Source organism: Pelobates fuscus, chromosome 10 (genome assembly GCF_036172605.1).
Source record: "Pelobates fuscus isolate aPelFus1 chromosome 10, aPelFus1.pri, whole genome shotgun sequence".
NCBI classification, from domain to species: domain Eukaryota; kingdom Metazoa; phylum Chordata; class Amphibia; order Anura; family Pelobatidae; genus Pelobates; species Pelobates fuscus.
The window spans coordinates 101,906,613-101,978,701 of record NC_086326.1 but is presented as its reverse complement, the minus strand read 5'-3'; the positions used below and the strand labels follow the sequence as shown (position 1 = coordinate 101,978,701).

The window sequence follows — 72,089 nt, the reverse complement described above, 5'->3', positions numbered from 1 at the left end:
ATCCACAAGCGCCATTTATACAGTTGAAAAAGAAGAGCAAATTTACACCATATTTGGCAGAATTTAAGTATATTGATTTGTTTGTAGAGCTAACTTGCAATGAAATAGAGAACTTGGATAAAAGAAAATTTGATTTGTCACCATATAGTAACATCACACCTCAAGAACGTAAATCATTGAAGAATTTACAAGCCATAGAAGACATTATACTTAAACCCTCGGACAAAGGAGGTAATCTTGTTATTCTTGATAGGAACGAATACGTTTCTATGGCACATAGGATACTTCAAGATGAAGACACATATGAGATATTGGGTAATAACCCTACAAAGAGATATCTTGTTGAGTTAAAAACTATTTTGGATGAAGCAATGTCCCTGTCACTCATTTCTAAAGATGAATATTTGTTTATGTACATTAAAAATCCAGTAGTTGCAACCTTCTACTCGTTGCCTAAAGTACACAAACAACAGCCAATAATGAGTGGAAGACCTATTGTCTCTGGTAACCCGAACTTAACACAGAATGTGAGTCTGTATGTTAACCAGATCATACGCAAAATTGTTATAGAGCTACCATCATATCTTAGAGACACTAAACACACCCTGAAACTATTAGATGGCATTAATCTTCCTGAAAATGCAATCATGTGTAGTTTGGATGTAGAAGGATTGTATAGTTCCATTCCACATGACATAGGACTGATCGATCTAAAGGCACACCTTGACAATAATTTTACAACCTCAAAGAGACATAACCAATTGGTTCAAGACCTGATGAAACATATCCTGACGCATAATTACTTTATGTTTCAGGGTAAATACTACCATCAGGTGAGAGGTACAGCTATGGGGACGGCATGTGCCCCCTCATATGCTAACCTCCACCTTGGATGGTGGGAGAAGACCACAGTATTTGGCACATCTTTGATGGAATACACTCAACATGTCGAAATTTGGAAGCGCTATATCGACGACATAGTAATGGTAACTTCCTGGATATTTCCATCATGATTACTGATCAAGGGAAGGTGAATACTACACTTTTCAAGAAACCAACTTTGACAAATAATCTCTTAAATTGGGAGAGTCACCATCCACTTCCCCTCAAAAGAGGGATACCAGTGGGCCAATATTTGCGTTTGCGCCGTAACTGTTCTACAGTCGAAGATTTTAAGGCTAAGGCAAAGACTCTAAAGGAACAGTTTGAAATGAAAGGCTACCCTAACAGATGTTTAAAAAATGCATATCAGCGGGCCTTGATGACGGACAGGGAAACCCTCCTTCTAGAGAAATATGGAAGTGATAACACACAATTGATTAGATGTATAGGGAACTTCGATGCAGGTTGGCATCCAACGCTTAAAATTCTTAATAGATTTTGGCCACTTCTCCAACAAGATCACCATCTACAGAAAGTTATTACCCCATATGCATCAGTTACAGCAAGACGAGGAAGAAACATCAAAGAAATGCTCGTTCCAAGCCACTTAAGCTCCCCATCTACTAAATCCACATGGCTTAAATCTTCAGTATTTGGAACGTACCAATGTGGTAGATGTAAATCATGTAAATTCATATTACGTCTGTAACGGATCCACTGGCACCCCGACTGGGTACCTCCGTTGAAAGATGCTCCTAGCGCTTCCAGAGGACTCCAAGCACTCCACCAGACACCATAAGCACCGCAGGCTGCAGCTATCTCCCTTCAGAACGAAGCAGGAACAAGCTCTTACAAGAGCTCAGTGATTATAGCAAGGGAATATGCCTAGCATAGCAATCCCTTGTAGCAGATCCCCCCAATAAGAGACAGGACTCAAGTTGAGGGTAAAAATAGAACTCTCTGGCTGCTAGCTTGCAGCCCTTTTTATTAGGTGCTCCCATGAAGGGGAGGGACACACACAGTAACGTACATTAACCAATCACACAATAGTTACATCCCACACATAGCCCTCCCCTCTACCTGTAAACTAATTATCTGTACACACAGGAAAATACAATTATCATAGGTAGGGAAAATACAGTTTTTACACAACATTCATAACTCCCAAAATATACATCACATTCGCATAAAAATACATATTCACATACACTTGTATGAAGGGAATCAAATAGTGTCATTCGACAAGTTGACAGAAAGGACCAGACTAGGCCCCTCAGACTTCTTCAGATATGTCCAACTTAGAGACTTTGCACAACACAACCTAGCAAAAACTGCAGCAAAAACTATGCCTACAGGTTTCGAACGAATATGCCTCAAAGAAAACCCCCCAAAGGGACTTATCACAAATCTCTACGCACACATATGCACAAACGGCACCGACTGGGGCGACCTGCATTACACCACACAATGGGAAACCGACCTCAATGAGACCCTAGAGGGCACAGATTGGAGAGAAATATGGGACGCAAATAAAGCTATCTCAGTATGCGTCACCCAACAAGAGCAGGCCTACAAGACCATGCTGAGATGGTATACAACCCCGGTTAAACTATACCGCATGCAAAAAACCCCAGACGATCTGTGCTGGAGAGGGTGTGGACATAAAGGGACTTACATCCATATGTGGTGGGAATGCCCAAAAGCACGGACCTTCTGGAGGGATATTGGGATCCTACTCGAAAAGGTATTCCATAGGCATATAAATGTGGATCCATGGGTGTTCCTCCTCTCTAGATCGCTAGACGACTGGCCGAGGAAGGAACAGAAACTCTTACATAAAATTACGCTGGCGGCCAGACTTACAATGGCGCAGGCGTGGCTTAAACCAGTAATCCCCCAGGTAAACACGGTAATCCACAAAATAAAAGACATACAGGTTATGGACAACCTCACAGCACTAGTGAGAGGCAACATAAAAACCTACGAAAAAATATGGGAATTGTGGATGGCTGGCGATTGGGAGTTATAACACGAGACCATAACAGGCCCACCCCGCAGACCCAGCACTCCAAGCCGACAGAGCATCCCTCAACACGGCGCTCCGACCTCCACCATGAGGACCCCCTCCTTCCCCCCCCCCATCCCCCTCCTGTTACACCATAACTTTACGGATGGGGGACTGATCACCTCTATCCATTCACAACCAGGGGAGGTCATGTTCCTCACAAATCCGGCCACTCCGTAACGCTGGAAGGTGTATAAACCAGAGATCTGAACCCGGAGTAAGAATTTTCTGACCAACCGACATGACCCTCCTAGCATGTTTTTTCTTACGTTTAATTGAGTTCCTTTTTTACTGTGTTCTTACTATGCTTTATCTACGAAATATACAAAAATGACACCAAAAAGCGAATGTATGCAAACCTAAGTAATCACACCCGAATGGCAGACGCAGCATATTCAAATACAAACCGAAACGTGAACTGTTTCCAAACCAATGTACACGACTGAATATGCCTTGTAACTAATGTCTTAACACAAGTGTGTATACCAATGTCATTCCAAAAATAAAGAATTTAAAAAAAAAAATACATATTCACAATCAATCCATTCGGGGGAACAACATACTCAAAAATCATACGAATTGGACCAGGGGTTCAAAAGTTAGTACAAATGTGCATTTGACCTTCTGGAAGCATGTTTTTTCCAGCTCAAACTAGTTCCCCAGAATCCTCTATCCTGGAGACAATGGAGAAGCTGATTTAATTATATCCAGGGACAAACACAGCCTCCATTAAGCACATGTTACCAGCAACCACCAAAAGACATAAAAATACATAACTCCTGTTATACTAAACAGAACCCCCACATTCAACCCATCCCCAGATGGCTTGGATCTGAGCGCTCAACATATCCAAACAGCGCTCAGATGCCACAAACACAGTTCAAACGCCATGGGGTTTAAGTTTCGTATGGGCTGATGAGAGGGCCCATAATCCTGGGGCAGCCCAATAACCCACAGTATGCCCAAATACCGCGCATAACGGGCCAAATCGCCCAGGGACCGTAGTCACAGGGTAAGAGGCGGGCAAGCAGCCCCCTCCAAAACACAGTGGCGAAGTGGCTTTCGCTACAACGTCCATCCAAGAAGATTTTGGACTCTACAAATACACATGAATTCGACATTAAAACGTTCTTCAATTGTCAAACCACAGGATTAGTTTATCTACTAACCTGCTCATGCAAAAAAATGTACGTGGGTAAGACGATCCGTGCATTTAAACAGAGGATCCGAGAACATATTACATCTGTTAACCCTAGGAGACTAATTGATACTCCAATCTCAAAACATCTAAAACTCCATCATGGAGGCTCCGCAGAAAATATACGCTTTTGCGGAATTGAAAAAGTTACACTTGGCCCGAGGGGAGGTGATCTCGATAAAAAACTTCTACAAAGAGAGAGTATCTGGATATACAGATTAAAAACCCTCTCCCCTATGGGCCTTAATGAGGGTTTTTCATTCACACCCTTTATTTCTGACTAAAAATATGCTTGCTACACTACATGATTCAACTATTTATTACATACTAGTAGTCCTAAACAGTATTCTATGTACATTATTCTCTTTTTTATTTTTTTATTTATGTTGTTTTTCCTTACCTTTAATTATTTTTATTATTACAATACTTTTCTTATTATTCTGCTCATTTGTAATACTTAGAGCATAATACCCTCCTACATTATATATAGGGACTCTACCTGACATCTAATCATTGATTCCATATCTAAGCCTTTGCATTTGGACAATATCATAATTTGTATAGTCTATTAAGCTTTATGGTAATTTGTAAAGTATAAAATATTGACATATAGCCACGATTTATTAATCAGTTTATTTAAATATTTGAGTATCTGTGGTTTACTGTATGTACTTATGTTTATATTTATATCTACTTAAGAGTTGCCATGTATCAATGCTAAATATAAAGTTTGCACTATACAAACCCCAATAGATAAATTTTATTGCATAACACATCTAAGATCCTTTTTGGATCCTTGTTATATATCCATCTGTATTGTCCATTTAATTCTATGGTGACCTGATATTTTTCATTGATTTCATATCTAAAGATCCTTTTGGATCCTTGATATATTGTCCATTTAGCTCTATTCTGACATGTAAGATGTCAAAATACAGTTTCTCCATTCACGGAGGAAAGTGGGAGAAGCCTATTCTAATTGACAAGTTATGTCCGTCCCACTCCCTCCGATGGAGTTAACCAAGCTGTTCCTGCGCGGGAAACTTTTGGCCACGCCCCCTATTAGGTGGAGGACTCCTATTGGGTAAGAGATCGTTTGAATAGGGTATTTTAAGCTCTCGACGAGCAGCTTCACATTTGCCTCTGACGAAGGTGCTAGTAAGAGCACTGAAACACGCGTCAGGCGTTTTCACTGTCCGTTTTTTGGACATCACTTTTTGCCCACATGTTTCACAAATATGGCACTATTATGGATTGTTAGTATTTGTCTTATGTTTAAATAGATAGATTTTTTTTTTCTACCACTAGTGAGCTTGTTAAGTATATGTAGCGAGTGCATTATATACCAATTATTACTTTGTCGCTATCTAGACTGTTATATAGTCTGTCAAGCAAGTTATTTGCTACTTTCTTTCTACATATGTACTTCTACTATTTGCTCTGTCTATAGATATGCCGTGGGCACTCTAAGCTCCACGATATCTATATCCTCTCATTAGTCTGACTTATATATTTCTGATACTACTATATTAGAACATATATTATATTTATATTCTTTTCGGGGACTCCTTTTGAAGGTATTCAGTATCTATATTATTTAGAGGATCTATTTAGGGGTAGTTTATTGGGATTGTATCCCTATATCTTTTTCCTTTTCTTCCTTATCCAGATAGAGTTACTATATATACCAGAGAACACTTAGAGCATGATCTATTAAAGCTCATTTTTGGTGCTCACTTCTGTTTATATATACTCATACCTAACACTAGGGAGATTGGATATATGTTGTCTATCTATTTTTTAGTTTTATTGTCACAAGGAGAATAACACATTCTTTCATTGTCTAAGTACTATTATTTTATTTATATTTCTCTGTGGGACTACCTCATTTCCTGCAGATTTATGCAGCTAGATACATCTGCTTTTTGCAGATTCTCTCTGTGTTTTTCATTTTTTTCTATATATAACTTGGGGTTAGGCCCCTGGAGACCGCTGGAGTCTCCATTAGGTACTGGGTAAGTCTCCCTATACCAGTAGACGCCAATTTCATTAGGCGCTATATGGTAAAGGTTTACTTCCCTTATCCATTGTTTGTATTTGTGTTTAGAAATGTAATAACTATCCACTTAATTCAGGTGGAAGGGGTTTTCATCCACACTTTTTTTCCCCACAAAAACTCTTTTGGTATATATATATATATATCTTGAAAAAGACCCGCTGGGGTCGAAACGTCGATTTTTGTTTGCTGTAAGCTGATTACTTAAAATATCACATCGTAATTTTGCACAAGACCTGTGTGTGCATCCTGGATCTCTTTTGTTTATATATTTATATATATTTCTTTTTTCCCTCAACTAATATCGGCAGACTTGGTAAATACGAGCAAAGAGAGCTGTGAAAATGTGTCTTTATTGTTCATAAAATACAAATAAAACAACACAAGTTTATCTAAAATAAAATCAATTTTTGTTAAATATATGTGTAGCACAATTATTGGCACCCTTTTAGTCAATACTTTGTGCTACCTCCCCATTACCAATATAACAACTCTGAGTCTTCTCCTATAATGCCTGATGAGGTTGGAGAATACATGGCAAGGGATTTGAGACCATTCCTGCATACACATCTCTCCAGATTCAACTTTTGAGTTCAACACTGGTGGACTCTCCTATTCTGCTCAGGTTTTCTATGGGGTTCAATTCAGGGGACTGGGATGACCATGGCACCATTTGTGTGTGGATATAGATGTATGTTTTGGATCATTGTCCCACTGGAAGATCCAACCATGGCCCATTTTAAGCTTTCTAGCAGGGGCAGTTAGGTTAATATCTGTTGACATTTGATAAAAGTCCATGACGCTATGTAATCTAACAAAATGTACATGTCCTCTGGCAGAAAAAACAGCCACCTCCATATTTAACCGTGATCGTAAGATACTTTTCCATACAGCTACATCCTGTATGTGCCAAAGCCAGCACTGGTGTTTATAGCCCAAAAGCTATATTTTGGTTTCATCTGACCATAGAACCCAATCCCATTTGAAGATCCAGTAGTGTCTGGCAAACTGAAGATGCTTGAGTTTGTTTTTGTATGAGATTAGAGGCTTTAAAAAATAAAATAAAATAAAAAATCTTCCCAACAACGTGTGATGATATAGGTGACATTGGTTTGTAGTTTTGGAGACTTTCTTACCCCAATACTCCAACTAACTTCTGCAATTCTCCAGCTGCAATCCTTGGAGATTTTTTGGCTACTTGAACCATCCTCTTCACAGTGTGTTGAGACAATACAGACACACGTCCTCTTCTAGATTGATTCAGAACATATCCAGTAGACTAGGATTCTTAACTATAGCCCTGGTGACTGAAATAGGCATTTTCTATATTGCTCTTGCTATTTTCTTATAGCTACTTTCCATTTTGGGAAGGTCAACAATCTTTTGTTGCACATTACAGCTCAATGATGAAGGACTAAGGGGATTTGGCCTACAGTGCCTTACAAAAGTATTCACCCCCCCTTGACTTTTTTTTTTTTTACCAATTTGTTACATTAAAGCCTAAAGTTCAATGTTATATTAATCTGAATTTTATGTGATGGATCAGATTACAATAGTCTAAGTTGGTGAAATATATAAAGTATATATATAAAAAAGTTTTTAGAAATAGAAAACATAAAGTTGTCATGTGCGTATGTATCATAGAGACTATCCAAAGCAACTTGGAGCTGTGATCAGGGCTTGGCTGGCCCACCGGGATACCGGGAAATTTCCCTGTGGGCCGGCACACTATGGGGCCGGTGCACGGCCGACTAGTGTGCACCAGCCCAGGCCGCAATTACAGGGTGACCGGAAGGAGAGGATGCGCTCCCCTCCTGCCGGTCATAGAATGTAGCGTGGTGGAGCAGGCAGACCGGGGTAGGGGAGCTTCTTTTCCCCTACCCGGTCTGACAGTAACCTGGAAGCGAGAACGCTCCTCCCACGATCAGGCAGGTTGGATCGTTGCCGTGTGTTACCATGGCAAAGCTCTGACCTGCCTGCTGTTCTCGCGGGAGGAGAGAGGTCAGCCTGCGGCCAGAGGAGCTGCAGGCTGAACTGCATACGCCACCACTGGACCGCCAGGGATTGAAAAGTAGTCGTTCCCCCTCTCCCCTGACCAAAGGTAAGGGGGGTAATATAAAGGTTTATTTTTTTTAAATATATTAATCCTATACACACACTACACCCCACCCACACAGCCCCCCTCCACACACAAAGCACCCACCCTACACAGCACACACACACTGTAACCCCCCACACCCTAAACCACTACACACACACAGCACCCCCACACACACTGAACCCCTACACACACACAGCTCCCCCACACACACTGCACCACACACTGCAGTTTATGTGTGTATTCAGAAGTCTGTGTTCGTGTTCAGCAGTCTCTGTGCGTGTTCAGCAGTCTCTATATGTGTGTATACAGCATCCTGTGTGTATTCACCAGTCTGTGTGTATATTCCGCAGTCAGGGTCGGCCTTAGGGGTGTGCAAGCTGTGCAGCTGCACAGGGCGCCATGGACCAGGGGGCGCCCTGTGGCCGACACAGCTCACACAAAGCTGGGTGACAGGGAAATGGCGGGGGGCAGGGCTTATCGCGAGGCGGGTCTAATACATACCCGAAGTCCCTGGTAACTGCTGCACAAGAATAGGGATCCAGGAAGGAGTCCCTGCTTTCCCAACATCTAACTTCTTCCACTCTCCCTTCCAGCCATAATGGAAAGAGGTAAGTCTGTGTGTGTGTGTGTGTGTGTGACTGCCTGCCTCTGTGTGACTGTTTGCCTGTTTGTGTGACTGTCTGTCTTTGTGTCTGCTTGCCTGTGTATGTGTGTGTGTGTGACTTTATGTCTGTGTGACTGCCTGCCTGTGTGTGTGACTGTCTGCCTGTGTGTGTGTGTGAGAGAGAGATTGTCTGTCTGTGTGTGACTGTCTGACTGCCTGCTTGTGTGTGACTGTCTGACTGCCTGTGTGTGACTGTTTGCCTGTGTGTGTGTGTGTGTGTGACTGCCTGTGTGTGTGTGTGACTGCTTGCCTGTGTGTGTGACTGTCTGACTGTCTGACTGCCTGTGTGTGTGTGTGTGACTGCCTCCCTGTGTGTGTGTGTGTGTGTGTGTGACTGCCTGCCTGTGTGACTGTCTGTGTGACTGCCTGCCTGTGTGTGTGACTGCCTGTCTATCTGCCTGTGTGTGTGTGTGTGTGTGTGACTGTCTGTGTGTGACTGTCTGCCTGTGTGTGGCTCCAATTGTGTGTGTTGCTGTAGCTGTGCCCTTGTGTGTGCCTGTATGTGTGCCTATCAGCGTGAGTGTCTGCATGCCTGTAACCGAGTGTGTATGACTGTCTGCTTGTAAAGGAGTATGTGTGACTGTTTGTGACTGTGTGTGACTGTCTGCCTGTAACGGTGTGTGTGACTGTGTGCCTGTTATTGTTCGTGATTGTGTGCCTGTAACTATGTGTGACTGTCTGCCTTTAACTGTGTGTTTGGCTTTGTGAGTGTCTGCCTGTAACTGAGCATGTGTGACTGTCTGTCTGTAACTGTGTATGTGACTGTCTGCTTGTAACTGTTTGTTTGACTGTCTGCCTTTGCCTGTGTGTGTGACTGTATATATAAGGCAACTTGTTGGGGGGGGGGGGGCGCCGTGAAGACTTTTCGCACAGGGCGCCTAATAGTCTAAGGCCGGCCCTGTGTGTATTCAGCAGTGTGTGGGCATGTATTCAGCAATCTGTCTGTGTGTGTAAATATTGTATTTGTAATATAAGCCTCATTTTATTGATAATTTATCATTTCATTCCTTTGAGTGGTTGCGTAGTCAGGGCCCTAGTGCATTGGTTTGCACAGTGGGCTATTATGCTGTTACGATGGCCCTGGTCTAGGGTATGTGTGTGCTCTGATGATCATGCTCCTACAAATTGTAAATGAAAAGACACTCATTTGAGTACCAGGAAGGGGATGATCTGTAACAGCCACTTCTGGCCAAGAAAGGTCAAAGACTTCTAGTGTTTATGTATTTCTCTGTTTTGTTTTGATTTTCGTATCGCTAATGGGTGTCCCATTTTTTTTTTTTCAAAATCTGGTCACCCAAGACACATGGAAGGTTGGGAGGGGGTATAGTGACATATGGAGGGCTGGGAGAGCTGTAGGGACACATAGAGGACTGGGAGAGAGGGCTAATAGGACACATGGAGGGCTGTGGGGTAATGAGACACATGGAGGGGCTGGGGAGTAAAAAGAAACACTGAGGTGTGTGGGGAGAAAGAGACAGCAGACAGACGGGTTTGGAAATGGGAACAGGAGACACACACAGAGGAGCTGAGGAAGATGAACAAGAGACACACAGAGGGAGTGGGGAAGGAGAGAATGAGACACACAGAGGAGATGTGAGGAAAGATACACATAGAGGTGCTGGGGCCTGGGAAAGAGACAAAGGGGCTGGGACTGAGAGACACGTGAAAGGGGATTGGGGAGAAAGACAAACTTCACTTGTGTCTCCTGCTCTCCCTGTAACTCAAAGTCGGCTGGTGAGAGAAAGACATGATATTAAAGGAACACTATAGTCACCAGAACTACTACAGTTTATTGTAGTGGTTCTGATGTCTATAGCCTGTCCCTGTAGGCTGAGCACTGTAAATGCTACCTTTTCAGAGCAAAGGCAGTGTTTACATTGCTGCCTAGGCACATCTCTAGTGACAGTCACTCAGACAGCCACTAAAGATGCTTCTTAGTCCAGTGCTGCACAGTGTGCAGCACATATGTTGAGCATCTCCACGCTCTGCATGGACACTTCCCATAGAGATGCATTGATGCAATGCATCTCTATGAGAAGATGCAGATTTGTGCGGTGAAGCGCAGCATTTTGCCAAACATGCGTAATAGCCCCCCAATAGTGATGTCCCGAACAGTTCGCCAGGAACCGTTCGCCGGCGAACATAGCGTGTTCGCGGTCGCGAACATGCGCGATGTTCGGTCCGCCCCCTATTCGTCATCATTGAGTAAACTTTTTTTTTTGAATTTGACATTTTTTATTTGTTTTGTCAGTTGAAGGCATAAAACAAAATGCAATGGGGTACAAAAGAGAAAAGGGTGAGGGTAAATTGTATTTGTCACATTGTAGTGTACAGAAGAGAATGAGGGAACGGGACACATATAATAGTTCCATATCGTAACGTCGGCTTTGTGTATGCACATTGCGTTGTGGGTAGTCATAGTCTATCAGTGGGTAACATCATGCAGTAAAGGTGGTGTTAGTTTTGTATGTTAGATCGCTGATGTCACCTGATTCATCAGACTGAGTGCTTTCGGGGTACAGGTGCATTTGTAATGGTCGTTGCGTTTGACTATAATTGGTTTGGGAAAAGGAAGGGGGTGGGTGGGGGGGTGGGTAGACTCAGTGGGGTGGCATATAACTTTGCATGCGTTCTAGGTGTGCATGTACCTGGCCGGCGGCAGTTTATATAGTGGTTGTTGCCTCCAGTCGAGAGGCTTCAGGTACCTGTCTGTGGGGGTCTCTGGTTTGTGGTTTGGTTGGGCCTACATCTATCCCAGATTTCCCATGCTACTGACCAGTAAGAGAGTTTGTGATGTGTGCCTCTTGCCATGATTTTGTGGGTTTTGTTTGTGTCCACTACATCAACACACTGGGAGATGGTGGGAGGGTAGGTTTGTTTCCACTTTCTGCTAATGACTGTTAGTGTGGCTACGATGATATGGTAGGCTAAGTATCGTTGGTATTTCTTCAGCGTTTGTGGCAGCAAGAAGAGTAGGAAGGTTTCAGGTCGGTGTGGTAGAGGTGTGCTGGTGCATTGAATCGTTAGATCTGCCACTTGTTGCCAAAATTGTTGGAGTTCCGAGCATTGCCACCATTTGTGCATCATGGTACCTCTGTCTTTTTGGCATCTCCAGCCAATGTCGGATGTGTTAGGGAAATAATGTTTAAGACGTGTTGGGACTAGATACCATCTGTATAAAACTTTTCGTGCTAGTTCGAAGTGAGATGTACAAAGAGTCATTTTTTTGTGTGTCTCGAAGATGAGTTGCCATTGAGAGTCCGAAAGTTTTCTTCCGATATCTTTTTCCCACGCCGTTATGTGGGAGGGAGGTTGTTTTTGAAGTTTGGTAGTCTCTGAAGTGTAGATTGTGGATATGAGGTTAGTGGCCGGTTTGGGTGATAAACATAGCCTTTCTATGGTCTGCCAGTGGGTGTTCGTTTCCATTACAGACATTGGTTTCGGGTGCTTGTTGAACCAGGACTTCAGTTGCATGTAGGAAAATCTGGCTATATTTGGGAGAGAGAATTCCAATACTAGGTCTTGAAATGTCTTCAGACGAGTGCCATGCAACATTTGCGACATAGTCGTGACTCCATGCCTATGCCAGAGTGCGTGATTGAAATCTGGTATAAGATGTTTTAAGGATTTCAAATGGAGGACAGGGGAAATTCGGTCATGGTTGCCCAGCCTCTTTTTGTAGTTGTTCCATATGGAGAGAATAAGCTTAGTTGTGGGCAGCGGTGCAATATGTTTTGGTGCTTGAGTCTTCGGCATCCAAGCCAGTGCCGATATGTGCATATCATTTGCGTGATCTTTCTCTATCGTGGCCCAAGTTTTCAATTCTCGTCGTTGAGATGTCGCTATTATAGGTGCGATGTGTGCTGCTCTGTAGTAGCCCATTATGTTCGGCATTCCCATGCCGCCTTGTGCAGGTGTGCCATACATAGTAGAACTCGCCACCCGTGGTTTCTTGTCTTCCCATACATAGTTGTTGAGCAAATTTTGTAAGCCGCGTATATAGGTGTGTGGGACCCGAATTGGGAGGGTATGAAAGAGGTACTGGATCTTTGGTAGAGCTATCATTTTCACTGAGGCTATGTCCCGCCCACAATATTAATTTGCCTTTCCATCCTTGGAGAAGCATTCGAATTTCATTGAGTAGCTTGAGGTAATTAGCTTTGTACAGTGCGGTTGGCATGGGTGTGAAGTTAACTCCTAGAAACTTTATGTGGTCCTGTCTCCAATCATAGGTGAAATTAGCTTTAAGTTGGTCTTTCTCTGGTTTGGGGATATTGATCCCTAGGGCGAGGGTCTTCGCTACGTTTAGTTTGTAATAGGAGCAGCGGCTAAACTGGGTGAGGATGTTGTGGAAATTCGGGAGAGATATGTGTGGTTGTTCTAATGTCAGGAGGAAATCATCCGCAAATAAGGACAATTTATATTTGCGCCCTTTGAGCCTGATTCCGTGTATGTTTGGGTCATCCCTGATCAGTTGTGTCATGGGTTCTAGTGCCAGTATGTAGAGTAGGGGGGAAAGAGGGCATCCCTGCCTGGAGCCATTGGAGATGGAGAAAGGTTTGGAGATAAATCCCCCATTAACTACTCGGGCTGACGGGGCTGAGTATAGTGCTGTGATGAGCAAAATGAACGTATAAGGGAAGTTAAATTTACAGAGTACTGCAAGGAGGAAAGGCCAGTGAAGCCTATCAAAAGGTTTCTCCGCGTCCAGGGAGAGATCATTGAGTAAACTTTGACCCTGTACCTCACAGTCAGCAGACACATTCCAGCCAATCAGCAGCAGACCCTCCCTCCCAGAACGGTTCCCAGCAAACTGTTCGGGACATCACTACCCCCCAATGCTTTCCTATGCAAATTTAATTGGCGTTGACTTAAATCATCCAGTTGTGAGCCAAAGTGAAGAGTACACTCTTATTACTTTAAAAAAAAAAAAAATTTTTTTTACTGCTATGCAATAGCATACATTCACAATTTCAGTCCAAATGACCAAACATTTCTTAATATATCAAGGTAGTTGGACTGAAACATTGGTTACATGCAAATGCACGTCTGCTTACAATTAATCTGCTCTGCTTTATTTTGAAGCCCTATAAGTGCTTTCTTTCATGTTTGAGTGATAGTTTTCATTTTCAAGGTTTATTTTCCCCCACTTCCATATCTGCACACTATGCTGGCGCGATGCATTATGGGGCTGGTATAGAATTTTTTTCCGGGGCTGCTTTTTATTCACAGTCCGGCCCTGGCTGTGATTGCCGCAAAAGGTGGCTCTACAAAGTATTGACTTTAGGGGTGTGAATAGTTATGCATATTGACTTATTCTTTTATTTTGTCCTATTTGTTGTTTGCTTCACAATTAAAAAAAAAAAACACCTTCAAAGTTGTGGACATTTTTTGTAAATTAAATGATGCAAATCCTCAAACAATCCATGTTACTTCCAGGTTGTGAGGCAACAAAACACGAAAAATGCCAAGGGCGGGATGAATACTTTTGCAAGGCACTGTATGTGTTATATTTATTCCCCTGAGAAACAGGAAGCCACGGTTAAACAATTTACTGTTCCTAGTCCCCCAGGTGTACTAAGAAATATATCAATGGGCATATACTTAAAATATATTTTTCTTTTTTTCTTACATGAATTTATAGGGGTGCCAATTATTGTGTCACAGCAAATCTGAAAATAAGTATGATTCAGTCACTCCAGGTATATCATCAAGAAGTTTTATTGGAACAAGAAATGCAAAGTTTCGGCCTACACCGAGTTCTTGGTCAAGTTTGTTATTGCACTGTTTAGTAAATTGTCTCTTATATCCATTAATTTCTATATCAGTTAAAATATGCAGTATGTTTTTTTCTAAATGTGCTGCCTAATAAACCCTGTTGAAGGTCTAATCTGTGCTAGCTTTATTTAGGCTTGGTCAATGACATCATATGCATATGACATCACTAGATTCCATTTGAGTTCTGGAAAGTCATTGATATGAGCAAGGTACGACCAGTCGGCATGTAATGTCGTAATGAGATATTAGAGGTAGGTAATGTTTAGGGAAAACGTTCACATTTATACTGTTGAATAAGATGGACTGGAAAGGTATACATCTATACACATTGCATTGGGTAGTTTGGATTTATTAACTAAATATAGCATCAGATATATACTAATTGACACATTTATGCTATAATACCTAAACACTGACTATTGCTGGTTTGGAGAATGTTCCCAATCTGCACATTTGCCAATATTCTGTGTTTCAAGTCTTCAAATCACTACAAAGCAATCTTTAGTGAATACACTAAAATACAGAAAATGTTATCATACTTACCATAATTGTCTTTTCATGGCTTTTATTCATGGCAGTATCACTTATGGGTAGCTCCTCCCCCAACCAGGAACAGGACAGGATATTCCTCCAATAAAACAAGACTGTAGGGATAAAAGGTCCCTCCTCCTTCCACCCCACAGTCAAGTTATAAAGCTCTAAAAAACCAAGGGGTGGGTAGCTGATTCTGCCATGCATAATAACCAGGAAAAGAAAATTACGGTAAGTATGGTAAAATGTATTGTATTCCTGGCTAATCATGGCAGCATGACTTATGGGTAATTCCCAAGCTACCTATTTAGGGATGGGAGAAAAAAATATAAAACTAAATATGCTGCAACAAAACTTTATTTGTGAGATACAATTGAAGATAGAACACCTCTGCCAAAGGCAGTAGAGAAAGATGCGATATCCATTTTGTAATGCGTGATAAATGTCATTGGAGAAGACCACGTAGCTGCTCTACAAATTTCCTCGGAAGAAACCTCTGCCTAATTTGCCCATGAGGTTGCCAAAGCCCTTGTAGAGTGAGTCCTCAATTTTTCAGGAGGAGAAACTCATTTTAGATTGTATCCAGTATTAGCCTACATTTTCCCTGTGGTTTTGGAGCTAGGAATAATAGCATTTGAAGTGTTCTTTTTCAGAAACTTCCTCTATGACCTTGTTTTTTTAGAAGTTGTGAAATACAGAGATTCATGGCTGTTTCTTTTTCTCCTTTTGACACTCTGGATTGTGTGAAAACATTTTGAGTAGGGAAGGTTTTAGAATTCTATCCTGTAACCTTCTTTCAGGATAGATAGGACCCAGGAGTCTGTGATGTTCTTGGCCCAGACAGGATAGAAGAGTTAAAGTCTGCCTCCTATAACGCCTGGGAATACAACAAAAATTCAAAAAGGTGTAGATACACACATCCACCCATAAACAAAGTGATCGGTGTAAACAACGTATGAAAAACTTAACTTATAGGTACACAGCTTCCCAAGGTTATTTCCCAGCTAATAACCAAATAACAAGACTGTATAGATGATAGGAAATTTAGGGATCCTGCTAATGTACCTGCAATAGAGGATAAAACATAGTGCAAATATTGTTTAATACTATAAAATAATATAATGATTTTTATGCACTCACAAATTCCAAGTTGATAAAGTGTTTTATGGGTGCCTCCCCACGATGTGGATGTTTTGTTTTTAAATTTCCCTCCTCGAGTGATAGCCGATGGGGTATCAGGGTCAGCAAGATGATCCAACAGACTCCAACCAGATAAATACTTCAAAGGCAATTTATTCACTCAAAAGATCAGGAGGTGTACAAGCAGAAAAATAAAAACAAATATAAAAAGACCGGTCCTACGCGTTTCGTCCTTATGCAAAAGGACTTCCTCAGGGACCTCTTTCAATAAAAACAGCAGTTAAATATACAATAACCAACAATTGTAAAGGCGGCAGTGTAGGCATCCTTCTCTCTCCGCAATGTACCTTTCAACCTATCCTCCCTACTCCTGCCCTATCCTTTACTTCCTTTGAAGTTCACACTGTCCGCATATTTAAACCCACTTCTTTAAGAATTGCCATCATCAATCGCTTCCTGGCTACCCCACTTTATCTCCTCCAGCACTCCTTCCCTTATACTTGTGGACTTTAACATCTCAATCAACAACCTCAACGGCCCTGATGCCTCCAGTCTGCTCTCTGTAACCTCCTCCTTCAACCTCACACAGTGGTCTACTTCAGCAACTCATACAACAGGAAACACTCTTGATCTCATCTTCATCAATCTCTGTACTACCTCTAATCTCTCCAATGTTCAATTTCCTTTATCTGACCACCATCTGTTGACATTTGACATCGGCATACCCTGTACCCAAATTTCACCACCCACAACTCTCCAATCTCGCAGAAACTTCCACTGCCTTGATCTCCAAACTCTCCTTTTACCCATCTCAAATCTCACTTGCCCTAACTCCGCAACCTCACTCTACAACTCCACTCTCCTCTCAACTTGACATCATGGCACCTCCTACATTTAAACGCAGCAAGCATTCCCAATTACAACCCTGGCACACCAAGCTGACCCAATATCTCAAAAAAATGTTCCAGAACTGCTGAATGCTGTTTGGAGAAAGTCTCACTCTGCACTGGACTTCCTCCACTATAAATTTATGCTGCACTCCTACACTCTGGCTCTTTCCTCTGCAAAAGTAAATTACTTCAACATCCTCAGAAGCACACTGTCCCACCAATCCAAATGCCTATTTTACACTTATAATGCTGCCCCTCCCCCTACCACCCTGTCTGCCTTAAATGTTGCAACTCACTTCATTGAGATTTCTACAATCAGTCAGGGAAGAGATCTCTAACCTCTCTCCCTCCCTTTCCAATACATCACCCAACCCCACTCACTCCATGGTTCTGCTCATTCGCACCTACAACCACAGAAGAGGTTTCTGCTCTGCTCCGGTCCTCCCGCCCCACCACCTGTTCCCTTGATCCTCTTCCTTCATATCTCATCTGCACTCTGTCTCCCTGTCTTGCTCTTCCTCTCACTAAAATGTTCAATCTCTCCCTTTCCTCCGGCACATTTCCTTCACCCTTCAAGCATGCAACTATAACGCCGATTCTGAAAAAGCCCAACCTCGACCCCATCCATCTACCGCCCTATCTCGCTACTGCCATTTGCCTCCAAGATCCTTGAGAGAGTTGTGTATGCGAGATTGACAGAATTCCTCAAATCCAACTCTCTGCTTGACACGCTTCAGTCTGGATTCCGCGCTCGTCACTCTGTTGAAACAGCTGTGATTAAAGTATCCAACGATTTAATCGCTGCTAAATCTCACGGCCATTACTCTATCCTAATTCTCCTTGATCTTTCTGCTGTCTTTGATACTGTTGATCATTAACAGCTTCTTCTCATTCTCCGTAATCTCTGTCTACAAGATACTGCTCTCTCCTGGTGCTCCTCCTACCTCTCCCAGTGCCTTTTCAGTGTTTCTTTCTCTGGCTCTGCCTCTTCTCCCCAACCCCTCACTGTTTGCGTTTCCTAAGGTTCTCTCCTTGGTCCCCTATAGTTCTCAGTCTACACTGCTTCCCTTGGTAAACTCATCAACTCCTAGATTTTATATGTAGATGACAAACAAATCTACCTGTCCTCTCCTGATCTCTCTCCGCACATCTTGACTCACTTTCTTAAACTCAACCTGTCCAAAACAGAACTTTTGGTCTTTTACTCCCTCAAGTGTTGCTACTCCCATGTCTGTCTCCCTCCAAGTCAATGGTGCCATCATCACCTCTACCTCGCAGCGTAGGTGTTCTCTTTGACTCTGACCTCTCCTTCACCCCTCATGTCCAGTTGATCGCCAAATCCTGCTGCTTCCATCTCAAAAACATAGCTCGTATCTGCCCCTATTTAATACCAGACGCAGCTAAGGTGCTGGTCCATGCCGTTGTTCTTTCTCACCTTAACTACTGCAATCCCCGTCTCATTGGTCTTGCTAGTTCCCAGATTGCACTGCTGCAATCTATAATGAATGGGGCGGCAAGGCTCTTTTTCCTGTCCACCCGCGCCTCCCACTCCTCACCCCTCTGTCAGTCCCTACATTGCCTTCCAATTAGACATAGGGCTCTATTTAAGATTCTGGGGCTTGCTTACAAGTCCCTACACAATGCTGCTCCAACCTACCTATCCTCCCTAATACACAAGTATGTCCCGTCGTGGCCCCTGCGCTCTGCTGAAGACCTACGTCTATTCTCTGTCCGTACTCCCACATCTGATGCTCGTCTCCAAGACTTCTCCAGGGCAGCACCTTTTTGGTGGAACTCCCTTCTTTTCTCTGTTAAACTTTCACCCAGGCTCCACTCCTTCAAAAAAATCTTTGAAAACACACTTCTTCAGGAAAGCATATCATTTAAACTGTTAGCGGGTTTTTATTTCCCCCTCCCCCCATGACTTCCCTCCTGCAACTGTCAAAAATAACCCAAGTACTCAGTGATGACTTTTCTAGCAACCTATTTCATTACCCCTACTTATACCCTTTGTGTCACTCTACGCCACTTCCTCTAGCATGTAAGCTCATTGAGCAGGGTCCTCAACCCCTTTGTTTCTGTGCGTTCATTTGTCTGGTTACAATTACGTGTCTGTTAGTCCACCCATTGTACAGCGCTACGGAATGTGATGGCGCAATATAAATAATAAAATAATAAGTAGAATAAGAATAAGAAGGTAAGAAGAAAGATAAAGGAGATTTAAAAAAAAAATCCATAGAAATGCAAAGGAAAGGGAGTACTTACCATCTCCTAATACTCTGCCCATAAGATGCACGGGGATTAATGGTGAAGAAAGAGGAATTTTGAAGGCAACAGCCGACCCCATCAACTATAGTATTAGACTTTTAAATAACTATTGAACTCCATCTTCATGAATTCTAGTACAGCTACTTATCTGTACTTGACTCACTTAGTCCTGCACCTGCAGGCTGTTTACCGAGTCCTTCAGATAAAGAGAGGCTGAATGTCATCTGGTATGCCCATGGCACACATTGGAAGGTGGACCAAAATAAAAATATTACATAGGAGAAAATTCCTGCTTATCCTGTGAGTACAGGAAAAAGCCTCTGGGGGGAAGGTGGAGGGACCTTTTATCCCTACAGTCGTTTTGATTGGAGGAATTTCCTGTCCTGTACCTGGTTGAGAAGGGGGGGGCTCATAGTAATGTTTTTTCAGCACTCAGACAGGCCCTAGTGATGTCACACATGATTATAATGTCATGGACCAAGCCTAAAGAAAGCTAGCACAGCAGAAATCTTGAGCAGTGCTTATTAGACAGCACACTTAGTAAGTAACAATCCGTATTTTAACTGATATAGAAATAAATGTATATAAGAGACCGTACTAAACTGTGCATTAGCAAACTTGCCAAAGGCATTTTAAATCAGAAGGGATAACAAAACAAACAATAAGACATTTGGACTACATTTTCTCTATAGCTATTTTGGCCTATAATATGAATCCCTCTATATCAGGGGTTCCCAATTATTTTTTCCCGTTAAAACCCTTTGACATAGTGTATCAACATTGTGAAACCCGTGTTAAAGTGTGTGTATCTGTGTTTGTATGTGCCAGTGTGTGACACACAGATACGCACACCGACACATACACAAAGTGTGTATCTGTGTGTGTGTGTGTGTATACATCTGTGTTTGTATGTGTCAGTGTATGCATCTGACACACAGATACACACACTGGCACACAGACACATACACACATCTTAACTCACGAATACACACAGTGCCACATACACAAACCTTGACGCACAGATACACACACTGACACACACACACTCTTTGACAGACACACATGCACGCTCACTGACAGACACACAAAAACATACAAACTCCCTAACAGACGCACATACAATTATTTTTTATTTTTATTTTACTCCACCCAGCCTCCGTACCTTTGGGAGTGCTGGCATTGAGTATCTATGCCCTTGTGGTCCAGTGGGGCTGCTGGGCTGAGCGTGCGTCCCCTGGGGTCCAGAAGGGCTGCTGAGCGGCGAAGCAGTGATCTCCCTGCTCAGCTCCCTTGCTCGCCTCTTAGGGATGCCAGAGCCGGAGTGACGTCATATTACGGCTCCAGCATCACAGCTGTGCGCGCGCAAGGGAGCTGAGCAGGGAGATTACAGGACACTGCTCCCTCACCGTCCGTGGCCATTTTGTTTTTAGTAAATTTTGTCCGAACCCCATTTGTGTTCTCACGGAACACCAATTGGGAAACGCTGCCCTAGATAATTCTGCACACAGTCTTAAAGTGGAGGAGAAAATTTGCAATCATTTGAGTGACTTTGACAAGGGCCAGATACTGATGTCTAGACGACTGGGTCAGTGCATCTCCAAAATGGCAAGTCCTGTGGGCTGTTTCCGATATGCAGTGGTTAGTACTAAATCGTGCAATATAGATGTGATAAAAGTGTATAGTGGGCCAACTGATTGTAGAAGGCCTTGGTGATATAATCCCCCTACTAGGATTTGTAGGAACCAGAAAAATGAGCTAAAAAATAAAGTTGTATTAGTATAATAACACATATAAACTATTTAAAGGGAATTATACCAACAAATCCTACTACTATAGCAGGTTATTGCTCTCAAAATTTAAGTCAAATATACTGCACCATTGGATTTTCTCTGTTACCATCTTCACATATTGAATTGTCACTGGTCGTGGTAATTACTTACCACTGTGGATTTATATTTATAGGGAGACGGGATTGTACAGTCTATGCGCAATACAGCAGAGCTCTAAGTAGCTTATAAAAGGGTGTTAGCCCATACGCTTACCACATCTTTTAAATTGCCATTATATATTGCACTATTTGTTCATTTTTCTTAGTTGAGGTTCTTACTTGTTGAAGTATTACCCTTTTGGTTTCATGTAAGTATGTCTATGTTGATATATATATATATATATATATATATATATATATATATGCACACACTACACCATAAGGTTGCTGTGAACACGGTTTATATTTCTTGGCACGCTTTTTCATTTTCTGTTTTTATCTATTCCTTAAAGCTCATTGATGCACAAAAATCCGTTGCCAACAAGTGGTTAACAGCTCCCATAATACTCTTTGTAAGCCGTTACCATTAAGGTCAGTCAGTAAATCACTTTTGCTAAAGTTAAGGAGAGTTTGAAAACAGAGGATAGTCGCCAAGGTTAGTGACAGCATGTTGGTAAAACTTGTAGACAACATTAAAAACGTCCACTAAAACATTCTACTATTAAATAGTATACTCCTTATGTGAAAGCAGAGAGTTCAAATACACACAGACAGACCTTGTTTACACTGATGTATTAATGGGAAAATAATGTCATTAAAGGATCTAATGATAGGACAAACCATGAGATAATACTATGTCCAAAAGTGGCTATATTTTGTAAATGCATATACCGTAATTATTTGTTTGGGAAAAAAAAAAAAACTAAACTTGCAGATACATTTCCTAAGCCATGGCTTTAGAAATCTATGCTGTCACTGAACTATTGCTGGCTGTGTTAACAGCCACAGGAAGACACGATGCAGCCTGTGTTTGGGGTTAGCATCCTATGTGTGCTGACGCCAGATTAAAGTTGCACCTTACTAATATTACCAGCTACGCAGTGTATATTGGCTGAGTAAGAGACCTAGAAAGGTGGCCCTACACAAAAAAAAAAAAAAGGTTCTTTAGCATGAATCATTTGAGAACAAAAAAAATAGTTGCAGGGACTTTACACTGTCACTTCACTGTGATGAAGTGGTTATAGTGCTTAGAGTGCCCCTTTAAATGAAAGGCAGACACTAGCAGGCAGCTTTCGCAATAATTTTTGTATTTTTTTTCTCTAATGCTGGGTAGCAGGGCTTGTGGAGAGAGAGACACACTGCTCTTGGATATCAATAATAGAATTGGGGCTAAGAAGACTGACTCAATGATAGCAGCCACCAATAATAGATCATCCTTTGTACAACCTTTCCCGTTGCTGCCCTAAGATTGATAAATCCTGCGTTGCAGACTGTAAAATAAGTTTTTTTATTAGACACTGTGACATCACCCACATAGCAATAGAGGATTAGAGAAACTGGCATGGCAGATTATGTGATATTGAGTTATATTCAAAGGTACAAAATGAAAACAATACATCAACCACACCGTTAAAATTTTTATTTTTGCTTTTTTCCCCGAGAACAGAAACATAGAACATGCAGGTGTTACAATTGGTTAGAGGGAACTACCAATTCTGCTCTCCTTCAATGTTTTCATAGTTTTTTTTTTGTTTTGTTAGAAAATAATAAAAGCTTAAAATTACCCAGGCCTTACAGAATTCACATAATGTGATCCTATAATATCCTGTATTGCATTGTAATTGAGGTAGATGTGACTGTGCACGATTTCATCAGTTTCTTGCTTTCCCCCCTCTCCCAACCCCATCCGGGAATCCATGAATCAGGTGTTTGGCAGTGCACTGGCTAGTAATGGAAACCCTAAAAATGGATAAACTTTTTAAAAACTACTCCGCAGTCTAATCCCAAGTTCTCCACATATCTGTCCACTATCATTATCAAATACCGTTTTTGCATTTTAGGATTACCTAAAGGGTGAAAAGGGCAATCTTCATTCCAATCATGGTTATTCATAAAAATACATACGGTGAATTTAAAATAAATTCATACTGCATTTCTAATTTTAAGAATAGTTAAACTGGAAAAATTGTCCTAATATGTTTTCGGTTAGAATATTTTGGCAATGGAAATCTATTTGAATTTATGACATTTCACAGTTTAGTGAATAACCCAGTATTTTCTCAGTATCAAGGTACTTAGCGAAGGTATCTCCACTTTTTTAAAGCAAACTTGATATTTTAGAATAGCACCAGGATTTTAAAGTGCTCCTTTTGCACACTCTCATAAAATAACATGTACTGTTGCTTTTTCACATCCTAGATCAGTGATGATGGATAACAGTAATAGGAAGTGTAACTCCCAAGTGTCTAGGCTGACAAGGTTTGCTATTTGCCAAGGCAAGCTGCGAATAAGCGTTAACCTGTGCAAGCATATAACTGACAGTCTGAATGAGTGCACTTTGGTTGATCCAGCCAGAGCCACACACAGAACATGTCAGCCAGTCTGCCTCTCTGTCTAATTAGCCGAGAGCTGACTGTTAGTTTTAATGTTTATTGGCTCATTAAAGGGAAAAACACCACTAATTACAAGGAAAACAAAGGATTCATGCAGAATAAAGTGAACAGCAGAGGTGTTACGTCTACACAAGGCTGTAAACAGATCTTCAAAAGGTGTGTTTGCACCATCTTTATATCAAAGGGGACCAAAGTTTTGTTGTTGTTTATATGTACATGTCATGGTACACACAAGTTACCTTTAAATTAAGGAGCATTACATTTCATATATACATTGTGCAGACAAAATTACAGTAAATGTATAGATTTTAGTTTAAAGCTCTTTAAAGTTTTGGACCCTTCCCATATGTCAATCCATTCTTTAGGGAGATTATATATATATATATATATATATATATATATATATATATATATATATATATATCCTCACCAAAGCGTGAAAAGGGCTTGCAGCGGGAATAAAGGAATGGAGTTCTGACTTTGATGACCTAACCATGAAGCCAGCATTTAGGCATCATGGGGTAGGACTGCGCAGCTTGTGGAAGTAACTTCAAGCAGGGCCAATAGTTGAGCAGAAGGAGACAGAGCAAGGAGCAATATGCATGTAGTCTTGGATGGGTTAAATGAGTAAAAATAAATGACTTATCTAAATGCCATAGTCCTGGACACATAAATAAAAAAATACATAAATAACAGAAGGAAAAGAATTGAACAGACATGTAGATTTGACCGCTCAACTCATTTACACGCAATTAATACAAGAATGGTCAGTTGATATCAACAGCATCTGATGTTCAGCAACTGCTAAACTACATCTCCCATGATTCTTTGCAAACAACAATTTTTATTATGGGATATGTAATTTATTTAGAGTTGGGAAAGTCAAAGATTGCCTACTCCTTTCTGTAGTTAATGCTACCAATATCATCTCTGAATTTTCATTAGACTGCAGATAAGCAGATAAACCCAAGTGATAGCAGCAGTCCACTGATTTAAAATCATTAACAAATGGCCCCATTTTCACATATACAAACTCTTACTGCCACTACAGAAAACCATGATTCCCTATCAGTTTAGGAAGAATACACTCTCTCCTTGCAATGGGTGGTGAATATTACTTAACTGCGTTGGTACCTACCTAGCTTCTGTCTTTGAAGTTGCTCACTATTGACCTATCAGTATAAAAAGGTTTTAAAGTATTGCACCTTTAACTTTTTTTGCCCCTTTCAGGAATTTCTAGCGGAATTCAGGCTTCAGTCTCCAAACGCCTGTACTGTTACTCTTTCTGTGGAAGGTACAGAGATGACGTAACAGTTCTCGAAAGACACACGTTTGTTTTTTGGAAAGTTTGTTCTCAAACTCGTGTAATACCTCTTGTGTGCTAGCTTCCCCATCCTCTCTTGCCTGGAAGGCAATAAAGTTTCTCATGTCTGTCAGCAGCTCGTCATGCTCAGTGGGGTCTGGCAGCGATGTACTCGCTCCTGTATCTTGGTCTTCTGTGACGGGGAGCAGTAGATTGTTCCTTTTTTTCATGCGGGAAAGAAGTGATGAGGAAGAGAGTGTGGCAGACGTGGACTCTGCAGTATTGATATCTCCACTAAAGTGCAAAGAAGCATCATCTACAGTCCTGTCCTGTTGCTTTAAGACTTTGGCATCCTGCAAAAAGGAAAGGTTTAATTAAGCAGACAAATAAAATATTAATATCAAGTATAATGTCTCTGGTTCTTAAAGGAACACTATAGTCACCAAAACAACTTTAGCTTAATGAAGCAGTTTTGATATATAAATCAGTCTCACTGCTCAATTCGCTGCCATTTAGGAGTTAAATCACTTTGTTTATGCACCCTAGTCACACCTCCCTACATGTGACTGAACAGCCTAAACACTTCCTGTAAAAAGTCATCTAAAGTGTCCACTTCCTTCAATGCTAATTCTGTTTAATTTAAGATTTCTTATTCCCTGCACCGTATAGCTTACCAGACCCTACAGGAGCCTCCTGTGAGTGGTTAAAGTTCAATTTAGAGAACAGGAAATAAACACGTTTACAGTAAGTTACATCTGATTGAAAGTGAAACCATTTTTTTTCATGCAAGCTGTGTCAGTCACAGCCATGGGAGGTGAGGCTATGGCTGCATAAACAGAAACAAAGTGATTTAACTGCTGAATGGTAGTGAATTGAGCAGTAACACTTTGGAGGGATGATCTACACAACAAAATTGCTTCTTTAAGCTATTGCTGTTTTGGGGACTATAATGTCCCTTTAAAGGCTCAATCTAAACACCATAACCTCTACAGTGAGCTGAAGTGGTTAAGGTTCAAAGTTTCCATGCATTGTCTTGATGGTTAAAGTAAAATAATTTTTGAGCAGTGTGACAAAAGGTGGGCCTCTCCTCGCAACTAAAACCCAAGCCTTTGTAATTGCCAGGCTTTAGGTACTTTAGGCATTTGTCAGCTGTCAGTCATTGATGGCTGATATCCCTTGCACCATCTTGGACAATATATTTTGAATGCTATGTAAATTTTATATCCATGTATAGGAGATATGCACAAAAATGTACTTGTGCCTCAAATTTTGCCAAGCAATTGGAGAATATGGCAGCAACACGAACAACACTTTTGCTCCCCGCTACAATACAAGCATACACTATTTTCCATTTTAGTTTGTCTTGTCTGTTACTAGTGTATGGCTAAAAAAGACAAGTCCATCAAGTTTGCCACTTCACACTATCTGTATTTGCCATAAGATTGGAGAGTTGAATCCTTCTTGACGCTAAAGTGACAGTCAAGGTTATTTACTAAAGTGATTTTCAAATTTAAGGCCAAAATACCTGAACTGAAGGCATTTTCAGTTTTTTTCCCCTTCAATCCCCCACCCAATAATTCCATCTTAGCTATTTTGACCTTAAATTTTAAAATTAACTTTAAATTAACTAAATTCACTTTATTGAATAACCCTGTGTATCAAGCACTGCTAGGTACAGGTGGGTGACAATTATGTACAAAAAATTATTGTGACATTGCAACAAAGCCTTCCACCTGTGCCACATATATTCCATAGCAATGTACACACTGCAAATGCTTATGGAGAGACTTTATGGAAAGGATTCACACAATGACTTTATGAAATTTCTCTCGAATATATATACACAGTGTGTACACACACACTTTCAATTGCATTTTGTATTGTATTAGGATGACACCAAGAACGTTAATTGTCCAGCACGTTAAACACATGTGAATCTATTTGTAGAGTCACAATCTTTTTTTATTAATATATATAGTGCACCGTGTGTAATGTGTATTAGCTTAATAGAGACTCTCAGGAGCTGAGATGTTGACTTTATAACACTTTGGAGCCACTCTTGACTGGCATGACTTTGAGGTTTGAGGTGTACCTTCTTATCTCTCCATAGAATCTTTATGAAAAACCATACCTTGCCATTTCCAATCAGCCATGGAACAGGTATTTTTTTTTTTTTTACAACATTTATGGCATATTATTTCACAGGTCCAAGATCCCCTTATTATTTGTACTCTCATGCTTGCTTGATATTAAACTAGTGACAAGTAGCAGTGTTAACATTTAATGAACAGGCTAATATGATAGGGGTTGAGATAAGTGGCGACTGGCACCCCTCTCCCCAGCGTCCCTAAAGTGGTCATGTCACCTAAATGAGTCTTTGCAAATAAATAATTTAAAACCAAAGGTAACCCGCATGTAATAGCTCATTTTAGGTTGTGTAATTGTTTGCTGCTCATTAAAAAAAAACAAAAAAAAACAAAAAAAAAAAACAACATTATATATATATATATATATATATATATATATATAAAGTCAGTATATTTAGTGAATTACACACAGAACTTTGTTTTGATCAAAAACAGGACATTTTATAATACATTTAAAGCTGCATTAAAGGGACACTCCAGACTCATAAAACACTTCAGCTTTAGGAGCTAAGTGTATGCCCACCTTGTACCAATTCATAAAAGTGTCCATCAGCATGTTTGTTGTGAGAGTTTCCATAGTGAAGCTTTAGTCTAATGCTTTCCTAGAAGAGGCATTCTATTGTGTGATCACTGCATGTGACTGGCAAATTCTCAGCAATTGCACGCATGCACAAAATTTGGCCAGAGAGGATAGGAGACTTGTCACTGAAAATTTCCCGGGTAGAGTGGGGAGCAGCAGAGACAGAGGACTCCCGCTGGAGAAAAGAAGATACCTTTATTTTATGGTTGGGAAGGGGAAGGAGGGCAACTTTTGGCATTTTGAGCAATAAAAGGAACACTAATCTTTAAAACCGAACATTGTGTTTTTAATGTTGGAGTGTTTCTTTAATCATGATAGAAACCCCTTTAAATGTAGATTTTGTGACAGTTTACAGACTATAAATGTAAATACTGTTAAGAGACTAAATTATCACTACCTTGCATTTGTCTTGTTGTGATTTGACAGGAACCTCAGGTGTCTGCAACAAAGGATTCTTTTTCTGTCCAAACCTTTTCCTGCAAACCAAAAGACAAAAAATGAATTCACTATACTGAATTGGGGGAAAAAAAAAACATATACATATAAGATAAGGTAGATAGATACAAGCTCATATAAGCTGTGAAATTCTCACTGTGAAATTAAATTAACCAACTAACAAGCTGGTGGAGGAAAGTCCAATATTAATTCACAGTGTCTCATTTTCAAGATGGTGAATGTGAAATATGATCAAAATATAGCTACCTCAGAATTAAATCTCACTGCAGGAAGGTCTGCGGTGTCACTTCATCATAACGGAGCATCCTTTACTCCGGTGATAGATGTTGGCAATTGCAGTTCTCATGGCTACTGATAGCCCAGAAATGACATTTTCACTACAATTAAGCCGCAACGATCATTTAAATTTAGGTTAACCCTATTGAGGACTGGATTCGAAAAAAAAACTGTAGCACTACTGCCTTCTTTTATAAACATAATCTAGATTTCCTGCCAATGCCCCCCCTCCTCCTCCCCATCCCCCTCCAAATTTCTTCCTAAATTCAGAGATCAGGCTCTAGTTCTTTCCCAATGTGACTAAAGAACATTAAGGTTTCTCTCTCTACAGGTTTTTATGTTCTCACTTGATTCCCGAGGTTGCTCTAGAATTTGATCCAGTCCATGTTGGGACTCCTGAGGTAGCTGCATGACAACGCTGACGAGAGATCTTTAAGGTTCTAAGAGCCTCCTGGGCAACTCGACTTGCTTCCTCCTCCACCAGCACAAAGTCCGGATTAGAAGCATCCATAATAACATCATGTTTCATAACACTGTGCACTCCTAAAGGATTGAATAAGAGGAGGACAGTCAGAAATTCTGACATTCCCAAGTAATAAGTGGGAGTGTAATATCTGTTACATGCCTTGATTGGAGCTCTGCTAAAAGAAACAAAAACAAACATTCATAATATGCTGTGGAGACCTCAATAAATCTTTTTGAGTTTTACACTGAATGGCTGTGGTGTGTGTTTTTGCACCTTTAAGGTGTGAGTACATATGAGTGGGCAGCCCTTTTTTCTATGCCCCACAACATGCCATGGTTAAAGGAACACTATAATGTTAGGAATACAGCTTTGTATTCCTAAAACTATAGTGTAACTCTGCCCTGCACCCTGTAAAGTGCTTAATAACTTACTAGACTCCAGCGCCAATGTCCCTCGGCACTGAGTCAGGCCCCTCTGACATCAGCCATGGGAAGAACCTATTGTGAATGTGTGGTGAACACTGTGCGTGCATTAGGCCTTTTCCACAGGAAAGGAGTGACTTAGCGCTTTCCAATGAACATTTTAACACGCTGGACTGCCATTAGAGGCAGTCTTAACACTGCTATGCAAACCTTGCAGTTTCCATAAAACTGCAATGTTTTACAAGGCAGGGTTAAGGGAACAGGGACACTGTGGACACTTTAACGAGATTATGTGGTCTGGGTGCCTATAGTGTCCATGAAGAAATCACACATTACTGAAGGTAAAGGCAACAGAAAATCCCATTAGGCTTGTCTGGAAGAGCAGAAAAAATAAGAAACCACTGTGGCACTGGGCAGAAAGAGGCAAAGCAAGTTATAAGAGCCTCCAAAGCACACACAGAAGACAGAACAGAACAGTCAGTAAAAAAGGGGGATAAAACATTTTTAGATACAGAAAATGAGAAAAGGAAGGAGAGGGACTGCAGTTAAGAAAAATGACAAATGAGTACATTGTTAAATGTGAGTTTACAGAGGGAGAGGTTCTATTTCAACGGTCAAAAGTAAAGACAAATAAGTTGATGGGGCCTGATGGAATCCACCCAAAGTTATTAAAAGAGCTTTATGGTGTACTAGCAAAACCATTTACAGATTTATTTAACCAATCATTAACAGGAGTAGTCCCAGAAGACTAAACATTAGCGAATGTTGTACCCATTCTGAAGAAAGGTAGTAGGGAGGAGTTGGGCAACTATAAGCCAGTAAGTCTTACTTCAGTAGTGGGGAAAGTGATGGAAACCATGTTAAAGGATAGGATTGTTGAACATCTAAAATCACATGGATTTCAAGATCAGAGACAACATGGGTTTACTTCAGGGAGATCATGCCAAACTAATCTTATTGATTAGTACAGAAAGGCAGTGGGATCCCTACAAGTCTATACATTGACCCTAGTTATACTGGTTCGATTCTTGTGAGTCTAAGACTAAAGATTGTTCCTTTACCCATATATCTGTATTTGGCAATATTGCACTACAATTTGGCTATCCCCTTTGTCTTTTTCAGTATACATGGCGATTTATTTCTGTATCATATAGTACCATCCACTCAAGAACCAACTACACTCCGCCTACTTGTATGTATGTGTAATTGTTGTTATAAGCTCTGCCTTCTGAACCTTGTAATCGACATACAGAGGAGGAGGAGAAACCGGGCACTGGTGTGAACTAGATTGTGATGTCATTTACCAAGTTTTTATATATACATTAAATAAAAGTTGTAGGTGGTTTTCAGGGTTTTATTCAGTGGTGACATTTTCAGAGAAGTGATAGCTCCCTTTAAAATTTGACTGAATAATGATGGAGCTACCTTTCTCCTCTTTTTCCCCCACTCTGGAGTATTTCATTTGCTATCTTCATAACCTTTTTACAGCTGTACTTAAGGGGGATAACCTCGTTTTTGTTAATACATTAATAAGTCACAAATAGTCTTAAAAGCTTGCACTATTAATAATCTTAGTTGGCCAGTAAAGGTTATTACACTCACACCATTTGGCCAAGATATTTATAGTGAACAGGGTTACCCTGAAAAGAAAAACCTAACTCACCAGTCTTTTTGAAAAGCTTTGCCAACACATAATCATCATTTGTTCGCCGATCGTCAAATTCATTCTCCTCTTTCTGGTATGGCTTGTGTTTTACCAGGTGAGATATTCTCTCACCATCAAACTTAGCATCCTTCAGTCTCTTTTTGACTTTGGATGCCTTGCCCCGGTGTTTCGTCTTTTCTTTGTGTTTACGGTGGCTATTTTCAGGCAAGACTGGCAGGGAATCTTGTTTGCTTTTCCCTATGGTGTCTGTTTCTGACTTGCCAGTTTTTTTAAAAGCACCATTAGCAGTAGTGTCTTGGCAGTGAGAGGAAATCCCATTGGAAGTTGTTGGTTGGTCACTAGGTGAAAAGACACTTCCAGTAGAGTTGGGTGGGTCTTTTTGAGGATCTGGGTCAGAATTTGGCAAAGTATTTCTACTAGAATGCTTAGAGACCCGAACATCAGAACCAGTTCCTAGAAAGCAAAACAGACTGAATTTGTTGAAGTCAAAAAAGAGGTACATTCTAAGAGATAAACTGAGAAAAATATAAGAGATGGTTAGAGGCATTACCAGCTTTTTATATCATGATACCCAGCAACACAGACCTGCAAATATGGCACTTGTCTCTGTGCCCTGGTTGGCATCTGGACTGCTCAGGGTGAATAGCTCGTACAGGTCATTGGATTTAAAGAAGCGCCGTTGCTTTGGGTCTTTCAGCACACGGTTGGTCAAGAACTGCTTGAAGATTTGTCTGAGGATTGAAAAAAATAACTGTATACTTTAAGCAAGATTATGGTTAGCATTACAGGTGTGGTTTGTTTTTGTGCATGCTTGTCAGTGTAAATTTTGTATTGATGCAATGCATGGGAGAGCTGGCAAGGGGAGCAATTGCCTCCTGGGCCACTAGCATACAGGGTTGTGGGCTGCAACATCTCACCATTCTTCTTCGGATTGAAATAGCTGAATAGGAATGGTATGTCTGTTGGTAAAAGAGTAGTGTACGAATAGTGTGCTAGCTCAGCACTGTAGGAGATATGCCTGGCCTCATAACCAATACTCTCAATGTTTCCTGACCTGGACTAACCCACTGGAATGTTTCCTAGCAGACTGCAGTATCTGGGGTTTACCAGTCTTCCAGATTACAATACCTGTGTATGCTATCCTTTGATTATAGGGACACAAAATAAGCAGAAAGTGCTCATAACACACACTTGTCATCACTTGTGTCAGTAGAGTCATGGATAACCGAGTTTGTGTCTCTTAGGTATGCAATGATCTCTGTGTGACTTTCTAATGTGGTGTCATGCTGAGGGCTAGGATGTCACACCTTCATGCAGCTCCCCCCATTGGAAGACATTAGAAGAGGTGTTCAAGCACTATCCAGCAGTGAGGAATCTCAGGTCACACAATAGGAAGTAAGAAACTTAAAGACTGGTGAATAAACAATATGGCAAGTGAAACAACACACAGTGCTAGTGTGTGATTGATTATGGACGTGGAGGCACCCTATTGTAGGGTACTTCACACAATGTTAGTGACATGGATAACTTTTTTTTATGTGGATTAACGGTATTGGTCCCAGTAGACCCTACCTGTGATAAATCTTTTCTTCAATGGTTCCTGCAGTTAACAGTCTATATACAGTCACCTGCTTCTTCTGTCCAATCCTCCAGGCCCTCTCTCGAGCCTGCAACACAACAGCCCAATGCTCTGAACAATATTCTGACCCCATCAACACAATGCATAATAAACCTACATACCAATACGTTTCTGTCAATACTAATGTGAAAGAGGACATATAACAAATAAAATGGGACTACAGTAAATAAACCAACACAATATGAGAATTTCAAGTCACAATTCACAGTTACACTTTGGTATCTTCAATGCGAGCATATATTAGAAAAAGAGGATATAGTTCAAGTTGGATACCAAAAAATAATATTGGTGTTTTCTGCCATTGTAAACATAAACCTTTAATGTCTAGACATAGCTGGTTTTCCATATTTCTCTCACCTGAGTGTCAGTGCTAGGATTCCAATCAGGATCATATATGATGACTCTGTTAGCTCCAGTCAAGTTCACACCGAGGCCCCCGACTCTGGTGGTGAGAAGGAAGACAAATAGCGAAGGGTCCTGTAACAAACAAGGTCGTGCTGACAATAAAAATTTAACAAGATGCTACAGCATGTCTGCGTATCTACACTTAAGTTAAACAATGAGTTATTAGCATGTATATACACAGGGGTATGTATATATACATGCTATCGATAGTTTTCTTGAATTACAAGACACTAAAGTTTGTATGTTACTGCATGGTACCTCGTTAAACTTTGTAATGAGAGGTTGTCGGGATGCAATGGTTGTGGTACCGTCCATCTTGAGGTAGGAATAGCCATTCCGCATTAAAAACACTTCAAGGATCTGCAACATCTGAGAAAACATTTTTTTTTTTTTTTTAAATATATATTAAAAACCAGGACCTATTATAAAAGTTTTTCTAGAATATGAAATTAATGCTGGGAAATAAATGTTAAAGGGTTTGTTTAATAATGCAGATGTTAGGCGCTGCACATTTTTGTATTTCTCTTTGGTCTCCTACCTGCCGAGACTGACTGAAAAGTAGAACGCGATGTGCTTGGCGATGCCAAATCTTCAGAAGTGACTCCACCACTATCATTTTGCCAGAGCGCTTCCAAAATCCAAACTGTTCATGCTCTTCCAAATCTTCTTCTCTGGTTCCTTTCAGAATCTTGGGCCCTCCTGAGAACAGATCTGGGTGATTACAGATTTTCCTCAAGGCGATGAGTCCAGGGAATACCTTTTATGAATAGAAAATGATGGGATGAGATGAGGCGAAGTGCAACATGGAACCACATTAATCTGCATGTCGAAGAACATGTGAAATTTTAACTCTTTACAGCTACGCTGATTGCTAGCAGAATGATCATGGACGGTACACTAATTCCCACAAAATATTAATTTTTTTAGGCACGTGCATAAAAAGTGCCTAAAACTAATGTATATATGAGCTTTTTACAGCTTAAAAGTCACATAATATCTGTTCCTTAATATGGCTGAATACTCTCCATTTAGCAACAGTCAGCCTTGATTTGTTGGCATGACAATTATGACTGCACTGAAAAAACTCTACAGCAGTAAGAAAAACACATTAACACATTTAATGTTATTATTAAGAAAATAACAATACAAAAATAGATCCTCAAGTTGTGGCTCTTTTTCAGTTTGATCACTGACACCACCTTAATAGCAACAAAATTATACATTTATTTTCATTCTAGAAGGTCTTGGCTACTATGTAATTTTTTGTTTTTTACTATGTAATTTATGAACATAAAAAAAATAAAAATAAAAAAAAATTCGTTATTTTTGGCATTCCACAGAAAAGCAAGGTGGCATTCGGTACTATGACATGCAAAACAGACTATGACATATGACAGAATAACAGGTTTGGGAGACCTGCGGAATACTTTTTTTTGTGAGAAAAGAGTGTAACAATATTATATAACACACGCTGGTTAACAGACATTTCCCTCACAGGGATGTGGTAGTGCCAGCAAGGGAAGTTAATTAAGAGCGTAGTTCCCCTGTGAGGTATCCCCCACCTGGTACAGTAGTGGTGGGCATGGTATGTGCTCGAGAAAACTGGGCAGAAGGGAGCCATATATAATAATGTGTGGTGCTGCAGCTTAAATACTTATAAGAAGGGAAGGAATGGTGCTATTCCCTAATAACATTCCCATTATATACGAACATACTTTTTATGTTTATTACTGCTAGAAAGAATGCATTCACTCTCGTTGAAATTTGGTTGAAAGTCCACTACACACGTCTAGATTATTATATTGTAATTCACTTTTGTAGCTCATAGACAGCCACTTCACCTGCATATCTCCATTCAGTATACCGTAGACTTCCTTGGAGTCGATGAAGGACTGGTACACTTGTCTCTGCTCATCAGTCAAACGACAAAACAGAACCTGTAGAGATAAAAAGAAAAAAATCAACACTAAGGGCAGGAGTGTCTGGGCAGAAACCATCTCCATCTTTCCGCATACTACTACTACTCTACTAAATCTTAAGTTTAATGCTGTACCATGAAAATCCAAAAACATATTAACCAATGTATTAATTAAAATGAATGGTTGTAGAATCTGACAGGTCCACTAGTAAACCTCTACTGAGGTCAGATAGTACAGTGCTGCAAACTTATTTTTTAAAAGGGCAAGTTCTATTCTGTTTATATTGTGCTCTAGTATTCTACTGGCCTTTTGACTAATAATGTAAACCTCTGCCTACTCTCTGACTTCAAGTAATTGTTTGGGTCTTTCTCTGCATGACTTTTATACAGCTTTCAATGAGGCAAGTGGACAAATCCCAAGAGCCTTGTGTTTTGTATATTTGTGTTACTGTTTGCTCCATTTCACATTGCTTTCTCCAGGATTTATCCCCACCTGGCATCTAAAAACGCTACATTTATCTGTCCAACCCAAACACAATGTATTCATTTGGGAACAGCGCTGGTTAAATTCCAGCTTCTTCATGTTTACAGGAATGAAGTAAAATATGACGTGAATGAATTTTCCTCGCAGGGCGATACAGACGAAAGTTGTCTAATTACACGCAGTCTATAAGAAAATGTAATAAGCTCCTGTTTTAGCTCATCTAACTTCTATACTGAAGACTATACAAGTACAATTTAGGTCGCGTTTAAGATTAATAAGGATAACAACGAAAAAGGAGGACCTTGCAAGTGAGCGAAATATTTAATAGAAAATCTGGGTAAAGCAAAAATAAATTTGGACTTTTCTTAGGTAATAAATAATCCAGTATAATGCAGGATTATATGATCCCTGGCAGAAGCAGAGCTCTGCAATTATTGCTAGACCAGGTCTGTCACCTGCTCGTTCTTGTCTGGGAGGGAGAGGCTCATCTTAACATCAGCCTTCATCCGTCGCAGGAGATAGGGGTTGATGGTGTCACGTAGCACACATGCGCACTTGTATGCAGTTTTTACCTGAAAGACATGGATATTATTTTATTAATGCTCAAGGTACACAGCTGTGTAAATTGAAAGAACTATGATGAATTTACATTTCTTTTTATTACAACAATGAGATACTTCATTGGTATAATGTTATAAAGCGATAGTGCGAGTGGTTTAAACATGCTCCAGGCTACTGCTAATTACCACTAATTGTCGGTGTGTCCAGCCCCTGTGAACTGCATTCTCTTCCTTTTACATTAATTACAAATACAAATCCCGCCAACAGCTGTCAGGCTCAGCACTTTTTCCGTTACTGTGGTCCCTATTCTTTTAGGAAATTCTTGTAAGCCATGAATGTTTTATAGCGCTTTGCAAAGCCCCCGAGCATCATCCTTTTAATGTCTGCTCACCTAGGTTCAGACTCAAAAAAAAAAAAAAAGAAAAAAAAAAAAGAAGTCTTATTGCTAATCCGTGGATCAAAGGATAGGAAGAAAAGTTTTCTGCAGATAAGCCGGTGATTCTCACATTAGACATATTAGAAGAGCCACGTGTGAATCTCCTTAAGCTTTTGAGCTTGAATTTGTCAAACCTTTCATGGCACATGGATAGACAGGGATCTGATCCATTCTGCTGTGACAATACCCTTGAATCTGAATGCGACCAACTGTCAACAAAAACATATTCTGCCTCACATACGTATAAAGCTTCTCTCACCACTTCCCATTGAACAGGTATTGCTTCCCTATACTGGAACAAACCTTGCCACAAACAGAAACAAATTGCTTTGGAGGTAAAAAAAAAAAAAAAAAAAAAAGATACTGGTAATTACTTACCTTACACCTTTATTAAATCCACAGCATGGCTGTTTCAGGTATATACTAGAAAGCCATCCAAACTCTCAAACTTATCTGTCCTCAAAAACTATACAAAATTATATTCCATCCGCAAAATAAAATAAATATAAACCAATCTGCATCAAGTCTTATGATATTTTTACAATGCATGAAAAGAAATAAATAAAAATGTGCACCTTTGATGAGCAAATTCTTGAATGCTCGGTCTAGATCGTATACATAATATAGCTCCAATCCAGTTCAAGTTGTCCTGGTTTGATTAATGATCCAAATTCCTATTTCTCAATAGTATTCCTACAATAATTGACTAATAGACTACTCTCTGCCTTTCACTGGAATGCATCATTTTTGGATTCTCCCACTTAAACCTGTGTTTTAGAATTATTATTAATAATTTCTAGATCTTATATTATTCTGTATTTTACAGAGTCCACATTTAATACTTAAATGATTTAAGTTTTATGAGAAGCTTAAACAGATCAGCCACAACATTAAACCCACTGACAGGTGAAGTGAATAAAATTGATTTTATTGTTACAATGGCACCTGCCAAGAGGTAAGATTATATTAGGCAGCAAGTGAAAAGCCAGAACTTCATTTCATGTGTTGGAAGCAGGAAAAATGGGCAAGCAAAAATATCAATGACTTTGTTTAGGGCAAAATAGTCATGGCTAGACAACGGGGTCAGAGAATCTCCAAAACAGCAATTCTTACAGCCGTGCTCCTGGTATGCAATGGTTAGTACCTACCAAAAGTGGTATAAAGAAGGACTAACTGTAAACCAGCGTCAGGATCATAGGCACATGGGATGCAAAGGCTTGCCAGTCTGCTCCAACTCGAGTAGAGCTACTGTAGCTCGAATTGCTGAAAAATGTAATTCTGGCCATGATAGAAAGGTGTCAGAACACACAGTGCATTGCAGTTTGCTGCACATACGGCTGCCTAGCTGCAGACCGGTCAGAGTGCTCATGATGACTCCTGTCCCACACCAAAATGCCTTCAAAAAGAAGGTAAGTATCAGAACAGGACTATGGAGCAATGCAAAATGGTTGTCTGGTCTGATGAATCATGTTTTCAGGTGGATGGTCAGGTCTTACATTGTGCAAGCTTAAAAAAAACAAAACAAAACAAAAAACCTATTACATTCTGTGAGCTTTGAAATTGCTGTTTAGTGAATGGATGAATACGCTGGATATTTGTTTTTATATCGAATATAATGTATCACAAATTAAGAAAGCTATGGTGGGAGAATAGTGATTGAAAACCCATTCCACCTGTCAGTCAGGGGATAGCTAATACATTATTAAACACAGATCTGCACACCAGTCAAGCCATAAGACTTGCTTTTCCCTCAGAAATCTCAAATTTGCAGTCATGTTACTTCTGCAAGGGATTATGGGTGTAGTAACATCACTGCAAGTGTGAGATTTCTGTGGGAAAAGCAAGTCTTATGGTTTGACAGGTGTGTAGATCTGTGTTTAACAATGTCATCCGACATCTGAACTTCATAAGATGCAGGTGTTTTGGGTATCTTTTATTATCTCTACAATGCAGATTAGTTTATTGTGCCTACATGATGAAAAAATACATTATACTAGTTGTAGTTACCAAGTGAAAGTGGATACATACCTGGACTGGTGATGCATTGGAATATCCGCCCATAGTGATGGGGACCGAGAATTGCTCCATGAATACAGGTAGAGTGCCAAGTTTTCCTGGGAATACAAAGTCAAACAAGGACCACAGTTCCCGTAGGTTGTTTTGCATAGGGGACCCAGACAGGATGATACGATGAGGAGTACGGAACTAAGTGAATGTGAAAGAAAATGTTTGTTTAAAATAAATAAAGCATGCCTGTAAACACCTACACAGTTATCACCAACCTATAATCACACAAACACAGAACCAGCTTCTCTGTGATTACAATAAAGGCAGCTAATGCCAAGATGTAATCACACAAACATCTTACAAATGCACCAATCACACAGCTTTCTGCTCGAATCAATAAGAACGACTGGAATGCAAAAAAAAATCTAAAGTAAAAGTGCTTTTACATAAATGAAAAATAAGATTAATTCACCTTCTATCCCCTGGTGCACTGTTCTGGCAGTGCCTGTCGCTCCTCCCCTCGCTGAGATCATCATTACTTATCAGCATATCCTCATAGAGATACAATTACTTTATTAACGATCCCCACAGATATGCATTAAAACATTGGTCCTTCATTCTTTCCAGAACAGCACCAGGAAGACTGTATTTACACTGTAGGGACAGTCTCTTTGCCACAGAACCATTGCAATAAGCTGTAGTGGTTCTGATGCCTAGAGCAGGGGTAGGCAGCCTTTGGCACTCCAGATGTTGTGGACTACATCTCCCACAATGCTCTAACAGCAATAATGCAGGCAAAGCATCATAGGAGGTGTAGTCCAAAACATCTGCAGTGCCGAAGGTTGCCTATCCCTGGCCTAGAGTGTCGCTTTAATTAATATATCCTTAAATAGTCTGTTTTTTGTTTTGTTTTTTTAAGCATCTGCTTAAAATGACTGTGCTTTTCATCACACAAATACAGTGACAGCACAAACACTGCTTTCTCTTGTCTACCAGTGCATTGAAACGTATAATTAACTCACTGTTTACCTATCATTATTACACACTATCAATTACCTAATAGTGTCAGCTATTACTCTCCTAACAAAATGACAATACCAATGAGCATTACATACAGAGCTATCAATTTCCTGTTAGAATATCTATGACTCACCTATATGAATTGCTCATACACAACTTGCATTCTTCTATCATTATATTTGACCTAACTCTGTGCTATCTCTCCCCTATCCATATCACACAGATCACTATCTTACATTATCATGGTCTCTCGCCTATCATTATCACACACTGTCAGAGATATAGTTTAAACACACCAATGCTCACGTAGTAGTATGGGACACAGCTATCTTTCACCTATCAGCAAAACACAAACAGCTAGCACAAGCCGCTTATAAATATGACACAGAACTGTCACTCATCTTTTAGCATCACACATGCAGCTGTTTATCCATATTAAAAACATACTGCTATCGTTTCTAATCAGCATCACACACATACTCCCAAATACTGCTAAGTACTCTATCACTATCAAACACAATCACCGATATCACACACAGAGAACCCACCATCCTGATACTAACCTAACCTACCAGTATCACACATATACACAAGTCTACTGTGAGTGACTGTATCAAGCATGCAAGTTTTACTCAACAACAATTACCAAAATGCTTATCATTACTATCTTGCACACTCACCTGTTTGCATGCGATTGTCACAGCTGCATTTGGGTTGCGAATCTTATGTCCCTCGTCCAAGATGATGTAGTGCCAGTGGTACCTCTGCAGCTCCTCCTGCATCAGGCGCACGTATGAATAAGAGGTAATGAGGATACCGGAACTATTTCCCACCTCTCCAATTAATCGTGACTGCACAAAATAATGACATGACAAACATCAGCCACTCATTTACACTTTCTCTCTAGGAATAGGATTTTATTTTGTACATAATATGTGGGGAAGGGTACAATTCAACAAGTAGGCATGTTTTAAATGAACATAGTCTAAGACACTAAAACAATATTACTTCAGCGGCCTAAATTACACAGACACAGATATAGCAAATGTATCTATTCAGTAGTGTTCTACACAGATTTTATTGATGATTAGGATATTTGTATTGCACTTAGGCCTATGTGTTTTAAATACCTGTTGATTTCACCTGTACTTTATGTGGGATATTATCTTAGTATCCCCTTTATCTTTCTTGTATATAGGCTTTAAATGGCAACTAAGTACCCAGACCACTTAATCTCTTTGAAGTAGTCTGGATGCAGTCTCCCTGCCCCCCTTAGTGCTGCAAAGTTAAACATTGCAATGCTAATACTGCCTCTAATGGTTGTGTCTAGAGCTGTATCCTGCCGTTTGAATGAATATAAATATATGCACAAATAAACATCTCCTTTCCCTGTCCATTTTGGCAGGAACACTTTTCTCCTACCACTGTCAACAGAAAACACGATGTTCTGTAAGACGTGCCCTAAGAGGTGATGTCATATACATAGGCACGGTTGTGCTTTAGAAGCGGATTTAAAAGACAGGCAACTTCAGGAGCAAAAAAGTGGCCCATGACATCAGACCTATGAATATTGTACTTTTCTAGAGATTTCAAACTAGGGTTACAAAAAACTTCCCAAGAGACTGTATTTAAATTTATCTTTTGCTGTAGGGTGGTTAATTTGATATGTTTTTCAGTGTGCTCCCCCTATAGGAGGGAATCTGGTCAGTCTTTTAAAAAACAAAGGTCCTAATATTTGCACAGAAAGGTAAATGATCTTACATAGTGGTCACCATTGAGGATCTTTTGGTTAAAAAAAAAAACAAAAAAAACCTCTGCATTCACAGACGTTGGAGGTGTTAAGCCAGTTCTAGAAATCATCGTAATGAATATCACCTCAGCCTTCCACTCTGTAAAAGCCCTATATAGCACACTGTCATTATGAGTATAGCTAATAAAATCCTATACAGTGGTCCTTAATAAACCTCTCTCCACAGACTTCCTGTAAAACATCAGTAAGACAGGCCTCGTCCGTCTCTCTTCTCGTTAGATTAATTGGCCTGCGCCAGTAATTATCCTGACGCAGCAGGCTCTGCTTTTCAGCAGAGAACACTTCGCTCCTTTTGGGACCCAAGGGAGCATTCTGTGCTCCTGAGAAGTCAGGAGAGATAAATCCGTCTGTCAGTGTAGTAATGCAAGGATTCACAAGACGAACCCTTACACACACTGCCCTTAATTACACCTTCATCACCGATTAAACAAGGAGCAAACCAGGGCATGTATCGTGGCATCCAACTAAAGACGAGCATTGTAGCTCAATCGACAAAATGGAATACATAACAGAGCGTATCACAGACTTATTACTCCAAAGAATGAAAATGAAAAAAGAGAAAGTGCTGCCTTTCTTAAAGGACAACTGTCACCCTAAAACTATTTTTAATATAATAATTATTTCATCAAGTTTGGCAAGGAAGTAGATTTCTTAAAATGAAGTATATGAAAAGAAAAATATTAATTTGGAAAAACCATCCCACCTGTAGTATATGACAGGATCATTAAGCCGTATGCAACTTGGGTCACACAGTGCTTCAAAACCACTGGTTAGTCTCTCTGGTCTTCCCTGCTTCCGTGCATGGAGTGAAGCAGGAAAGACCATAGAGACCAACTGTCAATCTAGGTGTATGAATATGGCTGAAGGATCCTGCCATATACTAAAAAGTAGGGATGAGCTTTTCATGTTTTGCTTTCTTTTTATACATACTTATATTAATAAAATTTATACACACACACATATAAAAAACACAAAGTAGGATAGCACTCTCAGGACTTTTTAAAAAATAAAACATAGTTTTTTATTGTTGTTTCCTAAAAAAAAAAATAAAAAAAAAAAAAAATCAACGTTTCAGCTTGATCCTTTCATTCTTTTCCTGATGAAAGCTTGAGGGGATCGAGCTGAAATGTCAATTTTTTTTAGGTAACAGTAAAAGCTATGTTTTATTTTTAAAAAGCCCTGAGAGTGCGATCCTACTTTGTTTCTCTCTCTCTCAAAACATGATGAAAATACATTAAAATAGTTTTGGGGGTGACAAGTTGTACAAAAGAAAGTCTGATCGTGTGCTGAATAATTACCTTTTTGCCAGCGAAGCTTCCAGTTTCATGAAGCACTGCAACACGGAACTGTGGCCACCAAGCATGGAACTCTTTGACCCACTGGTGCATTACAGTGGCAGGGCACACAATAATACAGGGTCCAAGTCCTTGATACCTGCAAACGATTAGAAATAGTATTGGCTGAATAGTCAAAAAGGATGACTGCCACCCCCTGCCCTGTCTTGTTGTCCATAATGCTGACCACAAGAGCTGACAATCGGATTTGAGTTTCCTCAACACCGAACTCAAAGCTTTTCTCATAATGGTAAATCTATTAGGTCTCTGAAGCCATCACACTATCTAATGTCTACAGGCCACAAATAATTAACATGCCAACAACCCAAGTATCATAGGTTATAGGTACAAAATGACATATTGGCTAACCCGTCTACAGACTAACATCTGTTTATTTGATAATCTGCAAAATGGAAAGAATGACTTCAAGTTTATGATGACACGCGGTTTAGCCACTATGCCAATTGATGTGCCTGGGCTCCAACACCAATTAGCTTACTGATGCTTCTAGGAATTATCAATTGACCACAGAATTACACATTTTAGTTTATTTTGACCTAAAATTTGCAATTTCTTTGTAAATTCCTATTTTAGTGAATAAATCTGGTAGTTACAGTTTTAAAAAGCCATACACTTAAAAGTATGCTTGGTAAAATGCTTAGTTAATTTAGTCAATGTAAATCAAACTGTGGTTCCATCTATATGGGGTGTCTATTTGCCCCTTAGTCTAGGGGGACTAGTAGAGAAGATCATCAGGAATTCTATATCTATGGTAGGCCATATTTGTATAGATAAAATTAGACCACACAAACAGAAGACAAAGTTAATTTACTTTCAATAGGCTTGGCTCTGGTGGCTCAAAGCTTAACGGGCATACAGCCATCATTTTCATAACAATAAACACAACATAAACATTAACCTTTTAAAAGTTTTAACTTTATTAACCATCAAGCTGCCAGTTTTAGATGACCTGACTCCCTTTTATTTAAAACCATTTACCACCATATCCTTCTTCAGAATTTGACCCTGAGGATGACATTTGCCCCACTGCTTCATAACACCATGATAATACAATCAAATAAAATGAATTTAATTTATTAATTTAACATCTCTGATGCCGCAGATACCGGTTGTATTCATAGCATTATAGTATCCTATAGTGCCCACCTCATTCGTGTATGTGGCCCCCCCACCCTTGGTGTAGCAAGGGTTAAAAAAACCAAAACACCTTTTGTCCCTTACCTGAATCCAGCGAAGATCTCCCTCCGCGCAGGGTCATTTTCCGCCTCAACTTCTCCTCCCCCGACGTCAGGGACCTAATGCTCATGCGCAGTGATTGGACATACCCTATAGGCGCATTTAATCAATTCCTATGGTGTTTTAGCGGATGCTGGACGTCCTCATCCAGAACCACATGACACCTAACGACTCAGAAGCGCCACTAGTGGCAGTCTGGTAAATAGTCACTAGAGGTGGAGTTAATCCTGCAATGTAATTATTTCAAATTATCAATAACTGCAATAATTACAATTGCAGGGTTAAACTTACAGGGGCACTACACCCAGATCATTTCAATGAGCTGAAGTGGTCTAGGTGTCTATAGTGTTCCTTTTAGAGAAGACCTCAAGGTCACAGATTACATTCCCAGCACGGTCGTCTATTAACATTCAAGGTCAATAAAACTAGTACCTTTAGCTGGATAATAACACTTATACTCCTGTGCATATGTGAATGCTGACCATTGTATCTAAAACATTTTTCTTTACCAATACGGATATCCAAAATTGCTGCTTGGAAAGTATCAAGACCTTCAAAACTATCTTGGATAGTTTTGCAAAATAAATTCCTTGTGGTGATAATCTAAAGAAAGATACTAATGGAGGTTTGAAACATAATCCACATGCCAAATTAGGCCATGTAACTCCAGAACACTAGGAAACATATGCATGTGTAGTACTGCAGTACCTGAGCTAAACACAAAGTGGGACATTTCTCTATGGTTACCCTATTTGTTGTTGCTAATCAATTTATGTATATATAATATGTGCATTTATAACCCAAATGTCACATACACACACACACAAAAAAATGATTCACTGTGAACTTTTCATATAAAGAGAGTTGGTGGCCTTTTCTCTGCACAAAGAGATAAGACCATTTACCAACTATAAAGAAGAACTGGCCACCAATGGCCATAGTTTTACACAGAGGACAATAACCATACATACAATTCACCACACAACTTGTATTGATATAAACTGTGAAGTTTTTTGTTAAAGGAACACTAGTATCAGTAACACAAACATGTATTCCTGACACTAACTTTTTAGCTCCCAACACCCCATGGTGTTTAAACTCATCTTTTTTCCCCGCACTGCTGCAGTGGCTGGCTCCAACCTACATGGCTGAGATCAAACTTGAGACGTTTTGAAGCCTGCAGTGACATGCTGTAGACACCAGAATCACTACATTAGTCTGTAGTGGTTCTGATGACTATAGTGCCCATTTAAACTGAGAAAGGAAGACAATTTGACAAATAAATTGTATATTTTAAGCAACTATTGACACAATGGAAACATGTTCCACTTCAAATACTTGAATTTGTAAATCCCTTGTTAATTATCATGTTTAGTAAATAACCCTTATTTGTTTCCAATTTGTCAAACACATCCGCTGCTTTGTTTCTACGTGTCCCTTTAAATATATGATCTCTATGCTTTGAAATAGATAAAACACTGTCTCTTGTTATGTTCAGAGACCTACTCAGGGAATAGGCAAGTCTCTGCGCAGGACAGTGCCATAATTCTGCATGTTAAGATTGTGGCTTAGTATCAGCCAGTCAGAGAGACGCATGGTGAATCGCAGACACAGATGCACAAGCCAAGAATTCATTACAAGTGTTAGCTCTTTAATTTCCCTTGCCCTGCAGCTCCCCTCTCTGTCACAAACTGACTTTAAAGCACCACCCTCCCTTTCACTAAATGAATTAAAGAAACTATCTAATTGAAATGTGGTGAATAATTCAGCAGGCACGCCCCCTCCCTGTAATCAGGCTGATGAAATATTCATGGGTGGCTCAGACTGGCAGTCGACAGAGCAGCCACTTGCCTGTAATCAGAGCCACGCGTCCTCATCCGGCTGTAGCTCAACCCTGCCAGAAAGGCAATTATCTGGATGGTTTTACCCAATCCCATCTCGTCTCCCAGAATGCCCCCTGCCTGCTGGCAATGCAGCTCCCAGAGCCACCGAACACCTGTTTGCTGGTACCTGTAGGAGAGAAGAAAAAGGACAGGAATGAAGTACGGTATGCAACAGAGTTGAACATAAAGAAAAAGAAGAATCAGTGACAATGGTCAGACGATTCAGATACATTGCATGAAATGGTACATCAGAAACTATTTAAAATTATTAAAAAATTATGAATAAATTAAAGTATATAGGTAAAGAAAAAACAAATATGGAATTATGAAAAGACAGCTTTCGGTGCGACAGCGTTACAATGGGCCTTGTAATATCTGTAAAAGAGGCAGCCAGAGAACTTCAATTACTTATGTATCTTGATACAAATGTGGCATTATAGGTTTTTTTTTTGTTGTTTAAGGAAAATATAGAGAGCAGTACTTGTACAACTTCTTCCAAAGATCACCAGGAACTCTGAAACCTTCATCAAACTCCACATCACTGTCTTCCGACTCATTGTCTGCAGCCCGCTGTTCCATCTCCTTGGTACGCTGTTTTTGCCAATGCCTGGTGTAAGGAGAATACAGATAGCAATGATCAAAACATTTAGGGAACAGATCTATCAAATACCTAAACTTCAAAACGACCAAGCGCCGTAATACCGATTTCGACAACCCACCCATCTGCACCCCCGGAGGACAAGAGATGTGCCTGGAAATGGAAATGGTCTTATGAATACACTTTTAGAGGTATTTCCTTTTCCTCCAGTTACCATAAATCTGAGCACAGATCCATATAAAGAAACACTAATGTTATAAAATTATATTTATTAGAGTTTTCCTGATGTCATACGTTAAACTACTCATCAAGTGGCATTCTGGTCTTGCCACTGATTCTCCTTATTCTGAGGTCATCATAGAGAAGCATTATAATGTTCCGCTATGGGGAGACTTAAAGGGAAACTATAGTGCCAGGAAATGCATAGCTTGAGGACATACAGCATCATTTAGGTGACCAAAAGCCGCCTAAAGACCCAGAAGTCCCTCTAGTGGCTGGTAATTATTGCAGTTTATTAAATGAGCTGAAGTGGGCTGGGTGTCTTTAGTGTCCCTTTAACGGTGTTCTGCTTCATTATTTAAATGTTTCACTTTTAAGTACCTGTAGCTGTCTGATTTACAGCCACTAGAGGCATACTGACTAAAAACATAAACCTTGCTGTTTCTCTAAAATGCTCATGACATTTGTCAGCCTGCAGGGAGAGCACATAGGCATCAAGACCACTACATTAAGCTGTACTCACTTTGGTGCTTAGAGTGACATTGTAATGTGTTCTTATTTAGACAATATATTGCGGCAGTTCGTACAATTTTACAAATCTGAGGTTGAACAATACCTGTGTTATACCACGGTTCTTATTTAGCTTAGTTACATAATCTTAGGATCTACCAAAATCTAATAGGTAGTTATGACATGGACCCTTGTTTAACGGTGTCTAGATAGCTACAACTTTAACTGAGCTGAATATGTCTGTGGTTGTAGCTCTTTTACACAGCTCTGGTAAGTTCCTGTACCTTCTCAGAGCACACGGATGCAAAGGTTTTTACTAATTTTATGGGACAGACATGAGATATATCCATTATAGCTCCTGGTGTTTACTGCACCAGTTTTTCACATGGAGTTTTACAGTAGCTTACCAATTTCAACTACTCCTACAAAAAGTGTATCTATGGAAACAGGACGCTCCACAGTATTTCACTAGAGGCATTTTGGCGCTTTTCATGTAACCATAATACCATTGACCTGCCACTATAAAACATACTACCTATCCTACCGACAAATACATTACAATGTAAAGAACCAATTATTTTTATCCCTGCTTTCACCGCAATGCCATTCAAGTTCCAATTAGCACTACTCTACAAAAGGGGAAGTATGAGGTGCTTTGGCAACACACTGGCTGTGTATTTTGTTGATGCCCCAGAATGCATTTTGCATTAAAAGTAATTACAGTGGTAAGCTCCAACATGTTATCAAAGGTAAGGTTTGGTGTAACTACATGACACATAATTAAATTGCATAATTCATGTTGTGAATCTGCAATGTCTCCAGCTATTTTGATTTGAAATTCTGCAATTAAAATTGAGAAAAAGCATTCAAACCAGTAAAGTAAGGTGACTAAGAACAGCTATTTTGCATTTGGAAAAAAAAGTCTTCAGGGGTGGATGTAGAAAGACTGGTTGTGAAAAGGAAACTGTGTGTTTGAGTAGCAGTTAGATGCAGACAAGAATATAAACATTGTTTACTACACTCTGATTCTATGTCTTTTCACGATTGTTAAAATAAATGCTAACAAAAAGAACAAACTAATGTATTATGACAAGGGATGTCTTGTTTAAACAGAGATCCAAGTTTATGAATGTCCTTCAAAGTCCAGCACAAAGACAATAAGCCTGCTAAGTGTATATGTTCATAACTATCAAAAAAAGAGTAGGTGCAAAAACACTAAAAACAATGTTTTCCTAATATATAAACCTCAATAGAATTCCATAACAACACAAACACCAACACGATGCTTACCTCAATCGTTGTTTGAACAATTTGACATTGCCATCATCTTTGTAAAGTCTTTTTTTCCCTGAGTTTGAGATTCCTTCATCCTCATCTTCTTCAGAGCTTGGAAGGAACTCGGGGTCCACGCCCTTATTTCTTGGCCGTTTTACTCCTACTTTCGGCACCAACGGTTTCAGCTCGTAGTCAGAGTCTGGCCCATCAGGAAGCCAATCCTCCTCCATGCTCTCCTCTCTCTCCTCAGGAGTGTATACAGATCCCTCACTCTCATCTCCTTGGTTGCCATCTTTAGGAGAGGGAAAGGACTTTTTGCATGGAATTCCTGCCCGAAACTGGGTATGTAAGGCATTCTTTTGCAGCTTTCTCATTCTTTTTTGTAACCTTTTATCTGCAGGTGGTGATGCAACTTTCTTCTTCCCTACTGACATTTCTAATGTGCTTTTACAGATAACAGGACCCTTCTTTTTTTTAGGAGTCAATGGACGCTTCCTTTGGGCTGCCATCTCTGCCTGATCTGCAAGGTATTTTTCAAAGTCTGACGAATCATTCAACATCAGCTTTCGAGGCTTGCGCTCTTCTTTTGGAGGGATCTTGGTGCCAAACGGTGTCATCTGTCCAGTACGAATCAATTCTTCCCATTCAGACTCTTGAGATGGCATCAACATACTTCCCAAAGAGGTAGTTGGTACATCTGGAAAACAAATTTGATAATTACGTATAACAGTTTTTGGTGATTATACTGTACAAACTGTTGACATGTCACAGAAGCTAGAAAAGAAAACAAAAACAACTTCATCAACTTTAAATCTAATAGAGCTTAAACATATATATATAAAAAAAAAATGTGTAAATTGACTAAATTGAACATCAGAGTACAATCAAAATATAGCATTAATTTATACTAAATATGTATGACTCATGACTGGGTACCATGGTATAAATATTGTCCAAACTGATGCTTGAATGTTCTACTTGCCACTGATCTACACCACAGATTGGTTCCTTTTCCTCTCCATCTCATTCAGTTTTTTTTGTCTTTCCATCTATAATTATTCTCGCCAGGTATTGCACAGTTTTTGTGATGGTCTAACATACCATATTTGTAATTTGGATTAAGTAATTTATATGCCATTGGGTTTGGCAAGAACATCTGAACCCCAGGATATACTCAGAAAGAAGCAGACAGTGGTGCTGACCATTAAAGCAGATGCATCCCGTCGCAAACTCACCATCCTCTGGTTCTCCTTCAAGTCCTTCTTCATGATCGATATCCTGCTGGCTGCCCCCCAAAATTGCTCTAAGGCGTCTTTGCTTTGCTTTAATTTTCTTGAGCTGCTGCTCCTGAAATAATAGAAAATATATAGAAACAGACGAAAATGCACCAACATGCATACTTTATATTGTAAGCAAACATGTGAACTAATTATTTTACTAGTTTTTCTACTAAGGAGATTACTCAGCTGATAAAAGAGAAAAGGCAGTGTTTACATTAAAGCCTAGGGACACCTCCAGTGGCCACTACTCAGATGGCTACCAGAGGTGCTTTCTGAGGCAGTGCTACATTCAGTACCTGCACCTCCTTGGCTGAGATCCTCATAACGAACAATCTCAGCCAATCCAATGGGAAATCTTTGTGATCGGCAGATCAGGGGCAGAGCCAGCACCAGCAGACTGAAATAAAAGTAAGATTTTACTATTTTTAGGGGGAAAAGGGGGCTAGATGTTATTTTTAACACTATAATGTCAGGAATACAGGTTTGTGTTACTGACTCTAGAGTGTTCCTTTAAAAAAGAGCAATTACATCTCTAAAACCATGGGACGTTTCATTCAGTCTTTTATGAACCCTCCTTTATAGTTCTCTTTTAAAAAAAGAATAAAGTATTTAGGTTTTCTTTTTTACAGTGTTTTGTGGTGGACCCTTCATTGCGAACCAGAATCTACTCCAAGTTCTAAGTCTTTTTTTTTTTTTTTTTTTAGGAATACTGAATTGGTATAGTTAGGGTTTGTGTATTTGGCAATATAGGGTAGAAGTGCAGAATCATTTGGTTTTCTATGGCAACCATCACATATATTAATTACTGAAGTTTTACCTAAGTGGGAAAGTTGGATGTTGATTGAGTGCTGCCAGGCACTGCTCCAGTCTAGTGTAAGGGAACAGGGAAAGCAATCTTTCCTTTAGCTCCCATGGATTTTGCCACGTAAAATTATTTCAGGTTGGAACACTTCCTAAGCGCCATGGGACATTAACAGGTTTATTTACCAAACCTGGAACTTCATTGAATTAAAATCCTACAGAAAAACATGTTTATAAAAAAAAAGTTATCTAGAAAAACTATTCAACTTAGCTACTCACAAACTTTTGCCTCAGTTTTTACATTCAGATAAAAAATTGGGAAAATTCAGAGTCTAGTGAAAACCCCCTGAGTGTCGCTCTGCCCCACTAATAATGTGTGCGTACATGTTTGCTGTGTGTGGTGTGCTCTGACTGTGTGTAATATGTGTGCAATGCTTGCTGGCTGTGCATAATGTAAGCGCTTTGTTTTGATCCCCTGCAGCACATCTTTCTGCAAAGAGGGGGCTATGATTCCTGGTGCTCTAGCATGTTAGTCCATGAGTGGGTAAATACTGTGGGATGCACCCAGCAGTACATGTCCAGAGCATCAGGCGATAGTAATTCCCCATCCCTCTACAATATACAGTAATGAATGATGGTTCCTGGTGGTATTACATTTCAAGAATCCATATTACTCATGCATGACCGTCAAAAAAAAAAAAGGGCGTCCTCCAGGGAACATGCTCAAAAAACCTCCTTAGGAAGGACTATGGGATTAGTGGAGGCTGCATTGCTGGTGATCACTACTGTCAGTGTAACTCAGAAAGCAGCAATTCTGAATGGCTGGCATATGCGGCACTTATTTGGTGGTCTATACTGTACAACAGATATCAGAGTGCACAACTGCTAAAGACACCTGCTTGTCAGTTGAGGGTTTGGTGATATTAACCTATGTATGTCACAAACGCACCCTACTAGAAGGGTATGCATGACATATTTGTGGTGGTGAAAGGGTTAAATTTCACCATTAGTCTGCACTAGACCGGAAATAATGATAAAATTCCCCTTAACACCACCCACACTTAAGCATAATAATGTAAATACTACTATTTTAACGCTGCCACCACCAAGACAATTTATAAATGGGCTGCCATGGTCACCCAGGTAACTTACTAATAAAAACCCACCAAATGTAACTTAGCACAATATCTATGTAATTACAAAATAGTAATTAGTCTCTTCAGGTAACGTGATTCTTAACCAGACAAAGGCAGAACTTAAAGGAATAATTATTATGAGCAAAAAAAGTAACAGTGCATACAAAAATATAGATGACAATCAAATTAGTTACACCAACAACAGATAAAAACAAAAAGGATAAAATAACAAAAGTCCTAATTACTTACCCAGGTTTTCAAAGTAAAACTTCTGCCTAGGGGGTCTCTGGTAAGGTAGAGGACTCTTTCAGAATTAGATTCTGGCCCCCAAGCAAGTCCAATACACACTTCAGTGTCATTAGATATATACCCTGTGGATTACCAAGCTTCGCCCAGAGGTGGAGATAAGGCGTACCTATAGTAACTATAAATGACCACCCCCTCTTGTTCCTGACCAACAGCAATCCAAATGGAAACATTTGGTTCTATCTGCTCTTATGTACTTGCCACAGAAATAATAATTTCCTCTATGAATTTGTTACCATTTTCCCAATCCATAGATATACCACACTCCTTACTTGTGACCCAATATAGCGGACATCCCAATCCCTTCCCCTATGGTAAAGTTACGCAAATCATGTTTGGGCTTGATTAGAAGATTGTGCTTGTCCCAAAATATAATAAAAATGAGGCTTACTTATTAATCTGTGGGTAAATATTAATGTTTATTTTGGATATGATACTGGAACAGATGGCTAATGGTCATTAACATATCAAAAGGACCCCTCATCCCCCCCCATCTAAGAGAGAATCAAGACATGGCAATTTAGAGAGTTAGTTTATATTTAAACCATATTTCCAGGCCATTTATATGTGACTTCTCACATCTTGCAGAGCCTTTGATTAATCAAAGGATCAATCTATATGGTAAACCACCTGCCCCCTTTCACATCCCTAAGCAATTTACATTACCGTTCTGTCATCTGACCTCCGCCAAGTGGCCAATTCATATATGCACTACATAAATTACATTAAATGGCAATATTCTATAGTGCAACAATGAATTATGCACCCTTGGCGTGACACATGCTACATGAGTTTTGAGAAACAGAAAGACAATAAACACAGTGACTAGGACGACTGACCTTGTTATGTTTCTGTCTTTTCACAGAGTCCAGCTTACGACCGATTTCTTTGCAGGTGGCAGCTTGTGGTGTGAGCTGATCAATGATCTTATTAATTTGTCGCAAAGAAGTGACACATGAGCTGTAATTGAAAATAAGAATTACCAAGTTATTTATTCCAAAGAACTAGCTGATTATAGTGATATGAAACACGGATTCCCTGTAAACTGGACCAATGTGCAAGGTGACAAGGCATGTGATTAAGTCTGATCAAGTGAGTGGAAAAAAAAAAAAAGAATTCACACCAGATCACTGCTAATAATGTTATGCAAATATCTGTATACTCCAAAAATAGCAAGCCTGAGCACACACATCCTGAAAGAATCAAGCACCATAAACACTACCTTTATCTGCAGTGGTAATGGTGCTCAAATTGCACCCCTGATTAAAGTATTCATGAAAAAAGCATTCAGGATTCCAACCAATACAGTGAGGGGAAAAAAAAGTATTTGATCGCCTGCTGATTTTGAACGTTTGCCCACTAACAAAGAAATGATCAGTCTTTAATTTTAATGGAAGGTGTATAACAGTGAGATAGAATTAAAAAAAACAAAAAAACAAATCCAGAAAAACGCATGTCAAAAAAAAATTATAAATGGATTGGTCTAGAAGAACCCTCCCCAGGTGTCAGGTGTTTTTTTTTTTTTTTTTGGAGGTACAAAAATACAAATAATTGTACCTGTCACATCATGTAATATTATTACGTTTGTCTTATATGTTTTCTATGCCACTTTGTTTATTTCTTTCTGAAGAATATAAGCTTTCAATTCATGTTAAATTTCTTTAATAGAATTATAGTAATGTATGTACAACACTACATGAACTGTGTTATGTATTTTGTGTATAATGTAAGCTCGTTTGAGCAGGGTCCTCTTCAACCTATTGTTCCTGTAAGTTTATTTGTAACTGTCCTATTTATAGTTAAATCCCCCTCTCATAATATTGTAAAGCGCTACGGAATCTGTTGGCGCTATATAAATGGCAATAATAAATAAATAAAAATATAAACAAGCACTTTAACTCCAAATAATGTACGTGATTATATGTAATTGATTTTTAATGTTGCCTACTTATATGTTTTAAAAAACAAATAAAAATGTCAAATTTGATAAAAAATACACCTACCATTAAAATTATAGACTGATCATTTCTCGGTCAGTGGACAAACGTTCAAAATCAGCATGGGATCAAATACTTTTTCCTCTCACTCTATGACCTGAAAAAGTCCCAGTTGAAGACGTACATTATGTCCTCATGCAGATACCACAAATCTCAGGTATTTATACTAGCAGGAACTGCCTCAGAACATCTACACCATGGTAAGTGAAAATGGGTGTGCAGCATAAAGTTGGTTATTCAGCACAGGGTTGGAACATACAGAAAGGGGAATACAAAATTTGAGATCGTGCATGCCATGTACCAGAAACACACTTAGATCATTAGAATACTTTCAGGGCTAAACTAAACTATGAAATGTAGAGAATCGAAATCCAATTCAGCTAAACTAGCCGAGCTATGACTATAGCTCTGTAGGAGAATATTTCCAAATCATAAATATTCACAAATAACCCTGTTAGAAAAAAAAATGCAAACTCAGCTATATATATATATATATATATATCTTGGCTATTTTAGACTACATTTTGCAATCCAGTTATTAATTTAATAAAATTTGTTGTGTATCGAATAATCTCTGAAGTTTGTTGACACCAACTTGCATTCCACATGCAGATACAGTCTACTAATGTTGGCAAATATGAACAAAGAAGGCTATGAAAAAAAGTGTCTTGATTGTTGAACCAGGTTCTATGTTTAGATGAAACAAAAACAGAGCCTTTTGGCAATAAACACCAGAGGTGGGCTTGACAAACACAAAGAGGTAGCCATATGGAAAAGTACTTCATTCATGCCCACGGTTGAATATGATGATGGCTCTTTAATTTTTTCGGACTGGTTTTCTGCCAGAGCACCTGGACATTTTGTTAGGATACATGACATCATGGACATGGAATATCAGATATTAAATGAACACCTGACTGCATCTGCCAGAAAGCTTAAAATGGTCCCTGACTGTATCTTCCAGCAAGACAATGACCTAAAACATACATTAGAATCAAACAAAAACGGTTCACAGAACCACAAAATCAAGGTCCTGTCTTGGCCACCCCAGTCCCCTGACCTGAACGTCACAGAAAACCTGTATGGTGAACAGAGTCCACCAGCGTCAACCTTGATATTTGAAGAATCTGAATTTGAAGAATGGTCTCAGAACCCTTGCAACAACCTCATCAGGCATTATAGGAGAAGACTCACAGCCGTTATCTTGGCAAACAGAGGTAGCTCAAAGCATTGACAAAATGGGTGCCAATAATCAGGCCACACATTTAGCAAAGTTTTTCTTTATTATGAATAAACCTATGTTGTGTTTGCAATTGTTATATATTCATGATAGAGTATATTTGTGTAGTTTTGAACAAAAGATAAAAAATTTTTCACAGCCTTTGAATATTTACCAAGGGTACCAATATTAGTGGATTGCACTGTATGTTATGACTAGTCTTGGACACCATATCAGGTATAAATACACACACTTTCCACAAACAGGCTATGGGTTTGTTTTTGTTTTAGGAGAGACTGAAAACTGCCTCTAATGCCTGACTTAAATGGAAACTCCAGTGCCAGGAAAACAGTTTTCCTGGCACTGCAGGTCCCCTTTCCTTCCAACCTCCGGTTGCTGAATGGGTGAAAACCCCTTCAGTCACTTACCAGAGGCAGCGACGTGTCCCACGTCACTGCTTCTTCCTCTGCCGCCGCTTCTCCTCTGCATTACGTTGGCCGGTGGGCGAGACTGATCCCGCCCAACGGCCGGGGAGACCTAATGCGCATGCGCAGCAATGCCGCGCATGCGCATTAGAGCTCCCCATAGGAAAGCATTGAAAATGCTTTCCTATGGTGAATTGAGAGACGCTGCAGGTCCTCACACAGCGTGAGGACGTCCAGCGACGCTCTAGCACAGGTTTTCTGTGCTATGAAGTAAGAAGTGCCCTCTAGTGGCTGTCTAGTAGACAGCCACTAGAGGTGGTGTTAACCCTGCAAGATAATTATTGCAGTTTATAAAGAAACTGCAATAATTACACTTGCAGGGTTAAGAGTAGTGGGAGTTGGCACCCAGACCACTCCAATGGGCAGAAGTGGTCTGGGTGCCTGGAGTGTCCCTTTAAAGCAGTATGTGCAAATTCAACTCTTCTTTCGGCCAACTTAAACAGAAATACACCCTCATTCTGTGTTACAAATTAAAGTGTGAATTATCAGTAATTTAAAATACATTAAAAAGTTTATTTGGCCAACTTGAGAGCACAGCTGACAGATTTATTTTTTCTAAGTTGGCCATTTTAGCCATCTAAGTACAGAGATGTTTGCATTAATATATGTATATACAATTTCATAATAATCTTCCATAAAGAGTTTCTCCAAGTACTAAGACCACTTCAGTGCTTTGAAGTGGTCACAGTGCTTGCAGTCTCTATGTGCAGAGTTCCAGTAATAAACATTACACATGCAGAGTTAATTATCTTTGCTGGCAGAGGTGCAATTCTGTGCATTAAAACCATCCAATGGCGGCACAGCATGTCTCTGCGACATCCGTGCTTCTTCAGAATGTGCGAGTAATCACAGCCAAAAAAACAGTATTTTATTAAAATGCTGGTTTTAGGTTGGAGTAACCCATTAACCATGCTGTAGTAAACCTAAGAACCAAAAGAATGAAATGTTTGGGGATTTTTGTTCTAAACAAAACTCTTCTCACCGAAGTTCGTCCAAGAGTTCATGTTGCTCCTTCTCGGCTTCTGCAAGCTGGGCAGCTTGATTGGCTGCATTGATGGCATTATCTACCTGCTGCAGTACTCCAGCTTCTAACACCTCCTGGTCGTATACTGCCAGTCCCAATCCCTGCAATTCCAATGCTTGCTGCTCTGAGTCCACAGCCTGAATGTCTTGACGGTTGATCTGAAACAAAGACTGAACTTTTCGTGGTGCCATGTCCCCGTGAGCACCAACAGAGGGGTGTGCAGAGTTGGATGTCGAACCACCAGCATCATGGTTGCCTTCTGGATCTACCATACCCGATGTTTCTGGGTGTTCTGTTGTAGGGGGTGCCTCCCCAGGCATTCTGTGGAAATTAAATGAAATGCCCCAAAATCAGAAGCCAGCATAAACACAACAATTACAAAAATGCTAGACAGCAGTTATAAAACTAAACAGAATACAAGAAAGTATACATAATTTCAATGCTGGCAAAGAAACAAGATATATTTAGTTTGCATTGCTCACCCTTATTTTGCAAATATGGTATTGTATTCCCATATTACATTCCTGAACATAAAAAGATTAATTGAAACACCGTACACAAGATTAATGGTAATCAATATATCTGGTGAAATGATCTCTCTCTCTCTCTATACAGTGCCTTCTCTCTCCTGCACACGTCAGACATATTTTAATACCTCTGACGTGTAAATTGCCTTTTTTAGAAAAATAAAAGCATATGGCTGTGTGTAGTGACAGTTCCACTGTAATTATTTTAGCTTCTTTTTTATTCCAAGGAGAAATCAGATGGGAATTAAATGGACACTACAGGCACCCAAGTCCACTTTATCTCATTAAAGTGGTCTAGGTGCTATGTCCTCTTCTTTATAGCTTTGCAGCCACTAGAGGCGCTTCCTGGCCTCGTACAGAGTTTGACTGCGTGAAATAGCGCTGTATGTCCTCACACTTGGCAGGATTTCCAGCTTCTAAATCCCCTTGGGAAAGCAGTGATTTACTTTACTATGAGCTAGGTTTAATGCATGCGCAGTAGGTTCCCCCATCGACTGACTTCGGAGAAGGGGGACCTCGGCACTGGAACCAAAGTGTAATTTTTTTTTTTTAAGTTTTAACCATTTATTTGCCGACTGGGAAGTGGGGGGAGGGGAAACATTATCGTTCTGAAAATGTTATTAAGTAATATTATTATTATTAGCTTTCCATCACACTGACACCTTATACCGTCACACTGACACCTTATACCGTCACACTGACACCTTATACCGTCACACTGACACCTTATACCGTCACACTTACACCTTATACCGTCACACTTACACCTTATACCGTCACACTGACACCTTATACCGTCACACTGACACCTTATACCGTCACACTGACACCTTATACCGTCACACTTACACCTTATACCGTCACACTGACACCTTATACCGTCACACTGACACCTTATACCGTCACACTGATACCTTATACCGTCACACTGATACCTTATACCGTCACACTTACACCTTATACCGTCACACTTACACCTTATACTGTCACACTTACACCTTATACTGTCACACTTACACCTTATACTGTCACACTTACACCTTATACTGTCACACTTACACTTTATACTGTCACACTTACACCTTATACTGTCACACTTACACCTTATACTGTCACACTGATACCTTGAAAGGTATAGTTACATTTAATATTCATATCTTGGAACAGACCTGCAAACATGGAATACTTTAAATTTCCATATATATTAAATAAATGTAACACACACACATCAGGCTGTATTTTGTTAAATGGGCGACATGTCATTCAATAACCAGCATTAGACACTCCATAAGAGAACATGGTAATGAGATCACATTAATTGGCTGGGGACACTCTCATATTAATCCTTTATTGGGGGTCAGCGCTGCTTTGCGTTACCTCCGGCTCCTACTAGACGGACCCTGATGGATGTGATGACCTGGGACAGGTCCGCTCTCTCTCCCCTCCGAGCCTCGCTTCCTAGCTCTCACACTATTAGTTACACAATCAAAGGGGACCGGAAGTGACGTTTCATTTTGAAAAGCTTACACACTCGTTATAAGCAACGGAGACGGAACCGCTTGCTTACTGTCTCCAGCATAGACATAGAATATTCTATGTCTATGGTCTCCAGCCATTTTCCTGGAGACTGCGTTTCAGGTAGTTGTCTACGGTGGAGGCTTCACTAAGATGGACTCCGTAATAAAGACAATACTACCTCTTGTGTTTAGAGCTTTTCTGTTCCCCTAACACACACACATAAAATGTGCAGTGTTGCTAGAAGCCCCCAGGCGAACACCCTACACACATTTTTGTTTTAAAATACTGTTTGGCTGGATTATTTAGTAAAACAAAAGATTTTACCCTATTTAGGATTAATGTGTCACTCATATAAATAGAGCACAGTTATTTGCACAAAAAATATTATTTTCAGGGATAACAAAAAGAACTGCATAGGGTATAGGCCATTATCCATATAATACAACACATGTTTCATTTATTTGTGTAATATGGTCTGTGTAATTTAATTTGCTTTATTTGGGGAGCTGACAGGAGCTGCAGGAGAGGTAAGCGCTCTCTGCCAGCCCCCCTCCACTGAACTGCCAATGGACCACCAGGGAGTGAGAGCCCCCCTCCCTGCCACGTATCAAGCAGGGAGGGGGGACGAAAAAAATATATATATAAATCAAAATAAAATAAAATAATAATAATAAAAAATAATAATAAAAATGCCCCCCCCCCCGCCCCCCCACACTGCACTCATACACACACACACACACACACACACACACTGCACTCATAGACACACTGCATTCATACACACTGCACTCATACACACACTGCACTCATACACACTGCACTCATATACACACACACTGCATTCATACACACACACTGCACTCGTACACACACACACTGCACTCATACACACACTGCATTCATACACTCACACTGCATTCATTATATACACACACACTGTAAATAAATATTCAATTAATATATTTTTTTTAGGATCTAATTTTATTTAGAAATTTACCAGTAGCTGCTGCATATCCCACCCTAGTCTTATACTCGAGTCAATAAGTTTTCCCAGTTTTTTGGGCTAAAATTAGGGGCCTCGGCTTATATTCGGGTCGGCTTATACTCGAGTATATACGGTACTTTCGAATTGTGTACGCCTTCTGCAGCGACATATATGAGAAATGAATTACTTTGGTAATTGTTTTACAATACATTATTTAGAAATGTATAGATTCATGTATGTATGATGCTATAGAATAATGGATATGTGGGCTTTTTCTGTTCTCATCCAATGCTATGGAGAAGTATTTAATAATTAAGAGGGACAATTATTTAATTTTCAATTTTTAGAAATCTTTCTGTTGTTATGGTTATTGTACACTTGTCACTTGTCACTTTAAGATGATGCATATTGCGGTCACTACTTACATCCATGGGAATTCAAACGTTGAAATATAACATATATAGTGCATTAAAAAATTATTTTCCCATGTTGCTGTTGATACTAATGTTGTTTTTCTTAATAGATACATATGATCCCCTGTTTCTTTTATTATCATTTCTATTTTACAATTATGCTGGCGACCACCGGTTCCGTCTGACCGCAGATGTAAGTGATTGCGACTGTGATGAAAATAAATTGGAAGATCAAACTCCAACAGCTGAACAGAACACCGGCCACTACACCAATTACAATGAGGGAGAATGGAAATACCCACAAATCCACCAATGGACACAGGGAGTAGCCCTAAATAGGGGGACTAGTAGGTGGGGGGATTAGGCTGCTTTTACACTGTTATTGCTATTTGCATTTGATTTTAACTTGTATGGTCCCTGAGGAAGTTCCAGTGCTGGGAACGAAACACATAGGACCTTTGCTGTTTATATTTTATTATTTATGGGTGATTGTTCACCTCTAATAAAGCTGCTGACCTTTTTACTATCTATTGAAGTCCTGATTTACATCCCTCTTATCGGATCAACAGGAGGGATAAAAAAAGCCCCGCAACAACATCGGGGGAGGCACCCTTGAGCGCAATTATCATCTTTATCCTGTGAGTGCATTTCATTGAGCGCATATTTATTAACAAAACTGTATTACAATATATATTTTCTTTGTTCCTTATTTTTAGATTTTACAGCCATATCCCAAATGTTTCTGGTTTCTTTATATTTTAGAAGTGTATGGCCACCATGTCTGTTGGAGAGGGAGTATGTGTCAAGATTGAGTAACCCACACACACACACAGAGTGTAGGGAAACAGTAACCAAAATTAATGAATAAAAAGAGAGTAGGTACATATACCGGACCTTAGAATGGCTGGGTTAACGTGTGCCCTAGATAGGCGAAAAATACAGAGTCAAAATAGGAATCCAAGGTCAAGGATACCAGAGATACTCAATTACGAAATAACTAGCCGAAGTTAGGGAACCAGAAAATCAGAAAAGTCAAATACAAAGCTGGGTCAGTAACGAGAAAACCAAAACTACTTCACAGTAAGCACTCTCGGGCAGAATAAACCACGACAAGGCAAAGATCTCCAGAAAGAGGGGAGTTTAAATAGGAAGAACAAAAATCTTGTTGGATAGCATCATCACCCTGCTCCAAATCACACAAAGGGGTGTGCTCTGTGATGTGTCCCAATAATATGACCTGTCACTAAAAGGAACACTATAGTCACCTAAATTACTTTAGCTAAATAAAGCAGTTTTAGTGTATAGATCATTCCCCCGCAATTTCACTGCTCAATTCACTGTCATTTAGGAGTTAAATCACTTTGTTTATGTTTATGCAGCCCTAGCCACACCTCCCCTGGCTCTGATTGACAGAGCCTGCATGAAAAAACAAAACTGGTTTCACTTTAAAACAGATTTAATTTACCTTAAATATTTGTATCTCAATCTCTAAATTGAACTTGAATCACATACAGGAGGCTCTTGCAGGGTCTAGCAAGCTATTAACATAGCAGGGGATAAGAAAATCTTTAACAGAACTTGCAATAAAGAAAGCCTAAATAGGGCTCTCTTTACAGGAAGTGTTTATGGAAGGCTGTGCAAATCACATGCAGGGAGGTGTGACTAGGGTTCATAAACAAAGGGTTTTAACTCCTAAATGGCAGAGGATTGAGCAGTGAGGCTGCAGGGGCATGTTCTATACACCAAAACTGCTTCATTAAGCTAAAGTTGTTCAGGTGACTATAGTGTCCCTTTAAATGCTATAAAAAGCCTGCACCTACAGGGTCCTGTAATTTCCAAGGACTCATGTAGGTAGCACAAGGCTACCAAAAAGCCTTGCCAGAAGACAGATCATGCAGGGGCTGCTCTGCACGTGGAGCAACCAAACACTGCATGGTGTTTACTGTGGCTGGGATGGCGTGGGACCGGTGACTTCGTGGCTGCTGCACGGCACCCCCTGGAAGCCGCATGTGCCGTGTGGCATTCCGAGGTATGACAGTATGTCTTACGTGTGTATAATTATATCTGTATGTGTCTGTGTATAAGTTTTTATGTCAGTGTTTCTATGTCATAAGTATCTACGGGGGAAGTTATAGAGGCAAAACAGGTGCTATTTTAGGTGCAATTTGCTTCATGTTGAGATGCATTATATTGGTTTCCATGATGATTGTTCCTTATTTTTTTATGCCTCAAAACAGAACCTGCTTTACCTTGATAACTCCCCCGTATGGCTTTACAACAATGCATACCATTCCCAATAAAGTTGGAGACAGGGTGTCATGCGGGGGAATTCTCACACCATTCACAGGTTTTTGACCACTCCTACATGGGCCCAAGCGGCACAAATAAGAACTGAGTAGTTCTGATAATAACCTCTATAGGCATGGCTAAATTGTATTTTTGGTAACCCTAACCTTGAGTTCCCAATATAATATATATGTGACGGACCGCCTGGCACCCCGACCGGGTGCCTCCATCAGTCGATGCTCCTAGTGCTCACAGAGGACTCCAAGCACTCCACCCGACACCATCAGCACTGTAGTCCCCACGTCCAGCATTACAGCTTGGCTGGGAACTCGCCTTCCTCCACCCACCCAGGACCCAAGACCAGAATCCAGCTTCCAGTGGGTGAACCTCTCCTACTCCAGAGAGCGTAGCAGGAACTGCTCTTAAAAGAGCTAGTGATGGGGGCGTGGCTAGCCGTCGGGCAGAATGGACGTGTAAATCGCTGCTCCGGCACATGGGCTCCAAATAATTAACCATATCGGAACAGCATCGGCCCCAAACTACCCTTACCTGAACATATGCGATGTCTCAATCCAAGACAAAGAAGACTGGCGCGAAAGCGGACAAATCTAATTTTTTCGTCCAGAAAGGAGCGGCGACACATGAAACCACGCGGCTCTCCGCGCAAGATTGTGCCGAATATAACAGTGCGGACGGCGCTCAGCATACAGTGGAGGAACCCCACTCCCCAGAGAGCCTCACGAAAGATTACTTCGAAAAGGCTATGGAGGCTATGGCGACCAAATTAATATCCACCTTCAAAGCCACCGCAGATCAAATCAAACAGGAGGTACGTGATCTCTCCTCCAGAACCTCGCATGTGGAGCAGACATGCCAAAACCTTGCCTCCCAGCAGCAGGAAACGACGGAGCAGCTGCACAGCCTACAGAAACAAATGGAGGGGATGGAGACACGCATGGCAGACTATGAGGACAGGGCAAGACGAAATAACCTGCGGCTGAGGGGAGTCCCAGAAACGGTAATTCCTGATGACCTCCAAGTTTATGTAAGGGGCCTTCTCCACTCATACGCCCCAAGCATACCGGCAGACATGCTCCTGGTAGATAGGGTACACCGAGTGCCGAAACCGCGGTACCTCCCAGATTCAATCCCTCGAGACGTCCTCCTCCGGGCACATTATTTCCATATAAAGGAAATAGTGCTCAAGACCTACCGCAGCAGGCCGGACCCGCACGAGGACTACCCCACGGTACGCATCATGGCAGACCTCTCCGCGGCTACGCTCAGAAAAAGGCGAGACTTCCACCAAATCACCGCAACGCTCCAAGAACAGGGAATTCGTTACAGATGGGGCTATCCTACCAAGATTATTCTCACACGCAACGGAGAAACGAAATCCTTCGCCACCCCAGAGGACGGTCTGAAAGCGTTCAGAGAATGGGGAATACCCGCCTTAACAGACAAAAACCCACAACCTACTGCCAGGCAGATCCGTCGCCCTCTAAAGACCTGAGAGAACTGTGTGTCTTACATCTACTGCGATCCCCTATAATGAACACTCTACCTTGATCTCATACGATAAGTACCCTGCAAAACCAATGTTTGCACATGTTTAATTATGTTTAATTATATGCTGGCGACTGCGCATGCTACAGGTTTAGACACCTGCCTATACCTGGTTCAACTATCACTTGTTTAGATGTTCCACAAGGGAATGATATCCCCCCAAATGAAAAAAAACGAAATGACTTATACTGTAACACTCACTCTAGTCTAACGGCGCCAGACGCTACTCACCTCCATATAACTGGGGTTAAAGGTTGATAATCTCTTTAATTAGCATCGATCCAAGGTTGTTGCACATTGTCGGCAAAATCGCAGTGGAAAATGTGACACATGATCTTAGGCATCCCTTATGAAGCCTCTCTTCAACACAAGTTCATTCCATTATCTAACTGTATCACTTGCTATGCATTACCTGGAATGTAAGGTTTAAATGTTTACATGTTACTTAATATGTTATATGCCGATCTGTTCAATAGTTTTTCGTTCTCCACAGTGGAGCCCAAACAGCCAACGTTAGGAAGCTCAAGCTCCCACCCCCACAGGTGTGTCAGACGCACCGGACCTCTAGAGTCCTAGTTTTCCTCCTCTCCGCTCACCCGTTATTACCGCCCCCCCCCCTCCTCCACTACCCAACCCACAACGACAACAAGCCCAACCACAGCACCGAATACCGCTTAATACTCCTCCCTCCAAGCTCTACAACCCACCAACATGAAAATATACACGCACAACGTCAAAGGGCTCAACACCCCTCACAAGAGACGCATATTACTGGAAGACCTGAAACGTGATAAAGCAGACATAGTCTGCATTCAAGAAACACATTTCGTAACTAACCGTATCCCCACCTTTGCGGCAAATGAATATCCCTTCCAGCTCCACGCGACCCATACCTCCAAATCAAGGGGAGTCTCACTGCTTCTCCATAAAACCCTTACAATAGAACCCCTTCACACCACAATTGATAGTCAAGGCCGATTCATAATACTCCATTGTCTGATTAACAATAACCCCCTCCTACTGGTCAGTCTCTACAGTCCGAATGACAATCAATACAACTTCCTGCACAGAGTGCTTACAAAATTGCCAACCGCCACTAACGCTCCAATCCTAATCTGCGGTGATATGAACCACACAATGGACTCGCACATAGACTCCACGCTCTCCGACTCCTCAGACAGACATGCCACGCTTAAACGTAATAACAAAGCCCTTGCGAAACTACTACACACCCATGGTCTCTATGACCTCTGGAGAACACTCCACCCGACAGCCAGGGAATACACATTTTATTCTCACGTCCACAAAACATACTCCAGAATAGACCACATTCTTGCATCGGGACCAATACTCCAACTAACTCAGGACTGCTCGATAGGCAACATAGTGTGGTCAGACCACGCGCCCGTACTACTGGCGCTAGAGGACACTTACCAACATAGGGGCAGGCCACCTTGGCGCCTCAACGACACGCTTCTGAACGACCAAACCTTTGCACAAAAACTCACCCAACAATTGCAAGATTATTTTGATTTAAATGACACTAAAGAAGTTACCGCTACAACCCTCTGGCAAGCTCATAAAGCGGTAATGAGAGGGACATTGGTCAGCCGAGCGTCCTACCTGAAACGCAAACGCGATAGCGAACTATTACGCCTACTAAAAGCACTCCGGGACGCAACAACTGCACACCTTATGAACCCTACCGACGCACGCAGAGATGCCATCAAAACCATAACCGACCACATCGACCGACTAAATCTTGACAAAACGGCCTACATGCTTAACAAATTGAAAATGAAGACGTACACCCAAGGTAATAGAATGGGAAAATACCTAGCAACACTACTCAAACAGCGTCAAGCAAACTCCAAAATACCCTATTTAATAGCTACTACGGGAGGCAAAATACTAAACCCACAAACCATAAATGATACAATGGCCGACTATTACCAAAACCTGTATAACTTAAAAACTGACACCTCGGTACATCAACCCAATGACAAAGAAATAGACATGTTCCTCCGAGGAGCACAACTACCAACTCTGTCACCAAGTCAAGTGCACTCCGTACAAGATGAAATAACCATTCAGGAACTCGTGGAAGCCATACAAGCTCTCCCACCCGGGAAATCGCCAGGCCCGGATGGCCTAACCAACCTATATTATAAAAAATTTGCATCACAACTGGCCCCTCGCCTGAAAAATATGTTTACCCAAATACTAACTACTGGCACTATGCCACAGGAAATGCTGATGGCACATGTTGCCACACTCCCGAAACCAGGGAAACCACCGGATAGATGTCAAAATATGCGGCCAATATCCCTATTAAATACAGACGTGAAGCTCCTTGCAAAAATATTCTCAAACAGGCTTGCACCCATTATACCGACCTTAGTTAAAGGGGACCAGGTGGGATTTGTGGGAGGCAGACAGGGGGCTGATGGCACGCGTAAAATATTAAACATGCTGCACGGACTGCAGGGAGGGAGGGTCCCAGCTGTACTGCTCTCTTTGGATGCTGAAAAAGCTTTTGATAGGCTCCACTGGCCCTTTCTCCTTGCGGTCCTCCGGAAATTTTACTTCCCACCCCAATTCTTAAAACTAGTCGAAGCAATATACTCAGCCCCAACCGCCCGAGTAGTAAATGGGGGATTCATCTCCAAGCCGTTCACTATCTCTAACGGTTCTCGACAAGGATGTCCACTCTCGCCCCTACTTTACATCCTGGCACTGGAACCCCTAAATCAGATTATAAGAGACAACCCGGACATCCATGGAGTTAAGCTCAAGGGACGGGAATACAAACTGACAGTATTCGCTGACGACATCCTTCTCACTTTAGAACAACCCCACATATCCCTCCCGAACTTCCACAAAATTCTCACACAGTACAGTCACTGTTCATATTATAAATTGAATGTAGCTAAAACATTGGCCTTAAGTATCAATGTCCCGGCCCAAGACTTAGCACGACTGAAAGCCAACTACACATATGACTGGAGACGAGACCATGTAAAATTTTTAGGCATTAACTTTACCCCCACACCACACTCACTATTTAAAGCAAACTATACTAGACTACTTAGCGAACTTAGAACGCTTCTGCAAAGCTGGAAAGGGAAATTCATCTCTTGGGCGGGTAGAATTGCCTCGGTAAAGATGGTGGCTCTACCCAAAATCCAATATCTATTTAGGACGTTACCACTAAAACTCCCACAAAATTATATACGAAATCTACAAGATGCCATAAACAACTATGTATGGGAAGGCAAAAGGCCCAGAGTAGCAAAAACCACAATGCACAAAACACCTGCCAGAGGAGGGATGGGCTTACCGGATATACAGGGATACTACAAGGCGGCTCACATAGCTCCCCTGCTGGCGGCACCTCACCAACGTGAACCATTAGCGTGGACAGAAATAGAGGCTAACTATGCAAACAGCCTTCCCATCTCAGTACTAGCCTGGCTACCCAAACCACACAGACCAAAAACAGATGGCATGCTACCCACCACCAAGCTCACTTTAGCAGTATGGGACAAATACCGGGAACGCCTCGGGAACAAGACACTGCCCTCCCCTGCCCTCCCACTTGAAGCACTGAGACTCCTTATACCAGACTTCAATTACAAAATCTGGAACAGGCACGGAATAAAAACATTATCGCAATTGCTAGCAGACTCCCACCTGAAATCGTTCTTAGACCTTAAAACCGAATACAATCTACCCGCCACGGCACTATTCTCCTCTCGGCAAATCTTGTCTTGGCATGCCACACACCCGATGCCACAGCCAACTGATAAAACTGACACACGCTGGCAGAAAATAGAACAGATCTGCACATCAACCAAGCCAGTTAAGAAACTGATCTCTACAATCTACGCATCGATACTAACTTTATCCCAAAGGCACCCCCCTTCCTTCATGGAAGCGTGGGAGAAAGACATTGGCCACAAAATTTCCGAAGAACAATGGCACACAATTTTTAAGGCACATAAGCAATTCACCCTCTGCACGAATCACTTCGAATTGACCCGCAAGATCTTATACAGATGGTACCTGGTCCCTACACGCCTACATCACAGCTATCCGGCCACGTCAGACCTATGCTGGAGATGCCAAGCTGATAGAGGCACCATGCTACATTTATGGTGGAGCTGTACAAAAATCCAACAATTTTGGCAACAGATAGCAAACTTAATTACCAACTGCACAGGCTCAAAGTTACCGCTTCAGCCTGCAACTTACTTACTTCTCTCCCTGCCCCACACACCACACAAACATCATGTCTACCTCAACTACCATATCATTGTAGGTGCACTAACTAGCATTAGCAGGAAATGGAAGCAGGACACCCCCCCCCCCACAATCCAGCAATGCATTGCAACTATAGAAAGTAACAAAAATTATGAAATCATGGCTAGGAAAACACACAGTAACGGCCCCCAGTGGTCCGAAGCCTGGAAGTTATGGGACCAAAATAGACCGACCACATAGGACACGCAAATATGAACCAATTACTGCAATATGCCTCATGTCTAGGGGCACGGAACGCTTTGTCCACCTACTTCTCGAAGATGAGCCATACCCAACTAGGTAACTCATGCAATACAACTGAACCACCGCTAACTCTCCAACCACTGCTTCCATGACCCCCCCCCCTACTCACTTCACCATGATATCACGCAAAACTGCCGCCCCCCCCCCCCCGGGTCCCAAATCCCCAACTGCCAAACGCACTACCCGCAAAACCACTCATGAAATGCCATAACCATCGAAGGACTGCAACGAGGCTAGGCAAACACTTACAAACCACAAGTTACATGCATTCCAACATACACAAAGACGCACACATGGGGAAATGAGATGGATAATCGCTCTAACTAAATGCCTCGCTAAACATGCCTCTTTCCCACTACCAAACACAGGCACATACAGAAGAAAAGTAAGAGAGCAACACATCGGTGGAAATGTAGGGCCCCCCTACTTCCCTTCCCCTTTCTCTTCTGTACCCTCCCTGAACCTCAAGAATGTTGAAAACGTAAAATATTGCTTGTTCCCCTCCCTCTTTTTCTTCTGTACCCCTTAAAAAAAAAAAAAAACTGAAAAACAATAAAAATTGTCAAATTAAAAAAAAAAAGAGCTAGTGATTATAATCCCAGGAGAGTATAGTGATATAGCAATCCTCAGGGTAGATACAGCCATTTCCCCCACATATGATATGAGACTCTATGTTAAGGGTAAGCAGGAACTCAATTTTAATGTTGCCACACTGGCCTTTTATGACAATGCCCATGCAAGGGGTACACCCATGATATAGATTATTTTAAAATAAACAAATATGTTTAAATGTCTATCTGTTCCTGTCCAAATCTGAGATGATTAAATTGCGTATACGCAGAAGTAAATTCACACTGACACACGGAGTTCAGGTTAAAAGCACTTCGAGAAAATTTAATGGCATCTGGTTAAAAAGCGGGCTCGCAGACCCTTATAAGAGCAATATTACATCATCATTGAATATCAAGATAACAACAAATAAACATCATTAATTGGGTTAGGTGTTAAGTGGCTATGTCAATGTCCACCCATCAATACTATTAATTGGCTCAAGTACTAAGTGGCTGGCTAAGTGTCCTCCCACCGAGAGGTGGCGTCATCTTGGACACGGGTGTGGACAGATGGCTCAGGCGCCATCTTACTCAGCACGAGGCTTTACTCGATGGGAGGGGGGCTTTGGGCGTCATTTTGGGTAGTTAGTGATGTCAGACTCGGGGTCAGGTTCAGGGCCTTTTTTATGAAAGAACATTTCATTAGAGCAGTTTCTCATGAGCTAGCTATGGTATACTTTGTTTCATGTTACAGGAACTTGATAATTCCGGTGTTAGTCATATCCTTCTAGAAAATACATACAATACATTCTCTTTCTAATATTCTAAATGCTGTTAGGAAAATCTGTCATATAATGTAGTTAAATGGAGTTAGTGCAAAAATTTAATAAAGGTTTAATAAAGGTTTTTAATAATTCTACATCACCCACATGGACTTTGTTGGGGACTCCAACTCAAAGATATAGACCGATAAGAACAGTGATTAAATGCATAATACTCCCACATACAATGCAATAAACCTTCCCCTTTACTTAGGAGATGATTGAGTTAAGCACTATACTAAACTCAAAAGTATCCCAAAACACATAATATCCCCTCAAATGTTACATCCCCTGATAGCCCTGATCCGGTTGACCATCATATCCAAAAATCGCCCAAATCAGTTCAGGGGTTCAGAAATTTTATGGAAGTCATATTTTTACCGACCGGAGACATGGTCCCATAGCCGAAAATAGTTCCAGGGAATCAGGGCCAACAGTCGGTCTCTCTATCTGGAGAAGAAAAGTACATGCCTCACATGAACAGAGTTTTTTCAAGTGCACTGAGCAAGGTATATTGCAGGTCCCATGGTCCTGAGGCAAGAGGCTGGCCAGCAGGCCCCTCCAAAAACCAGTGGTGAGGTCACTTTCGCCACAATTTACTTCACTAAATTAAAATAAAATTAAATTCCTAGATCCTTACATCTTACCTCCCACTGTGTGCTTATTAAAGGCTTTATCGTTGTCACTGTGACTTTGCACAATGTATTGGCAGTGTTTTTATATGACAAAATGTATAGGCACAACTCCAAAACTGCAGAAAATATACTCCAGCTTCTACACTCCTTTAAACATTTAACATTTAGAGGTTGGCAGACATGCCACAAATAGAGTCTGACATTCAGAGTGTTTGTAATGTGAATATATGGGGGATTGAATTCCACTTGGGCATACAATAGACGCCTGGTACAGTGAATGCAGCTGCAGGTTGGATACAGACAGCGTGCTGTTGATATGTGCTCTATTTAAATTCTAAATATCAACTTGGAGAAAGCTGATGCTGCATTCGCAGGCCAGTAATTAAAAGCCGGGAGGCTTGCATTCACAGTGAGATTTAGAAGGGCTCCTTGCATTTGCTTGTTGGGTCCTATGAAAAGTAACAAAACTGTGTCAGAGAATAAAACTCCCTTTGGATGCTGACAATAAACAGAGCAGATGTGCTGGGTCCTCATTATAGATGAAAGTGAGTATGATGGAGGCAAACTAGACTCAAAGTCACAACTCCTATTAGACTCATGTTTCCTTCCTCCAGATGTTCTATACTAAGAAGCAACTGAACACTGAGATACCGCAAAACATTTTGTCTCCTAAATAATGAAGAGACGTTTCATGTTCTATAGACAAACAAAGTCAGGGGATTCTGTATTAGTAAAAAAGTGGCAGTTTCTTTAATAACGCAATAACTTTTATAAACCATATGCATAGGTCACATGAAAAACAAGTTGAGGCACACCTGCAAATGTGTACTAATAAAAAAAAAATAAAAAAAAAAATAGTCATTACCATGGACCCCTCACTGCCATTTTTTTTGTTGTTGTTTTTTTTTACATCAGCTTATTTAAATGTGACTACAAGACTGATATCTGCAGATATTAAGACTGGAGGTACATCAGGGAATTGAGCAGCTGCATGCTTTCAAAATATCTAAGCAGCCCCGGAACTTTAAACCACACCTTCCTTCTTCTTTTTCCACCACCAACAATGCAGTCACTATGACAGTAGCTGATAGTAAATATGCTTTTTTTCTGCTTTTGGGCCTGTGATACACCTGGCACTGCAAGGGTTAAACAAAGAAAACGGGGACAAGCAATTGTAGATTGTGCTAGCTTTAGTGTACCTATAATCGTAATAAATGACAGGAGGCAAATATTTTGCTTAACTTCCTTTACTGTACTCCCAGTAGCAAAGTATTTTACTCTCTAACAAGAGAACCAATCATAATCCTACAACCTAAACAAACAGGCATGTAAACTGATACTCCTCCTC

General features: G+C 40.5%; 1 protein-coding gene across 1 annotated transcript; it reads right to left on the bottom strand.

Annotated features, from left to right (window-relative positions):
* Positions 1-24,360: 24,360 nt before the first annotated feature.
* ERCC6 (ERCC excision repair 6, chromatin remodeling factor) lies at positions 24,361-58,863 on the bottom strand. The gene is made up of 21 exons (XM_063434629.1): positions 58,778-58,863; positions 56,832-57,194; positions 52,988-53,108; positions 49,861-49,972; positions 48,641-49,322; positions 46,505-46,630; positions 45,992-46,150; positions 42,848-42,983; positions 40,420-40,590; positions 38,741-38,917; positions 36,171-36,287; positions 35,155-35,250; positions 33,852-34,070; positions 33,572-33,682; positions 33,266-33,385; positions 32,842-32,936; positions 31,855-32,000; positions 31,267-31,722; positions 29,063-29,258; positions 28,381-28,459; positions 24,361-25,609 (listed from the first exon to the last, which is right to left on the bottom strand). The coding sequence occupies exons 2-21, from the start codon at positions 57,191-57,193 to the stop codon at positions 25,190-25,192; spliced, it is 4,101 nt and encodes a 1,366-aa protein (XP_063290699.1). The 5' UTR covers position 57,194; positions 58,778-58,863; the 3' UTR covers positions 24,361-25,189.
* Between the last annotated feature and the right edge of the window lie 13,226 nt (positions 58,864-72,089).

What these genes read in the sequence shown, in the direction of transcription:
- ERCC6 (XM_063434629.1), bottom strand. Translation starts at nt 57,193, where the DNA reads ATGCCTGGGGAGGCACCCCCTACAACAGAACACCCAGAAACATCGGGT. An exon ending in GAACTCTTGGACGAACTTCG is followed by an intron (nt 53,109 to 56,831) that starts GTGAGAAGAGTT and finishes TTTCAATTACAG; the next exon opens with CTCATGTGTCACTTCTTTGC. An exon ending in TCATTACAAAGTTTAACGAG is followed by an intron (nt 33,386 to 33,571) that starts GTACCATGCAGT and finishes TGTTTGTTACAG; the next exon opens with GACCCTTCGCTATTTGTCTT.